The sequence below is a fragment of the Taurulus bubalis genome (genome assembly GCF_910589615.1).
Source record: "Taurulus bubalis genome assembly, chromosome: 14".
Classification (NCBI taxonomy): domain Eukaryota; kingdom Metazoa; phylum Chordata; class Actinopteri; order Perciformes; family Cottidae; genus Taurulus; species Taurulus bubalis.
In genome coordinates this window covers 2,251,348-2,306,347 of record NC_136602.1, presented here as the reverse complement: position 1 = coordinate 2,306,347, position 55,000 = coordinate 2,251,348, and the positions used below count along the sequence as shown (strand labels likewise).

Genomic DNA, 55,000 nt, shown 5'->3' with positions numbered 1-55,000 from the left:
CCAAAGAGCGCTGATTGGGTCTGATTAGCTGCTCCAACAGACGGGGATTAACGCGTTTTAGTCCGTAATTATTATACCAGCACACGTCAGCAGATATCCACCCATTTCCAGAGAGAGAGAGAGAGAGAGAGAGAGAGAGAGAGAGAGAGAGAGAGAGAGGACTCTCCTCCTGAGTCAGTGCCACGACGCGGACCCGCCACGGCTGCTGCCTCTCTGCGCCGATAACAGCATCCTGCGCTCTTCTGCTCAAGATGGCGGTGCAGGCAGCGGGAAAGGAAGGAATAGTGAGTATTATTCCGGGGCTCTTACGCGTGTTTGTGTTTATTACCCCCGCGCGTGGCGGATTGGATGTGTTAGCGCACCACGGGGTGTCTTTTGATCCGTGCGCAGCGCCGCGCGCATGCAGCCGAGAGGCGACTCTCTTCTTTCATGTTGAGGGAAATCCAATATGTTGGAGGTGAAATGTATCGGGGTGCGTGTGTGTGTGTGTGTGTGTGTGTGTGTGTGTGTGTGTGTGTGTGTGTGTGTGTGTGTGTGTGTGTGTGTGTGTGTGTGTGTGTGTGTGTGTACGCGCTCTCCTAGGCCGCTCAACCGGGTCATCGCAGTGCAAACAAAAAGACCAAAAAATGCGTAAAATGTGCAGTTTATTGGGAATAATTTACACCCACAAGGCTCGCGACAGGCTGCTTGAAAACATGACAGGTCTGCTGCGGCGCGAGGCCACGCACTGAGCGCGTATTGGTCAACAAACAGGCCTGCAGCCTCGTGATGTTTAACCTCACATCGGGTCATTTCATAGCCACATTTACCTGTTTGCATCTTGTGTTGTTGCTTTAGTCCCCGGTGAAGAAGAACGTGGAGGATGACCACCTGAACGACTCGCTGGGGAACCCCGGCCTCATCTCACCCGACAAGGAGGACATGTCTCATCAGCTGGTATGGAAAGAACTGTCTGCATACAAACACAAACAATAAGTAGTATATGTTTTGATGCATGTTCCCGTCGCTTGGCGCAGACGGTGCCGTTCAGCGGGCGCATCCGGGGCGGCATGCGGCCCGGAAAGAAGATCCTCGTGATGGGCATCGTGGATCTGGAGCCAGACAGGTGAGATAACACACTACTAAACAATGCATGCACGCGCTGCGTATCAGCGCCTATTCATCTCACCGCATGTTAAACATGCTTTTAAAGAGATACGCAGTGTGCGTATAGCCATCAGACTTGCACACGCACTGCGTGGGCAGCCATGGCTCCTTAAGGACGCAGAGACAGGGCGTTCCCCGACAACCAGCAGGGAGGGAAAGAAAACAGGGTTAAAATGGGAGCTTGAGTGAAGCAGACTTGTTTTGGGTGTGTCCTCCTCCAGCCTGCATGGAAACTTGCTGTCAGACTTGAATGAATCGTCCCCATGACCTCATCATGTTCAGAAGCTGCTGCTGCTGCTGCTGCTGGCACCATGTTTTCATGCCAAAGTTCACGTGGCTGACAGCCCTGAATACAGCATGTTCATTTAGTAAAGTGTTATTATTGTTATTGTAGTTTGGTCCACACACTCGCACAAAGAAGGCACAGCTCCAGGGGGTGAAGCTGCAGCAGCAGGGATTATGCATATTTAACACACAATGTGTTCGCTCTTACGCAGCAGCAGCAGAATTATGCATTTGACTTATCCCAGATTAGTCACTGGACTCATATGCTGCCTGTCTGACCTCCTCTTGTGTCACCCTCCCTCCTCCCTCAGCTTGGACGTGAGCCTGACCTGCGGCCGAGACTCGGAGAAGGAGGGGACGCCCCACGACGTGGCCCTGAAGCTCACCGCCCGCTTCGCCGACCGCCAGTTCCTGCGCAGCGCCCGCGTCTCCGGGAAGTGGACGGTGGAGGAGGCGTCCACGGCCTACTTCCCCTTCATCCCCGATCAGCCTTTCAGGGTAACGGTCCACCTGTTACATTTATTTTGGATTCACGTGCAGGTTCAGGTGGCCGGTTTCCTGTTGGAACACGTGTCATTTAGCTCCAGTATCCCTTTGGTCTGATTCACCTCTGCTCTTCCTTGTCATGGTTTCTTTTCTTTAACTCCATGAGCTCGCTGGTTGTATAGAAGTCTATGCTTCATGTGTTAGAGCTGCATTCTCTCTCCTGACCACCAGGGGGGGGGGGGCGACTCCTCTGGTTGTATAGAAGTATATGCTTCATGTGTTAAAGCTGCATTCTCTCTACTGACCACCAGGGGGCGACTCCTCTGGTTGTATAGAAGTATATGCTTCATGTGTTAAAGCTGCATTCTCTCTACTGACCACCAGGGGGCGACTCCTCTGGTTGTATAGAAGTCTATACTTCATGTGTTAAAGCTGCATTCTCTCTACTGACCACCAGGGGGCGACTCCTCTGGTTGTATAGAAGTATATGCTTCATGTGTTAAAGCTGCATTCTCTCTCCTGACCACCAGGGGGCGACTCCTCTGGTTGTATAGAAGTCTATATAAATGACTCTACTTCTCTTGATGTATTCCCTCAGTAAACATTGTAAACATGAGTTTATGTCTCAATCTCTAGTTTCACGTCTTCTTCAATACAGAATGATGTTCATTTAGTAGATTATGGTCATTTAGAGGGAAACGGACCATAATGCACTGGGAGTACCGGCTGCCTCCCCTCTGCGCTGCATCAGGGTCATCAGCTGGTTGCGTGGCAGCAGCAGCATGATGAGTAATTCTCATAAGACCTGAGGACATGTCCGCTCCAGTAATTCTGAAAAAGCTCATGAATAACACATCTGGTGTTCGCCCTAAAAATATCTGACGCCGTGAACTCACCGGCCTTTAGCAAGAGGATCCTCCTTCAACTAAGAGGCAGACAGAAATGCATTTATTATTTATTGATATTTTGTTGCAGCGACCGTCTCTGGCCTATATTTTAGCGCTGATCCCTGCGTCTCGTTACGCAACGTGAGCGCTCTGATAAAGTGTCATTGTTTTGTGGTCGCGACCCGCCGGCAGCTGGAGGCTGCAGATTAAGGCGGTCGTGATAAGATGAGCTCTGACGAGTGGGTTCAGAGCCGGGCGGCTGGTTTCTGAGATCAGAAGTTTCTCTCCTGTTTTTGACTCCATGTTTTTGTTGACAGCGTTTTGGTGGTTTGGTACAAGTTAAAACATGTGAAAACCACAGCGGATATTAAGCATCAAATCAGATTGAGATCCACACTTTTTATTTTGTTGAATGTTTTTTAAACTCTACAACTCTTCTCATTAAACCTCCCAAAAACCTTGTGTTCAGTTATAGTTTTCTGTATTTAGTTAAAACTGCAATATTTATTTACTTATTTTTATATATATATATATATATATATATATATATATATATATATATATATATATATATATATATATATAGAGTATGTATATAAACTCAACTCAGGCAGCAGTTTATTTTTAGTGAAAAAGCCAGAAAAGTAGTTCAAGTCTAAATGTGTTCAAACTGCATTTATCCTTTATTCTCCAAACGATAAAAACTAAATACGAAAGCTTTCATTTCTGTTGTTGAGCACATTTTAAAGGGGCAGTTCACCCTAAAATCAAAAATACATATTTGTCCTCTTACCTGTTGAGCCATCAACTTTGTTTTGGTGTTCGGAGATATCGGCCTGGCCAAGAGGAGCGACATGAGAAACACATGAAGCGGCTGTACGTCACCAATGTGTCTTTCCAGAATCACGACTCGGTTCCTGAAGATAATCAACAGATTTTGTGCCGTTTCATGTCGGAAAAATCAGAGACTTTCTTGCATTAATCATCTTTTACTGCAGTTTGCTGCACATTAATGTCATTGCTTCTTTGTGCGCCGATATATTATAAATGAGTCTTTTCTTTCTTTCTTGGCAGATTGAGATCCACTGCGAGCATCAGAGGTTCCGGATATTCGTGGACGGACATCCGCTCTTTGACTTTTACCACAAAGTGAAATCGTTCTCCTCCATCGACACGGTCCAGATACGAGGAGATCTGCTGATCACCAAGCTCGGCTAACACGCCTCTCCTCCTGCTCTGCCAGCCGCGTGTGTGTGTGTGTGTGTGTGTGTGTGTGTGTGTGTGTGTGTGTGTGTGTGTGTGTGTGTGTGTGTGTGTGTGAAGCGAGGACTTGACAACAGATCACATCCTCCATGACCCATCATGCAACACTGCCATGACAACTGGAAAAGGGCTCCGGCGGTGATGAGTTAAAGTTGTTCTTCTACGTTTTCATTCACTTCTTTCCGTTCCTTTTTTATTGAAGATGCTTTTTGAGAGATTTAGTGTGTGTGTTTCTCTTCGACCGCCCCAGTTTTTGTCAGATCAGGGATCTCGCAGCTCATTAATAGCACATTTATTTTTCATGCCGACTCCTCGAGGGATGCCAGAGACAGACGCAGGTGTGGAAAAATGATGCTCTGATGTTATAGAACCCAGTTACTCAGGAACAAACATCTGACTGAGCGGATCATATGTTTATGCTTATGGGTGGAAATCTGATTGAGATGTTTTTAATTCTGCAACTCTTCCAAAACCTTTTGGATAAACGGGAAAATACATGTTGATCAAGCTAAAAAAAAAAAAAAGGGCTGCAAGATTCTGCAGAATTGGATTGGACCTTTTTTTTAAATATCCAAATCAGGGCCCACTAACAAGATTTTCATATCAGATAAAACAGTTTTTTAAAGGAAAATGTTGCAGATTGTTTGACTCTTTCAGATTAGCTGTATTTATTGTTGCAGTTATCCTCTAAAAAGTCACACTGGTGGTGTATTGACTGTATAGTGTTCATGTTTCTGTAGTAGCATAGTGATGCACAGGAGTTTTACTCACAGGTGGTACGGCCGGTGCTGTTAGTCCATTTTTACAGTCGTGTGTTTTTACGGCTTTTAAAAAAAAAGAAAGTGTGTTTCCTGAATCATTCCACTTTTGTCCACTCTGAGACGCATTAAAACCGTTGCAACATTCTTTATGCAGCCAGCCGGTTCAACGTTTGAACTAATACACAGTAAAAGCAAAAATACTCACAGTATTACAAGTATTATGTCTCTGTTTACACCTCTCACACACCCTGGTAGAACTAGCATGGGGTTTATTTAAGTTGTGGACAACACATCATTTCCTCTTCTACAGATCGGTTATAAGCCATTAATGAGAACAGCTTTTGTATTTGGTGATAACTCAGTTATAAATGTTGGTAAAACATCAGTTCTGCAGTTGTTAATGTTTTATTTCTCCCACTTTTTAAGTCTTAACTTGTCCATGTGGTTCTGCGTGAAAAAAAAGCTCTAAAGACGAAAAGCGAAAGGGGATTTATTTTATTTTCAACCTGTAAACCCAGAAGTTGTTCCTCTTAACGCCTCGTGATCCATGAAACACGAATAACGTCTTTATTTTCAACTTATTGGAAAGCTCGCAGCAGCTGGAGAGGCTGGGCTGGTCGGTAAAGTTCATATCAAACAGAAACTTGAACGCTCTTCACGCTGCGGTCGTGTCGCAAAAAGACGTTTATTTATGTTGTTTTTTTCTACGCCTCAGTTCAGATCTAAACAACCTTTCTGCTGCTGTGAACTTGGAGCAAGCCATGACCTCTGCAGGGCACTCGGTGACCTTCGCTCTGACCTTTAGTGACGCTTCCCTCTGCTAGCGCTGGAGGGGGAAACCTCCTCAGACGGCTGCAGCGGTGTGCGGCGTGCACTGAGACTTTTATGAGCAATATGGCCGCCGCTTCTGCAGCCGAGTCGCTTCTGCAGCCGAGTCGCTTCGAGCGCCGCTTTGTGTTCGGACGCAAACAGGAAGTGAGTTTGGTCCGAGAGGCGCAGATAAGAAGCTGCGTGTTCAGATGAGATGTGTGACGGTGTCGGCCGGCTGTGTGGTTTTTGTTTGTTTTTTATACTGTTGTTTTTGTGTTCTTTCTATTTACTGGTGACCATCCATTTGTAAAGTTACCTGTGATGTTGTTATTGTTCACCATGTAAAAGAGTGTGATCAGTGCGTTTCACGGATGTGTTGAAGATCAGAGCGGCAGCGGTTAATCGGTTAGTTGTCGTCTGTCACATTAATCGATTTGGTTTGAGTCATTTTTAAAGAAAACAAATCATCTTAAATGGTAATATTTTCTGGTTTCTTTACTTTACGGAAATAAACTGAATGTCTTTGAGTCATTTGGGGATTTTGGAAACTTTTCTTCTGATTTTTTTGCAGTTTAAACTAATCGAATAATCGAGAAAAGAATGAAATATAATCGTTAGCTGCAGCCCTGATTAGAGTTTTTGGCTCCTCGGCTTGGAACTATGGGGGATGGAGAACAATCCAAGACTCTAACCACGGAGTGTGTTTGGTGTGTGTGTGTGTGTGTGTGTGTGTGTGTGTGTGTATGTGTGTGAGTTGGGAGTGTGTTTTTCCTCAACAAAGCCCGCGTAGACTCCATTAGCAGACTGTTTTCCAGCGTTGGTTCCGACTTCTCTTTCCTGCACAGTTTGATGCGGTGCAGCTCCCCGATGAGCTGGATGTGGTACTGTTGCACATTTCTCCAACATATATTGCGTTTCTTAAAATATAACGATAAATACCGAAACTCCTAATGATCCGCAGGTCTGTTGAAGATACTTGGAAATGATTCTCGCCTCTTTTAATTGTGCTTCAACCCTTTAAAAAAAAAGTGCAACTGAATGTTATTCTCATCCTGATTGTAATCTGATTATAAATAATAAAATACCCACGGTGGAAACACTGTGTTCGAACCTGCTTTTGGACTTTGGATGTACATATTTATAAGCCAGGAATCCCAAGCAGAGTTACAAGCATTGTGTTGTGCAGGTCAGCTTTATACCCGCCAACCATTAAAGGTTAAGCATGCTCTTTTATTTTTGGGTTTCAAGGGCAGATTTTCCTTTGACCCGTTTACTTTTTTTATATAACCAAGATTCCAGTTAACCAAATTAAAAATATAAAGATTTTTGTGTAGTTTTTTTCTCCCCAGGACACAATGACTTCCTAAAAAAAGTGCTAAAACCTACAGGACGTCCGTTTATGAAGCGTCGTCTTGAGGAGAAGTTTCAGTTTTTTTACGGTGTCATAACCTGTGTGTGTGTGTGTGTGTGTGTGTGTGTGTGGTATTGGATTGTATGCTCTTTATATGAAGTCATCTTGAAAAAGGTTGTTTTTTATGATGATGAAAGTAATTTGACTCGATCGCCCCGACTTTGTGTCCCAATGACGACGTGCACTGGTTTAGTTAAAGTAATCTGTTCTTCAAATGTTCTTTTTCTTCCTCATGCTTTTGTAAAAAAAACTATAAAACCAATAAACTTCTCATCTTGGTAATGTTCTTGTGCTCAGTGTCTTTGTCTGAAAACCCACCAGATACCAAATACAACAAGCAGCAAAGCTCAGACAAATAAAAAAACCTTCTTTTAGAATCTGAAGAGGTCAAAACTCCGGTAACTTTATTGTCAATGTGTTTTCGGCTTTTAACCGGTTCAACCCGAGGGTCCCACTAGAGTTCTACAGCTCATATGACCTTGATTATATAAATACCAGACCCTATTGTCCGAATCCGCAACTCCTTGCCTTTAAAAAAAAAAAAATATGATCAAAAGTCAAGGGTCTGAGCAAGATTCCCCAAAAATGTATTTTTTAATTGTATTGTTCAGTGTCTTAACATCAACAAACAGACTAATACTGCAAATCTTTAAACCTAAAGACCTAAAGCATCTACATCTGCAATAATAATCACAATAAAGCACAAGTATTGACATGTTAGGAAGCATATTCTGTCCAAAAAACGTGTTTTTTGGTTAAAAACTAGAAAAATGACCTACTTTGACCTGATCCCTACTCACACTATCACAAGCTGCATATCAAAATGAGCGTCTACTTCCGCATGGGTATGGAGCTGAATCCAGGTCATATGTTTTGTTCATTTGAAAAAAAGATTTGAACCTGAAAAAGTTTTGTTGTTGAACTTTGGAATAATCTAAAATATATATATATAGATATATATATATTTTCAGTAACAGATTTAATATTTTCAACTTCCACTCTTTTTTTTTTACAGCTTTGAATCTCTTTTTTTCAAGTTCAAAACATGTTTTCAGATTCAGATCGTTTTTTTCAGGTTCAGACTTTTGGCCTGGATCTGGCGTGGGGGCGTGGCTTCAACTGCAGGGGCGTGGTCTCATGAGTGACAGCTTAACAATGAAGGCTGAGAACCAGCCTCAACCACGTTGCCTTCAGGTACCGTGGGTACCGTGAGCATTATGACTCACAAACCTTCACACAGCGTATTCACGGGATTGGGAGTAAACTAAATTGACGTCAGTGACACAGTTATGTTTAGCAAGCGGTTTTAGACCAAACATGGCATGAATGACAGTATAAGAGCAATAAATTATGCCGGGTTGTGCCGTTCATAAATGACACTATAATATCTGACGTTTCGCACCACTGTGAACACAGCGTGTCCCTGCGATGCTGAATTAACTGGTTTATTATTTTTGCGTGAGGCAGATGTTCCTCTGAGACTATCCGGGCCAAAAGTCTGAATCTGAAAAAAAGTTTTGAACTTGAAAAAAGATTTGAACCCGGAAAAAAGAGATTCGAAACAGTAAAAAAAAAAAAAAGAGTGAAAGTTGAAAATATAAAATCTGTTACTGAAAAAAAATATTAGTTTTTAAAGTTCAACAACAAATCTTTTTTTTCAAATGAGCAAAACATAAGACCTGGATTTAGCTCCATCCACATTTAGCCGTTTATTTTATTACTTTGTTTGCGTCTTATTTCTCCTAAACTCCCCAAAAATGTGCGTTACATAATGCCTCATTTGCATGTTTAAACATAACATTTCATGTTTAATGTCAGTGATGAAGTGGTGAAGTTTCATGCTGATATCTATGAGTTGCATTATCGGTAGAAGCACGATATTCCTCTGTAATCTTTGAGGGGGAAAATGGTAGCATCTCACTACTACACACACACACACACACACGTTGGAGAATTAAAAAACAAGTCAAATCCAGAATATAAATTGTATTTTAATGTTAGATGCATTTAAACAAATACATCCAATATGTTCTCTGAATCCCACGGGGCCTGAACGCACCACATCACTTGGCTCTGCAGTTCAGTTGGAGACTGTAATGGATGAATATGGAACATTTCCTGTTTTGTCACAATTAACCATCTTCATGGTTCTTATCCCACCAGAAGAACAACCCCAAACACATTGTAGTGAACCTGAACTGAGCATTGATGCATTTAACATGCTGCAAATAACAAAAGGAGAAACATAGTTATGGTCAGCAGAATCAGACTAAGTCAAAGTGTTGATTAAGTATTTAGTACGTTTATATGTTTGGCTTCAGAACTCCAGCTCCGTTAATTTAGCTGTGAACACAACACAGACCTTTTTCTTTGTTTTACTAAAGCAGTCAGTGAAAAGTAACCGAGTGTTAACTCAAGTAATGTACTAAAATACAATTTGAAGTACTACCGTAAAAGTCGGGTTACAAGCCGCTACTACCTTCGGTGTGTGTCCCCGCTAGTTCCCCGCTGTAGCCAGCTAGCGCTGCTGCTAGTTCAATGCTAACTTCTGCTAGCTAGTTCCTGACAACCACCGAAGGTAGCGTGACCAGCCCCTGCTCGACGCCCGAATAGGGCAGCAGGGAGCTAGCAGCAGAAGTGGGGAGCTAGCAGCAGAAGCGGGGAGCTAGCAGCAGAATTGGGGAGCTAGCAGCAGAAGTGGGGAGCTAGCAGCAGAAGTGAGGAGCTAGCAGCAGAAGCGGGGAGCTAGCAGCAGAATTGGGGAGCTAGCAGCAGAAGTGGGGAGCTAGCAGCAGAAGTGGGGAGCTAGCAGCAGAAGTGGGGAGCTAGCAGCAGAAGCGGGGAGCTAGCAGCAGAAGCGGGGAGCTAGCAGCAGAATTGGGGAGCTAGCAGCAGAAGTGGGGAGCTAGCAGCAGAAGCGGGGAGCTAGCAGCAGAAGTGGGGAGCTAGCAGCAGCGCTAGCTTACTACAGCGGGAACACCCACCAAATGTAGTAGCAGGTTGTAACCCGGCTTTTACGGTAGTTCTTTACTCGAGTATCTTATACAGCTTTAGTTATTTTGCAGATTAATAATACAAAATATTACTAATAGATGATCAATTATGCATAAAGCAACTCATCAGACTCCACATGTATTAACTTTACATTCAACTTTACCGACTGCAACATAAGCCTGAATTATCTCCTCATTGATGATGTTTTTTGATAATTAAAGTTTAATAATAGTTACTAATGCAGTGGAAGAGAAACAACAATATTAAAAAGCATCAATGCAAATATTCATCAGACATTTAGAGCTCAGAGAAGTTTAAATTTTCCTGCAGAGAAACGGCAGCTGATCTCTGCAGTGAAGAAACGCCTCAACAATCAGCTCTCAGCCACAAACATGGAGACTACATGAATTGAACCCTTCAAGGACTTCTGTCTATTTCAGTTTACACAACTCAGCAGTGGCATCATAAAAACACAAACAAACTCCAGCATAGAGAGGCTGAGTGAATGTGGTCTGGACTCTGTGGAGGAGAGTCATGGTTTCAGAGACGCTGTAGAAGGACAGAACACCTGCTCTGTGATCCAGGTACACTCCTACTCTGGAGGACCGAGGAGCAGAGAGGTGAGTTTCGACAGAGTTGTACAAAAAGCAATACATATCATCTCTGTAACAATATAACACCCAAGATTTGTCGTTTCGTCCAAAATCACATTCACCCCCCCTGCCTGATCTGCTGATATCCTTGTATGCAACTGCTATATCAACTTCTCCTCCATCCCACTCCACCTCCCAGTAACAACGTCCAGTCAGACTCTCTACTCAGAACCTGTAAGCATCCAGTGAATCTGTCTGGGTGGTGAGAATAAGACTGATGTTGATCAATGTAGGTTGCTCTTCTGTTCCCATCAGATAACAATATACGTGTGTGTGCTGTGTTTGGATCCAGTGTGATGTCACATGAATACTCTAAGAATCCAGCTCTGGTCGTGGGCTCTGGTTGTAATGGTAAAACATCCACTTCAGTCCCCGTCAGTGAGACGTTTGTCCATTTCTCTCTCAGGACGTCCTGTAGTTCATCTCTGACTTCTGACACAGACGCTGTCAAGTCCTCAAAGTATCTCAGAGGACGGATGTTGATGCTGGATGAGCCTGTAGACTCACTGAGTGGTGACAGTGAGGGGTAGTTGTGGAGAAACTGGTTGAGATCCTCTGTGTGTGAGAGCTTCTGCAGCTCAGCGTCGTTCCTCTTCAGCTCAGTGATCTCCTGCTTCTCCTGAAGCTCTTTGACTCGACTCACTTCAGTTCTCTGCTGGGATCTGACCTGCTGCTTCACGTCAGAGCTTCTTTCCTCCAGGAGACGGATCAGCTGGGTGAAGATCTTCTCGCTGTCCTCCACTGTTTTATCAGCAGAGAGATTGACGGCCTCCACCTCCTGATGAAGCAGCTTCACGTCTTCCTCTCTGTCCTGGATTCTCTGCTGGATGTTTAGTCGACTCCCCTCCAGCTCTCTCTGCCTCTCGGTCCTTTCTGCTGCAGCTGAGACTGTGTCGTGGCCTTTATGTTCCTCCATTAAGCAGAGGTAACAGATACACTGCTGGTCAGTACGGCAGAAGATCTTCATCACCTCATCGTGACGAGAGCAGATGTTCTCCTGGAGCTTGTTGGAGGGCTCCACCAGCTTGTGTTTCTTTAATTGAGGAACATCAAGATGAGGCTGAAGGTGTTTCTCACAGTAAGAGATCAGACACACCAGACAGGACTTGAAGGCTTTCCGTCTCCTCCCAGTGCAGAAATCACAGGCCACATCTTCAGGTCCAGCATAGCAGTGATCAGCAGCAGCAGCTTGTAGTCCAGTCTTCTTCAGTTGCTCCACTAAATCTGCTAACATGGTGTTTTTCAGCAGGACAGGCCTCGGTCTGAAGGTCTTCCTACACTGAGGGCAGCTGCGGAGTTTCTTCCCATCCTCTTCATCCCAGTGGGCTTTAATACAGTTCATGCAGTAGTTGTGTCCACAGGGAAGAGTCACCGGATCCTTCAGTAGATCCAGACAGATGGAACAAGAGAAGCTTTCCCGGCCCAGCTGAACTCCTTTCTGCTCCATTTCACCTCTCAAAGACAACGACTGTCTGCGGAGCTCACTGTGTTGGAGAGCAGGAAGAAGAGGGAGCGGCTTTAAAGCTGTGGTTCATTCCAGGAGGAGAAGAGTCAGAGAGAGATAGATAGAGAAAGAGAGAGAGAGAGAGAGAGAGAGAGAGAGAGAGAGAGAGAGAGAGAGAGAATAGAGTTAATTTATCTGTTAGAAACACAGATTAGTTTAACTTTCAGAAGGTAAAAAAAACAGCAGCACTTGTATTTGACTCGATCGCCCCGACTTTGTGTCTCAATGACGACGTGCACTGGTTTATTTAAAGACTTCTCCAAATGTTCTTTTTCGTTCTCCTCATGCTTTTGTAAAAAACAGAGACTTTGCAGATCAATAAACTTGTCATGTTGGAAATGTTCTGCTGCTCGTTGTCTTTGTCTGAAAATCCACCAGATACCAAATACAACAAGCAGCCACCTGTTAAACTGAGGTGTGTGTGCACGTTGTTAATCGGAGGAATTGACTAAATCAATTATCAGAAGATTGTGTGGCTGCTCCATTCATATTTTAACGACGTAAATATTTAGAGTTAGTATAGATGAAATATTCACTCGCCATGAAATGTTAAATCTTCAGTAGATTTTTACAGTTTTGTCTTGTCCAAACCTTGTTTTTAGTTTGTAACCAGGGTTGGGTCTGTACCTTTAAGAATATTACCACAGGGACTTTAACTATTACATACATGTATGTAAAGTTCAGACTACACTCAAAACTTCAGAATTGAATTCATCATGTTTTTAATTGAGAGCAACATTTGTTTGTATTTATATGAAAGGTAAACTAATAATTAACTTTAAATTGTGTGTAATTTTAAGCAGAAGTACTTAGTGTACGTGTCTATGAAGCCTTGTGGTGATGAGTCCAGGTTGAACTCCGTTAGCTGCGCATCGTTTCAACTCGGCTACATACTGGGCCACCGGCTGGTTAGCTTTTTGGCTACACCGGTTAAAACGAAACCTTTCTGCTCCCAATAAAGGCTTTCTGCTCATAATGTTCCTTTAGGATGGCCACTATGTCGTCCCATGTCTTATCTTTTGGCTTTCCGGGCTGCACGAGACTTCTCAAACGCCCGGAAGTAGCGTGAGAAGCGCGGCTACGTCATTAGCTTCAAAGAACTGTTCATCTGTTCTAAGACCGCTGTCCGTTGTTCATTTTCTGGCTTTAACTCGTCAATTCTTCCCAACAGGTTCATCGTACTCACTCGTACTGACACCGAGTGTCTCCCTCCTGCTAGAAACGTTCAGTTCTGTAGTGAACGGACGAGCTGGCGTTTGTTTACTTTATCCGGACATGAATAACTTCAGTCGTTACCGCGCATGCGCGATACAAACCTAGAAAAGGACGGTGGTTCATGAGGTCCAAAAAGCATTAGTACTCATAACAACCATATAACATGAATGTGGTCAATACACCACAGAATCATGCAATAATATGAGTTTCATATTTTATACATCAGCTTTGTATGAAACCCTGAAATGAAGACAAGAAGAAAAAACCTTTCTCATGTTTATTAATCCTGTAAACATTCAGTTTGTTCTCACATCCCATCAGTGAAGTCTGTGAAATGACTCTTGATCAATGATTTCATGTTCAGATTCATCCACACAATCAATCAGTTTGACCAGAATCTCATATACTCAAGAGAATAATGATTTATCTCCTCATTGATTATGATTATGATAATTAAAGTTAAATAATAGCTCAAAGGTCTGCCAAACAAATGCATGTAATTAAAGATTCCATTGCAAATACACACAAAGAGAACAAAGATCTCAGATAAATGAAGGTCTGCTGCTTTCTCTTCAGAAACATGCAGTGGAAGAGAAACAACAATATTAAAAAGCATCAATGCAAATATTCATGAGACCTTTAGAGATCAGAGAAGTTTAAAGTTCATGCAGAGAAACGACAGCTGATCTCTGTGCAGCGAAGAAACGCCTCAACAATCAGCTGTCAGACACAAACATGGAGACTACATGAGTTGAACCCTTCAAGGACTTCTGTCTATTTCAGTTTACACAACTCAGCAGTGGTTCCATAAGAATAAAAACCAACTCCAGCATAGAGAGGCTGAGTGAATGTGGTCTGGACTCTGTGGAGGAGAGTCATGGTTTCAGAGACACTGTAGAAGGACAGAACACCTGCTCTGTGATCCAGGTACACTCCTACTCTGGAGGACGGAGGACCTGAGACGGGAGTTACATCATTGTTGTACCAAAAGCAAGAACTATCATCTCGGTCACAACATAACGCCCAAGATTTGTTGTTTCGTCCAAACACAGATTCAACCGTGCTGCCTTCTCTCATGATAGCCTTGTATGCAACTGCTATATCAACTTCTCCTCCACACTCCACCTCCCAGTAACAACGTCCAGTCAGACTCTGTCTACTCAGGACCTGACGACATTCAGTGAATCTGTCTGGGTGACTTGAATACGATTGATGTTTTCTCACTGATTTAGCTTTTCTGTTCCCATTAGATAATAACAGCCATGTGTGTGCTGTGTTTGAATCCAGTGTGATTTTACGTGAATACTTTAAGAATCCAGCTCTGGTCGTGGGCTCTGGATGTGACAGTAAAACATCCACTTCAGTCTCCGTCAGTGAGACGTTTGTCCATTTCTCTCTCAGGACGTCCTGTAGTTTATCTCTGACTTCTGAAACAGACGCTGTCACGTCCTCAAAGTATCTCAGAGGACGGGTGTTGATGCTGGATGAGTCTGTAGACTCACTGAGTGGTGACAGTGAGGGGTAGTTGTGGAGAAACTGGTTGAGATCCTCTGTGTGTGAGAGCTTCTGCAGCTCAGCGTCGTTCCTCTTCAGCTCAGTGATCTCCTGCTCCAGCTTCTCCTGAAGCTCTTTGACTCGACTCACTTCAGTTCTCTGCTGGGATCTGACCTGCTGCTTCACATCAGAGCTTCTTTTCTCCAGGCGACGGATCAGCTGGGTGAAGATCTTCTCGCTGTGCCCCACTGTTTTATCAGCAGATAGATTGACGGCCTCCACCTCCTGATGAAGCATCTTCACGTCTTCCTCTCTGTCCTGGATTCTCTGCTGGATGTTTAGTCGACTCCCCTCCAGCTCTCTCTGCCTCTCGGTCCTTTCTGCTGCAGCTGAGACTGTGTCGTGGCCTTTATGGTCATCCATTAAGCAGAGGTAACAGATACACTGCTGATCAGTACGGCAGAAGATCTTCATCACCTCATCGTGACGAGAGCAGATGTTCTCCTGGAGCTTGTTGGAGGGCTCCACCAGCTTGTGTCTCTTTAATGGAGGAACGTCATAATGACGCTGGAGGTGTTTCTCACAGTAAGACGCCGGACACATCAGACATGACTTGAAGGCTTTCCGTCTCCTCCCAGTGCAGAAATCACAGGCCACATCTTCAGGTCCAGCAAAGCAGTGATCAGCAGGAGCAGCTTGTAGTCCAGTCTTCTTCAGTTGCTCCACCAAAAATGCTAACATGGTGTTTTTCACCAGGACAGGCCTCGGTCTGAAGGTCTTCCTACACTGAGGGCAGCTGTGGAGTTTCTTCCTATCCTCTTCATCCCAGTGGGCTTTAATACAGTTCATGCAGTAGCTGTGTCCACAGGGAATAGTCACCGGATCCTTCAGTGGATCCAGACAGATGGAACAAGAGAAGCTTTCCCGATCCAGCTGAACTCCTTTCTGCTCCATTTCACCTCAAAGACAACGACTGTCTGAGTTTAACTTCTTCAGAAGCGACTCTACTTTGAGCTCAGTCAGAGCAGAGCTCGCTGTGTTGGAGAGCAAGAAGAACAGGGAGCGGCTTTAAAGCTGTGGTTCAATCCAGGAAGAGAAGCAGTCTGAGAAAGAGAGAGAGACAATAGAGTTAATTTATCTGTAAGAAACATGGATTACTTTAACTTTCAGAAGGTAAAAAAAACAGCAGCACTTGTATTTGACTCAACTTTGTGTCTCAATGACGACGTGCACTGGTTTAGTAAAGACTTCTCCAAATGTTCTTTTTCGTTCTCCTCATGCTTTTGTAAAAAACAGAGACTTTGCAGATCAATAAACTTGTCATGTTGGAAATGTTCTGCTGCTCGTTGTCTTTGTCTGAAAATCCACCAAATACCAAATACAACAAGCAGCCACCTGTTAAACTGAGGTGTGTGTGCACGTTATTAATCTGAGGAATTGACTAAATCAATTATCAGAAGATTGTGCGGCTGCTCCCATCATATTTTAACGACGTATATATTTAGAGTTAGTATAGATGAAATATTCACTCACTATGAAATGTTAAATCTTCAGTAGATTTTTACAGTTGTGTCCAAACCTTGTTTTTAGTTTGTAACCAGGGTTGGGTCTGTACCTTTAAGAATATTACCACAGGGACTTTAACTCATTGAAGATATTAGATTACAGTAATGAGTACTTTAATCAGGTATTTATTTGGGTGTATATTCTGAAAACCTTTAGCCGCTTTCTGAAAACTTGAGGTACACAACACTACTTACTACTATACATATTTATATATTATATATATGTATGTAAAGTTCAGACCACACTCATAACTTCAGAATGTAATTCATTAATTTGTTTAAATGACACCAACACATTTGTTTGTATTCATATGAAAAGTCGACTAAACAATTATTAACTTTAAATAGTTTGTAATTTTAAGCAGAAGTACTTATAGTGTACGTGTCTATGAAGTCTTGTGGTGATGAGTTAGCTGCGCATCGTTAGCTGCGCATCGTTTCAACTCGGCTACATACTGGGCCACCGGCTGGTTAGCTTTTTGGCTACACCGGTTAAAACGAAACCTCTCTGCTCCCAATAAAGGCTTTCTGCTCATAATGTTCCTTTAGGATGGCCACTATGTCATCACATGTCTTATCTTTTGGCTTTCCGGGCTGCACGAGACTTCTCAAACGCGCGTAAGTAGCGTGAGAAGCGCGGCTACGTCATTAGCTTCAAAGAACTGTTCATCTGTTCTAAGCCCGCTGACCGTTGTTCATTTTCTGGCTTTAACTCGTCAATTCTTCCCAACAGGTTCATCGTACTCACTCGTACTGACACCGAGTGTCTCCCTCCTGCTAGAAACGTTCAGTTCTGTAGTGAACGGACGAGCTGGCGTTTGTTTACTTTATCCGGACATGAATAACTTCAGTCGTTACCGCGCATGCGCGATACAAACCTAGAAAAGGACGGTGGTTCCTGAGGTCCAAAAAGCATTAGTAATCATAACAACCATATAACGTGAATGTGATCAATACACCACAGAATCCTGCAATAATAGCATAAAAAATATAATCAAGAACGAAATGAATGAACCAGATCAGCTGATTATGCAGTTGTTGTTGATTGATGTCATAAAATAAACCTATAGCATTGATCAACTTTACTTTGTTCTAATTTAATCAGAAGCATCCTTTTATCTTTGTTCACAACTAATCAACAGAGATCACACTCAAACTTTTATATTTTCATCAAACGATTAACAGGATTCAAGTTTCACTGACGATTGGAAAGAATCATGTTGATACTAAAACATCACACTGAAATATAATATTTAAATATTTAGTTGGTGGAAGCATGCCTGTACAGGAGAACTGACTCAGTTATGCTCTCATATGATTTTCATATTTTATACATCAGCTTTGCATGAAACCCTGGAATGAAGACAAGAATAATAAACTATGCTCATATTTGTTTATTCATCCTGTAAACATTCAGTTTGTTCTCACATCCCATCAGTAAAGTCTATGAAATGACTCTTGATCAATGATTTCATGTTCAGATTCATCCACACAATCAATCAGTTTGACCAGAATCTCATTTATACTAAAGAGAATAATTATTTATCTCCTCGTTGATTGTGATAATGATCATTAAAGTTTAATAATAGCTCATATGTCTGCCAAACAAATACATGTAATTAAAGACTCCATTGCAAATACACACAAAGAGAACAAAGATCTCAGATAAATGAAGGTCTGCTGCTTTCTCTCTTCAGAAACATGCAGTGGAAGAGAAATAATATTAAAAAGCATCAATGCAAATATTCATCAGACATTTAGAGCTCAGAGAAGTTTAAATGTTCCTGCAGAGAAACAACAGCTGATCTCTGCAGTGAAGAAACGCCTCAACAATCAGCTGTCAGCCACAAACATGGAGACTACATGAGTTGAACCCTTCAAGGACTTCTGTCTATTTCAGTTTACACAACTCAGCAAAGGAATCATAAACACCAAGTCCAGCATAGAGAGGCTGAGTGAATGTGGTCTGGACTCTGTGGAGGAGAGTCATGGTTTCAGAGACGCTGTAGAAGGACAGAACACCTGCTCTGTGATCCAGGTACACTCCTACTCTGGAGGGCTGAGAACTTGAAACGGGAGTTGGGGCTTTGTTGTACAAAAGGTTAGAACTAGAATCTTGGTTACAACATAACGCCCAAGATTTGTTGTTTCGTCCAAATACACATTCATCCCAGCTGCCTGATCTGCTGATATCCTTGTATGCAACTGCTATATGAACTACTTCTCTCCACTCCACCTCCCAGTAACAACGTCCAGTCAGACTCTCTCTACTCAGGACCTGTAAGCATCCAGTGAATCTGTCTGGGTGGTGAGAATAAGACTGATGACTCATTGAAGTTGTTTTTCTGTTTCCATCAGATAACAACAGCAGTGTGTTTGCTGTGTTTGGATCCAGTGTGATTTTACGTGAATACTCTAAGAATCCAGCTCTGGTCGTGGGCTCTGGTTGTGACAGTAAAACGTCCACTTCAGTCTCCGTCAGTGAGACGTTTGTCCATTTCTCTCTCAGGACGTCCTGTAGTTCATCTCTGACTTCTGAAACAGACGCTGTCACGTCCTCAAAGTATCTCAGAGGACGGATGTTGATGCTGGATGAGCCTGTAGACTCACTGAGTGGTGACAGTGAGGGGTAGTTGTGGAGAAACTGGTTGAGATCCTCTGTGTGTGAGAGCTTCTGCAGCTCAGCGTCGTTCCTCTTCAGCTCAGTGATCTCCTGCTCCAGCTTCTCCTGAAGCTCTTTGACTCGACTCACTTCAGTTCTCTGCTGGGATCTGACCTGCTGCTTCACGTCAGAGCTTCTTTCCTCCAGGAGACGGATCAGCTGGGTGAAGATCTTCTCGCTGTCCTCCACTGTTTTATCAGCAGAGAGATTGACGGCCTCCACCTCCTGATGAAGCAGCTTCACGTCTTCCTCTCTGTCCTGGATTCTCTGCTGGATGTTTAGTCGACTCCCCTCCAGCTCTCTCTGCCTCTCGGTCCTTTCTGCTGCAGCTGAGACTGTGTCGTGGCCTTTATGTTCCTCCATTAAGCAGAGGTAACAGATACACTGCTGGTCAGTACGGCAGAAGATCTTCATCACCTCATTGTGACGAGAGCAGATGTTCTCCTGGAGCTTGTTGGAGGGCTCCACCAGCTTGTGTCTCTTTAATTGAGGAACATCATGATGAGGTTGAAGGTGTTTCTCACAGTAAGAGATCAGACACACCAGACAGGACTTGAAGGCTTTCCGTCTCCTCCCAGTGCAGACATCACAGGCCACATCTTCAGGTCCAGCATAGCAGTGATCAGCAGCAGCAGCATGGAGTCCAGTCTTCTTCAGTTGCTCCACTAAATCTGCTAACATGGTGTTTTTCAGCAGGACAGGCCTCCATCTGAAGGTCTTCCTACACTGAGGGCAGCTGTAGAGTTTCTTCCCATCCTCTTCATCCCAGTGGGCTTTAATACAGTTCATGCAGTAGTTGTGTCCACAGGGAAGAGTCACCGGATCCTTCTTTCTGCTGCTCCTGCTTTCCCGGTCCAGCTGAACTCCTTTCTGCTCCATTTCACCTCAAAGACAACGACTGTCTGAGTTTAACTTCCTCAGAAGCGTCTCTACTTTGAGCTCTGATCTGTCTCTGCAGTGAACGGGGCACGTCAGCTGCTGCACTTCAGCACCATGTTGGTTACACCCATCTGTACAACTGTAGATCTGAAGAGGAGGGAACCAGGAAATACAGTCAGAGCGGAGCTCGCTGTGTTGCAGAGCAAGAAGAACAGGGAGCGGCTTTAAAGCTGTGGTTCATTCCAGGAAGAGAAGCAGTCTGAGAAAGAGAGAGAGGGAGAGAGAGAGAGAATAGAGTTAATTTCTCTGTTCGAAACACGGATTACTTTAACTTTCAGAAGGTAATCTCTCCTTAAAATAATGGGGTTTGGAGACGGCTCCACAGTTTTCAATTCAATTCAATTCAGTTTATTTTATATAGCCCAACATCACAAATACAAGTTTGCCTCGGAGGGCTTTACAATCTGTACACATAACATCCCTGTCCCGGGACCTCACATCGGATCAGAAAAAACTCCCCAAATAAAGATAGTAAAAACCCTTTCACAGGAAAAAAAGGAAGAAACTTTCAGGAGAGCAACAGAGGAGGATCCCTCTCCCCGGATGGACAGAAGCAACAAATGTCATGTGACCAGAATGAACAACTTAACAGAGTTACAGCACATTACATGAATATGACAGAAATTATTCATATTCATTCGAGTAGTAGGCATGGTCCACGATCCATGAAGCAGAAAGAGATAGAGAGGACGGGCATCAGCAGGGCCATGGCAGCAAGCAGGACCGGCTCCAGACAGCCACCATCCATGGGCATTTGAGACAAGGAAGCACAGAGGCTCCCCCAGCAGTCTGGGCCTATAGCAGCATATCTAGGGGCTGGACCAGGGCAAACCTGAGCCAGCCCTAACTATAAGCCTGAAACAGCCCTAACTATGAGCGCTATCAAAGAGGAAAGTCTTGAGTCTACTCTTAAATGAGGTGACTGTCTGCCCCCCGGACTGAAAGTGGAAGCTGATTCCACAGAAGAGGAGCCCGATAACTGAAAGCTCTAGTCCCCAACCTACTTTTTAACACTCTGGGAACCACAAGTAACCCTGCATTCAGTGAGCGTAATGCTCTCGTGGGGTAATATGGCACTATGAGGTCCTTAAGATATGATGGTGCATCACCAGTTAAGGCTTTGTAGGTAAGGAGAAGGATTTTAAATATGATTCTCGATATTACAGGAAGCCAGTGGAGAGCAGCTAGTAAAGGAGTAATGTGATCTCTCTTCCGCGTCCTCGTTAGTACACGAGCTGCAGCATTCTGGATCAACTGGAGAGATCCAATACGGAGTTACAGTAATCCAGTCTTGAGGGAACAAATGCGTGAATCAATGTTTCTGCATCGCATTGAGACAGGATGTGCCGGATCTTTGAGATGTTCCGTAGGTGAAAAAAGGCGGTCCTTGAGATCTGTTTCACGTGGGAGCCAAAGGACAGGTCCTGGTCAAAAATAACTCTGAGATTCCTTACGGTGGTGGTAGATGCCAGAGCGATGCCATCCAGAGAAACCATATCATCAGATACTTGATTTCTGAGGTGTTCTGGTCAGAGTAACATAACTTCAGTCTGGTCCGAGTTCAGCAGCAGGAAGTTGCAGGTCATCCAGGTTTTGATGTCTTTAAGACACGCTTGAAGTTTAGCGACCTGCTGGATTTCTGGTGGATTTTCACTCTTCTTCTTCCCTAAAATACAGTTTGTTTAAGTCAAAGTCAAAGTCAGCTTTACTGTCAATTTTTCCACATGCACCAAACATACAGAGGAATTGAAAAAACGTTTTTCTTCTGTGCAACATATAAAGTGAATACAGATTGTGTTGCCTTTACGGCATTTTAAATGTCATCTTTGTTGTTTATGGTTGTTTATTTCAAGACATAGTTATTAGCAATATGATTTTCCTGTTCCTTTCGTGACTTCCGGTATGGGTACTTCCGGTTAAATGGTGTCCGGTTTCAGTACTTCCGGTTGAGTAACATGCGTGCTCCAGAATCCGCTGGCATCCACGGGGAAGCATCGTAGAGGCAATGCCATGAGTGCTGCAATGTATAAATATCAGTGGCGGGTTGTGGATTTGTACGTACGCCTACTGTCTAACCGGCGCACAATTATAAAATAGCTATAACTTTTAATTATTAAAAAAAAAAAAATTATAAAAAAATGAAATTTAAATTTAAACTTTGTGATTCTGTTTAGGCCAGCAGAGAAGGCTTAGCAAGCCCTGACGGCCCGCCACTGATAAATATGCAATGTATATTTATATTTACTACTGTGAAATGTTATGTTTAACTGAATGTTTGTACTGTCTTTGTTTGCAGTTTTCAGCAGCATGATTGAGGGAAAAGAGTGACAGTAAATGGGTGAAACTTACTACGATTCTGTCTTCATTGACTGCGGTTTAACTCGCTGTTTAGTCCAGAGTTTCAACACACTGCACGAGAACACTACACAGATAATAACAATAAAGTGCAAATAGATTTTTAAAAAACATTGAGACAACATATATATTAAGAAAAACTATCATTCTGTACTCAGCAGCAGTCAGACATAGGAGTCTAAAAGAGAGAGAGTGAGGAGAGAGTTCTGCTTCCTGACAGACTGGTGGACGAAGCTGAGAGTCAGGAGGTGAATCCCACGGGGCCTGAACGCACCACATCACTTGGCTCTGCAGTTCAGTTGGAGACTGTAATGGATGAATATGGAATATTTCCTGTTTTGTCACAATTAAGCATCTTCATGGTTCTTATCCCACCAGAAGAGCAACCCCAAACACATTGTAGTGAACCTGAACCGAGTTCAGCATTGATGCATTTAACATGCTGCAAATAACAAAATGAGAAACATAGTTATGGTCAACAGATCAGAATAAGTTAAAGTGTTGATCAAGTATTTAGTACGTTTATATGTTCGGTTTCAGAACTCCAGCTCCGTTAATTTTGTTGTGAACGCAACAGAAGGAGGAGAAGAAGAACAAGGTCTGTGCTGCAAGTGTTAAACAGTCTCTCTCTCTCGCTCTACAACACAGTGAGCTCCTTTTACTCAAGTATCAACGCTGGCAGAAGCAGAGGACGGAGGACAGAAAGGAACAATGGTTTCACCGAGTTTAGAGGAAAGTGGGAGAATGGAGGTGAGCAGGAAGGAACAGGAGAAATAAAACTAATATTAAGACACTGGGCTGAACAGTGCACTAGCAAAAGTAGGAAAACATGATACAAACAAAAGGTGAATATTGTTATTGTAAAGAAATATGAGCAAGGAAGAAGCCTCAGCAAGATAAAAGTACATTTTGATGTAATAGATATCTCTAGAAGTAAATGTTATCAAATACTATTTCAGTATCGTAGAATTACTAATATTATTGAGAAAATATGAGCCTGTTTGTATTAATTAATTACTACTCATGTAATATAAATATAGAAATACTCTAGAAGTAAATGTAACCTAATACTATTTATGTATCTTAGAATAAATTATATTGAGGAAATATGAGTATTAACTCATTCATAAAATGTATGTAATATTATATATAATGAAATAGTGTAAGTACTGGACATCCTCCACACCAGTTGGTGGCGGTAATGCACCAATTCGTTGTTTGTCAACCGCCACAATACACATCAAAGAAGAAGAGAAAGATGATGACGTTCAACCGGAAGCGTTCATTTAACGGTCGTTTGGTTCGTGTCGGTGAATTCTGCGGCTTCTTATCCAAGAACTTTCAGTTCCCGTGGAGTTTATAAGTGTGGGCGCGCCTCGTCCTCCACCTTTTTGTTTTGTTTTACCGGTAACGAGTTTCCCGGTTCATCTCTCCGTCATGTCGGGCTCGCAGCTGCTCAGACTGCGGGTCAACGAGCGACTGGAAGCGGCCGTTGAGGAAATCTTTGGCCTCGTCGAGAAGACGATCACGGAGTACGAAGAAGAAGCTGTCCGCTCCAAGAGAGAAATCGGCCATCTGAAGCAGCAGCTCGAGCAGCTGGTCGTTTTAAGACCAGAAGTGATTTTAACCAGAAAAGGTTTGTGACGTCATCCATGTTCGGCCGGTAGCGTTGAACAGCAGCCATTATTATTCACTTTGTGAAAAAGATTTGAGCAAAGTCGCCATAATTAAACGTTATATGGATGAGATGGACTTTATTTTTGTATTTGTTTCACCTTAAGGTGGCAACATCCGGTTCTGCCTAGTAAAGCCAATGCGGAAGTGTCTTAAAACTGTAATTCTTTCTTCTGACCAGCAGGGGGCAACGGTCAGATTGTGTGGAAGTCTATGAGAAAACGACTCTACTTCTCTCTTGATTTATTCCCTTAGTAAACATTGCAAACCTGAGTTTATGTCTCAATCTCTAGTCTTGAGTCTTCTTCAATACAGCCTGATGTTCATTTATTAAATGATGCTCCATTTAGAGTCAAATAGACCTGTGGAGCTCTGGCTCTATGATTTTTAATAACACGTTTGTGTTCGATATCAGGAATATTTAACAGGCTATAACAGGGTTCATACACATTCTGACTAATGTATTTCCATGACTTTAAACCACATTTCCATGACCAAACATTTAGTGAAATTTGGGTGTAAACAGTAAAAAGTGAGTAAATGTAGTAGTTAAACTAACAATGAGAATACAAAGCATACAGTAAACCTTAAATAACATAAATGAATGAGACAATAGTTTGATTAAAAGAATAAACATTTATATAGATGCCTGTATGTATGCCTGCTTATATTTTGAGCGTCTTTCTTTTAAAAGCATATTAATTATTTCAAACTCAGAGTAAATAAACGTCGCAAACATATTTTTTTCCAGGACTTTTCCAGGCCTGGAAATAACCATTTTAAATGTCCATGACCGTAAGAACCCTGCTATAACACGTCTTCCTTCTCATTTTTAGACATCAAACCGGATTCTGCAGAACTGCCTCCTTCATCGCAGCAGCTTAGCATAAAGTTAGAAGAGATCCTCGTTCGGGAGGAAACAGAGATCCCGGAGCACCCGCAGATCAAGGAGGAGCCGGCGGAGCGGTGCATTGGTCGGGACGGGAAGGCTGACGCCTCCGACGATGAGGAGGGGGAGGAGGATGAAGACGGAGATCCCGATTCAGAACCGGACGATAACTGCAAGCGGCTCCCGTCGTCCGCGGCTGGAACCGCAAAAGAAAACATCGCAGAAAGAGGCGCTGTTCCAGTCCCACGAAGCGTCGACGTCTTCGTGGGACTGGAACAGCCTCCGAGAGGAGACAAGTCCTGCCGCTTTTGTGGCAAGGCTTTCAGGAAGGACTCTTTCCTCATAAGACACGTGGCCAAGAGTCACAAAGGGCACAAGGCCTTTAAATGCCTGGAGTGCAAAAAGGAGTTTGAACAAAGGTACCACGTGATCCAGCACACGAGGATCCACACGGGCGAGAAGCCCTTCAGCTGCGACTACTGCGACAAAACATTCGCCCAGAACTCGAGTCGCATCGTCCACATGCGGGTTCACACCGGAGAGAAACCGTATTTTTGTAACAAGTGCGGCAAGAGCTTCGCCATCAGCAGCCACTTGAGGTTTTGCCGAGGGACGCAAAACAAAAGCGCGAGAAACTTCCGCTGCTCGACGTGCGGCCGGACCTTTCACACCCAAGCCAACCTGACCGTGCACATGCAGGTCCACGAGTCGTGGAAACGACACATGAGCGAGAAACTCCAAGGACCGGAGATGGAAGGGGAGAACCCTTAAAGCGGGAACGGGACACCAAGCGTTAGGGGTCGGACTCACCAGAGGTCCCACGATACGATATTATCCTTTACCTTTACTGCTTTATAACAAAGTTCAAAGTTCTTCAATATGGGGAAAACAAATCATTATTTCCCCAGTTTGTCCTTTTCTCGATGGAGTTTGGGCTGAAAGTGTTTTGGGGGTTATTCAAAATAACCTCATCGTCACACAGTGCAAGTAATAAACTTGGAAAGAAAACAATCTCTATTTACATTCTTAACATTTGATACTGTTACCGTTTCATCTGGAGTACGCAAATAAACTCTTTGGCTTTAACTTCACTGTAGTCGCAGATGACTGAGTTTGTGTGTTCAGGAGTTTGATTTATATATAAGTATGTTTTCCTCACAAAAAGCAAAGCGATTATCAAAATCCTCCAGGTTTATTTCTCCTGTTTTGACCTGGTAGTTCAGACCCTTTTCAAAGTTGTTCAACATGAGAAACAATGTTTTTACTTTGTTTGTTTTCAGTTTGTCCTTGTCCATCAGGAGCCGTTAGAATCACGTGCTATTTGGTTATAAAAATAATCACATCTTCACATAAGTAGAGTAAGAGTTTTAAGATGAAGTGTTTTTAAATTCAATTAGTTTAATAGTCCATTTAGCAAATGTCCTTCGCTCACATATGTGATCTATGTAAGGAACAAAGTGCTGGAATTCAATATGTCTGATCACTTGGGTTTTTCTGAAGACTTTCCCACTTTGAAAAGAGCTAACAAATACTAGTTAATTCAGCAACAACTGTGTACTCATTTCTAGTTGCTACATTACATGTTTTACTGTGTCACTTAAACCATAAGTAACAGCCTTTATAAAGAAACCAAGCAGTATTCCCATTTGAGTAAGACTAGTCATCCAGGCGGCAGGGGGCGCTGCAGGACGAGTCCTGTGCGTAATGACGTTGAACCCGGAAGTAATAACCAACGTAAGGGAAAGAAGAAGAACGAATGCCGTAATTCAACGGTTGGCGCCAAATAGTTTAGGATAGTTTTTAAGGACTTTATTTTAAATGTTCGTTTAAACTATGCAGGCGCTTCGTCCTCCACCATTACCGTGAACGTTTTCCCGGTTTCTCTCCGTCATGTCGGGCTCGCAGCTGCTCAGACTGCGGGTCAACGAGCGACTGGAAGCGGCCGTTGAGGAAATCTTTGGCCTCGTCAAGAAGACGATCACGGAGTACGAAGAAGAAGCTGTCCGCTCCAAGAGAGAAATCGGCCATCTGAAGCAGCAGCTCGAGCAGCTGGTCGTTTTAAGACCCAAAGTGATTTTAACCAGAACAGGTTTGTGACGTCATTAATGGAGCTAGAGTTGTCCCCTCCCCGCTACACGCAGAGAAAATATGTGGAAAACTTAAAGTAGTAAAAGACAGAACAGAATAAATACACTAGTGTAAAAAAGGAAACTAAATACATTTCTAAGTCGTGTTACGTTATGGGAATAGACCGATGTTGGGTTTTTGCAACCAATGAACAGAAAGTGACCATATTTGAGTGAAGTAGAGAAGCTGTATGTCTCTGAGAGAGAGACCTGTCAATCACCCTGTAGCCCCGCCCTAAAGCGTCCCCTGCTTTATGGTCTGTTTGACTCTAAATGACCATCACTTACTAAATGAACATCATGCTGTATTGAAGAAGACTTGAAACTAGAGATTGAGACATAAACTCATGTTTACAATGTTTACTGAGGGAATAAATAATCTGACTTCTTGCCCCCTGCTTGTCAGTAAACATGAGTTCATGGTCTCAGGGGTTGTAACGTGTGTCCTCTCTGTCCTTTAGACACCCAGCTGCTCTCAGGGAAACGGCCTCCTTCATTGCAGCAATATGAGATTAAAGCGAAAGAGATTCCCGTTCTGGAGGAAGCAAAGATCCAAGAGCACCCGCGGGTCAAAGAGGAGAGGCGTCTCAGTCCAGACATGGAGGTTGATCCTTGGAACAGAGCTGAAGTCAAGAGAGAGATCGACCGTCTGAAACAGCACATCGAGCTGCCGGTCGTTTTAAAAGCTGAAGTGACATCATTCAGAGCAGGTTTGTGTCACCAATGATGAAGGAAAAGACCACAGATACAGGAGCTAGAAACGTTTGTTAGTCGGAGATATTTAGCATTCTAAGACACCTAAAAGTATAAATTTACTTGAAGTACCAAAAGTAAAAGTAGACTGTTTTATTCTGCTGAATTATGATTACTTCATATACTGATGGTTTAACCTGCAACGCAAGTAAAGCTGTGGAGCAAAACGTACATTAATTGCCTCCAAGTGTAAAGAAGCATAAAATAAGAATAATCAAGTACCTAAAAAAATCTTTGTTTATTTTTGGACATGCAGGAGATTCGTCCTTCCCAGCAGCCGGACTGTCTTGTCGCTGTGGAGGAAGTGAAGATTCATGACGCTAAGCAGATCAGAGAGGAGCAGGAGGAGATGTCCATCAGTCCAGACGTGGAGGCTGATGCTTTCAACGTGGACGAAGTCAGAGATCCTGATTCAGAACCAGACGAGTGCTGTGAGCCGCTCTCGTCTTCCGAGGCTGAAACCGTGAACGAAAGCGGCGACGATGAAAGGACCGAAATGGATCGTTCATCGTCGCCTCTTCAGAGTCGAAGTGCTGAGCTGGAACAGCCGCTGAGAGGAGACAAGTCCTGCCGTTTTTGTGGTGAACATTTTATCAAGGACTCTTTTCTCATAAAACACGTGGCCACGAGTCACAAAGGCCACAAGGCCTTCAGATGCCTGGACTGCAACAAGGAGTTTGACCAAAGGCACCGGATGGTTACGCACACGAGAGTTCACACGGGCGAAAAACCCTTTAGTTGTGATTTCTGTGACAAAACCTTCACTCAGAGCTCGAGTCGTCTTCGTCACATGAAAAAGCACATCGGAAAGAAACTCCGCACAAATCTGAAAGAGGCCTTGACGTGCTTCAAATGCAACAAGGAATTCAAACGCAAGCAGCAGCTCGTTACGCACACGAGAGTTCACACGGGAGAAAAACCCTTCATCTGCGACTTCTGCGGCAAAACGTTCGCTTGGAAAAGTAACCTTCTTGTTCACATGAAACGGCACACTAGAGTTCACAACGGCGGAAAACCCTTCGGTTTGGGTTTCTTTGACGAAAGATTCATTCGTAAATCGGCGCGTTTTATTCACACGCGGGAGCACGATGGAGAGAAACATATTCCCTGTGAGAAATGTGGCAAGAGGTTTAGCAGCAGAGGATTCTGGAACAGACACACTGAACGCTGCACTGGGACACAAAACACAACCGACCTGCAACACATAGCCGAACCTTTCACACAGCAGCTGCAGGTACAGGAGTGAGAAGAGGAAAGGAACTCAACGCTGTGGGAGAAAACGTGGGAATGAGACACCAAGTATTTTTATACAATCTTCTCTCTTGTTTTCTTTATTTATTATTTAAATTTAGCTAAGCAGCTAAAGCAGAGTAAGAAACAATATTTGTTTCTGAGGATGTTGGATTGTGTGAGTTTTGATTTGACTGCCTCAAATAGAGTAATTTATTTCTTTATGGTGGAGAAGCAAATAATCAGTTTGGCTTCAACATCACCGCAGTCACACATGACAGATTGTGTCTTCACTAGTTTAGTTCATTCATTTTTGTAATGAATTATCAACATCCTTCATGTTGATTTGTTGTTTTGACCTGGAAGTTATTTAAGTATCCTTTACTGCTTTATAACAAAGTTCAAAGTTTTTAAATTTTGGGGAAACAAATCATTTTTCCCCCGTTTGTCCTTTGGGCTGAAAGTGTTTTGGGGGTTGTTCAAAATAACCTCATCGTCACACAGTGCAAGTAATAAACTTGGAAAGAAAACAATCTCTATTTACATTCTTAACATTCAAGCATTACTTGTGTTTTGTTGTAAAGAAAAATAAAACCTACAAGTTGTTTTTTCAAACGTTGTCTTTTTTATTTAAGAACAGCAGCCTGAAAACAGTCCTCCAGGACGGCAGGGGGCGCTGGTGGGATTCTCCCCTGTGCGTCATGACGTCGAACCGGAAGTATTAACTTACGTCGCCCGAAGTTTATTCATATCGGGGAGTTATGTGGTTTTCATCTCATATGGATTGTATTTCTTATTTTTAAAAGTGTGCCCGCGCGCTTCGTCCTCCACCTTTACCGGTAACGAGTTTCCCGGTTCATCTCTCCGTCATGTCGGGCTCGCAGCTGCTCAGACTGCGGGTCAACGAGCGACTGGAAGCGGCCGTTGAGGAAATCTTCGGCCTCGTCGAGAAGACGATCACGGAGTACGAAGAAGAAGCTGTCCGCTCCAAGAGAGAAATCGGCCAACTAAAGCAGCAGCTCGAGCAGCTGGTCGTTTTAAGACCCGCAGTGATTTTAAACGGAGCAGGTTTGTGACGTCATTAATGGAACGTTAGTTTCTAGCCGGTTGCTAAGTAACCGTTGTACAGACGTTGATATAAACTCAGGATTCAGAATTGGTCCCGTCACGCTAGGCACACTGAACATATTTAAACCAAATATTCAAAGTAGACGAAATATAATAGACACAGTACAATAGTTAAAAATAATAATAGTATATGCAGCACTAAAGGACGAAATTAAAGGAAACTAAATACATTTGCAACTTCCGGTTCCGTCGTGTTATGATAGACTGGACGTAGTTATCGTGATGTCACCCATTGGTTTGTTTACTGCTGTTTTAAAGTGACAGGAGCCTTGATTGCTGCGATTTTGCCGTCACCATGTTGTTTTGCAACCAGTAAACTGGAAGTTACCATATCTGAATGCGTCGAGACGCAGCATACGGGTCTGGTAGAAGGCAGTGACCTGTCAATCACAGTAAGACCCGCCCTAAAGCGTCCCCTGCTTTATGGTCTGTTTGACTCTAAATGGCCATAATTTACTAAATGAGCATCATGCTGTATTAAAGACTTGAAACTAGAGATTGAGACACAAACTCATGTTTACTGAGGGAATAAATAATCTGACTTCTTGCCCCCTGCTCGTCAGTAAACATGAGTTCATGGTCTCAGGGGTTGTAACGTGTGTCCTCTCTGTCCTTCAGACACCCAGCTGCTCTCAGGGAAACGGCCTCCTTCGTTGCAGCAATATGAGATTAAAGCGAAAGAGATTCCCGTTCTGGAGGAAGCAAAGATCCAAGAGCACCGGCGGGTCAAAGAGGAGAGACGTCTCAGTCCAGACATGGAGGTTGATCCTTGGAACAAAGCTGAAGTCAAGAGAGAGATCGGCCGTCTGAAACAGCACATCGAGCTGCCGGTCGTTTTAAAAGCTGAAGTGACATCATTCAGAGCAGGTTTGTGTCACCAATGATGAAGGAAAAGACCACAGATACAGGAGCTAGAAACGTTTGTTAGTAGGAGATATTTAGCATTCTAAGACGCCTAAAAGTATAAATTTACTTGAAGTACCAAAAGTAAAAGTAGACTATTTTATTCTTCTGGACTATAATTACTTTATATACTGATGGTTTAACCTGCAACGCAAGTAAAGCTGTCATATAAATGCAATGGAGCAAAAAGTATATTAATTGCCTCCAAGATGTATAAAGAAGCATAAAATAAGAATAATGAAGTACCTTTTTTTTATTTTTAGACATGCAGGAGATTCGTCCTTCCCAGCAGCCGGACTGTCTTGTCGCTGTGGAGGAAGTGAAGATTCATGACGCTAAGCAGATCAGAGAGGAGCAGGAGGAGATGTCCATCAGTCCAGACGTGGAGGCTGATGCTTTCAACGTGGACGAAGTCAGAGATCCTGATTCAGAACCAGACGAGTGCTGTGAGCCGCTCTCGTCTTCCGAGGCTGAAACCGTGACCGACAGCGACTACGACGATATGGATTGTTCATCGACGCCGCTTCAGATTCTAAGTGCTGAGCTGGAACAGCCGCTGAGAGGAGACAAGTCCTGCCGTTTTTGTGGTGAACATTTTAGCAAGGACACTCTTCTCGTAAAACACGTGGCCACGAGTCACAAAGGGCACAAGGCCTTCAGATGCCTGGACTGCAAAAAGGAGTTTGAACAAAGGCACCGGATGATTACGCACACGAGGATTCACACGGGCGAAAAGCCCTTCAGCTGCGACTTCTGTGACAAAACATTCACTCAGAGCTCGGGTCGTCTTGCCCACATGAAACGGCACCGCGGAGAGAAACTCCACACAAATCAGAACGAGGCCTTGACGTGCTCCGTATGCAAGACAGAGTTCAAACACAAGCTGCACCTCGTTATGCACGCGAGAGTTCACACGGGAGAAAAACCCTTCATCTGCGACTTCTGCGGCAAAGCGTTCACTTGGAAAAGTAACCTTCTTGTTCACATGAAACGGCACACTAGAGTTCACCACGGCGGAAAACCCTTCGGTTTGAGTTTCTTTGACGAAAGATTCATTCGTAAATCGGCGCGTTTTATTCACACGCGGGAGCACGATGGAGAGAAACATATTCCCTGTGAGAAATGTGGCAAGAGGTTTAGCAGCAGAGGATTCTGGAACAGACACACTGAACGCTGCACTGGGACACAAAACACAACCGACCTGCAACACGTAGCCGAACCTTTCACACAGCAGCTGCAGGTACAGGAGTGAGAAGAGGAAAGGAACTCAACGCTGTGGGAGAAAACGTGGGAATGAGACACTAAGTATTTTTATGCAATCTTCTCTCTAGTCTTCATTTATTGTTTAAATTTAGCTAAGCAGCTAAAGCAAAGTTTCTGAGGATACGATTTGAATGTTGGATTGTGTCCGTTTTTGATTTGACGGCCTCATCTGGATTAATTCATTAATTTCATGGTGGAGAAGCAAATCATGTGTTTGGTTTTAACATCACCATTTAGTTCATTCATTTTTGTAGTGACATCCTTCAGGTTTATTTGTTATGTTTTGACCTGGTAGCTATTTTTAAGTATCCTTTACTGCTTTTGATAATATAAATCGTTATATTCTGTAGACATTCTGCATTTCATTATTCTTATGTCTATTAGAGTTCAGGTTCATCTTTAGATGAAGAGTTAGAGTTCATCTCGAACGAGCCTAGTGTTTTGGGGGTTGTTCAAAATAACCTTGTCGTCACACAGTGCAAGTAATAAACTTGGAATGAAAACAATCTCTATTTACATTCTTAACATTCAAGCATTACTTGTGTTTTGTTGTAAAGAAAAATTAAACATACAAGTTTTTTTTTTAAACTTTGTCTTTTTTATTTGTTGTTTTGAACAGCAGCCTGAAAACAGTCCTCCGGTACGGCAGGGGGCGCTGGTGGAAATCTCCCCTGTGCGTCATGACGTTGCACCGGAAGTATTAACTTACGTCGTCGTCCCAAGTTTATTTATATTGGGGGAAATATGTGGCTTTCAATTTCAGTGGAGTTTATTTCTTATTTTTTCTAAAGTGTGCGCGCGCCTCGTCCTCCACCTTTACCGGCGTCACGACCCGGCTCAGGGGCCGCGACTAAATGAACGGGAGACGCAGCGGTCCAAACAAAAGAGGATTTGTTAGCTAAACAAGGTGGTTGGCGAAGCCCCAAAACAGCCAGAAACATAGACCGCTGTCGCCTGGCTGGCCCCTCCCGGACCAGGCCCAGCGGGAGAGAGAGAGATGCCCGAGGCGGAGCTTTGAACCCCGCAGAGCACCGGCAGACTAGGGGACTGTTACAACCGGTAACGAGTTTCCCGGTTCATCTCTCCGTCATGTCGGGCTCGCAGCTGCTCAGACTGCGGGTCAACGAGCGACTGGAAGCGGCCGTTGAGGAAATCTTCGGCCTCGTCGAGAAGACGATCACGGAGTACGAAGAAGAAGCTGTCCGCTCCAAGAGAGAAATCGGCCAACTGAAGCAGCAGCTCGAGCAGCTGGTCGTTTTAAGACCCGCAGTGATTTTAAACAGAACAGGTTTGTGACGTCATTAATGGAACGTTAGTTTCTAGCCGGTTGCTAAGTAACCGTTGTACAGACGTTGATATAAACTCAGGATTCAGAATTGGTCCCGTCACGCTAGGCACACTGAACATATTTAAACAAAATATTAAAAGTAGACGAAATATAATAGACACAGTACAATAGTTAAAAATAATTATACAATTTCATATTATTTTGTCCTATAATAATATAGGACAAAATTAAAGGAAACTAAATACATTTACAACTTCCGGTTCCGTCGTGTTATGATAGACAGGACGTAGTTATCGTGATGTCACCCATTGGTTTGTTTACTGCTGTTTTAAAGTGACAGGAGCCTTGAGTGCTGCGATTTTGCCGTCACCATGTTTTTTTGCAACCAGTAAACTGGAAGTTACCATATCTGAATGCGTCGAGACGCTGTATACGGATCTGGTAGAAGGCAGTGACCTGTCAATCACAGTAAGACCCGCCCTAAATAAAGCGTCCCCTGCTTTATGGTCTGTTTGACTCTAAATGGCCATAATTTACTAAATGAGCATCATGCTCTATTAAAGACTTGAAACTAGAGATTGAGACACAAACTCATGTTTACTGAGGGAATAAATAATCTGACTTCTTGCCCCCTGCTCGTCAGTAAACATGAGTTCATGGTCTCAGGGGTTGTAACGTGTGTCCTCTCTGTCCTTTAGACACCCAGCTGCTCTCAGGGGAACGGCCTCCTTCGTTGCAGCAATATGAGATTAAAGCGAAAGAGATTCCCGTTCTGGAGGAAGCAAAGATCCAAGAGCACCCGCGGGTCAAAGAGGAGAGGCGTCTCAGTCCAGACATGGAGGTTGATCCTTGGAACAGAGCTGAAGTCAAGAGAGAGATCGACCGTCTGAAACAGCACATCGAGCTGCCGGTCGTTTTAAAAGCTGATGAAACGCTGTTCACAGCAGGTTTGTGATATATATGTATATGTGTGTATGGTGAATAAATCAATAGGCTACAGGTTCAGGTTCTGTCAGCTGTTTATTAGCAAACACAAGAGCAAGAATTGTTGGATCGTAATCATCCTACAATTCCACAAAAGTATTTTATTGATTAACGCTGCACGCCGTCGCCGCGTTGAGAGGCAATGTATGTCCTGAATCTCGCATTTAGCTCCTTCAAGTAAAAGTAGCGACACAATATTAAAATGCTCTGTTACAAGTAGAAGTCATGCAAAGGGACCAGCTGAGGTGGTTCAACATCTGATCAGCCGATATTGTACTTCCAAACTTTGTGACTCTTAATTTGAGCTGAGTCGCTCGAGGAATTAATGCAACCTCAAGAACAGAAATTAAACTGCGATGACTTTAAAAACAAAGTTGATCCTTAACCTTTTGGCACATTAAAGACATCTGACTGAAACCACCGTACTTACTTGCACATGTACACATGCATTAGTGTCAGGTTTCGTGTTATTTAACATGCGTGTGTTTTTAGACATGCAGGAGATTCGTCCTTCCCAGCAGCCGGACTGTCTTGTCGCTGTGGAGGAAGTGAAGATTCATGACGCTAAGCAGATCAGAGAGGAGCAGGAGGAGATGTCCATCAGTCCAGACGTGGAGGCTGATGCTTTCAACGTGGAAGAAGTCAGAGATCCTGATTCAGAACCAGACGAGTGCTGTGAGCCGCTCTCGTCTTCCCTGGCTGAAAGCGTGACCGATGAAAGGACCGAAATGGATCGTTCATCGTCGCCTCTTCAGAGTCGAAGTGCTGAGCTGGAACAGCCGCTGAGAGGAGACCAGTCCTGCCGTTTTTGTGGTGAACATTTTATCAAGGACTCTTTTCTCATAAAACACGTGGCCACGAGTCACAAAGGGCACAAGGCCTTCAGATGCCTGGACTGCAACAAGGAGTTTGACCAAAGGCACCGGATGGTTACGCACACGAGAGTTCACACGGGCGAAAAACCCTTTAGTTGTGATTTCTGTGACAAAACCTTCACTCAGCGCTCGGCTCGTCTTGCCCACGTGAGAAGCCACACCAGAAAGAAACTCAGCACAAATCCGAAAGAGGCCTTGACGTGTTTCGTATGCAACAAGGAATTCAAACGCAAGCAGCAGCTCGTTATGCACGCGAGAGTTCACACGGGAGAAAAACCCTTCAGCTGCGACTACTGCGGCAAAGCGTTCGCTCAGAACAGTAACCGTCTTGTTCACATGAAATGGCACTGTAGAGCGAAACTGTACTTCTGTTAGAAATGTGGGGAATTATTGTCAGAAAAAACACAGCAAATTTTACAGAGGCAACCCGGAGGTTTGTGACAAGAGTTTTAAATCCATCAAAGCATTTTTAAAGCATTTTTATAGTGACATCCTTCAGGTGTATTTGTTATGTTTTGACCTGGTAGCTATTTAAGTATACTTTACTGCTTTATAACAAAGTTCAGAGTTCTTCAATTGTTTTTTTTTTTTTCTTCCCCCAGTTTGTCCTTGTCTCGATGGAGTTTGGGCTGAAAGTGTTTTGGGGGTTGTTCAAAATAACCTCATCGTCACACCGTGCAAGTAATAAACTTGGAAAGAAAACAATCTATTTACATTCAAGCATTACTTGTGTTTTATTGTAAAGAAAAATAAAACATACAAGTTGGTTTTTTTTTCAAATTTTGTCTTCTTTATTTGTCGTTTTGAACAGCAGCCTGAAAACAGTCCTCCAGGACAGCAGGGGGCGCTGGTGGAAATCTCCCCTGTGCGTCATGACGTTGTACCAGAAGTATTAACTTACGTTGTTAAAGTTGAACCATAATGTACAAAATGAACATCATGCTGTATTGAAGAAGACTTGAATCTAGAGATTGAGACAAACTCATGTTTACAATGTTTACTGAGGGAATAAATCAAGAGAAGTAGAGTCATTTATATAGACTTCTATACAACCAGAGGAGTCAAAGATCCAAGAGCACCCGCGGGTCAAAGAGGAGAGGCGTCTCAGTCCAGACATGGAGGTTGATCCTTGGAACAAAGCTGAAGTCAAGAGAGAGATCGACCGTCTGAAACAGCACATCGAGCTGCCGGTCGTTTTAAAAGCTGAAGTGACATCATTCAGAGCAGGTTTGTGTCACCAATGATGAAGGAAAAGACCACAGATACAGGAGCTAGAAACGTTTGTTAGTCGGAGATATTTAGCATTCTAAGACGCCTAAAAGTATAAATATACTTGAAGTACCAAAAGTAGACTATTTTATTCTACTGTACTATAATTATTCATTAACTAACATAACTGTGGAGCTCCTTTTTAATTACTATATATGCTGATGGTTTAACCTGCAACAAAAGTAAAGCTGTGGAGCAAAACATACATTAATTGCCTCCAAGATGTAAGTGTAAAGAAGTATAAAATAAGAATACTTAAGTACCAAAAAGATGCACGGGAGATTTTTCCTTCACAGCAGCTGAGCGAGCCTAATGGGTGACGTCACGATAGCTACGTCCAGTATATTGTCTACTTTGAATATTTTGTTTAAATATTTTCAGTGTGCTTAGCGCAACGGGACAAATTCTGGATCTTTCTAAAAATAAGGAAAACTCCACGGGAACTGAAAGCCACATAGCTCCCCGATATAAATCGTAAGTTAATACTTCCGGTGCAACAGGGAAGTATCGCACAGGGGAGATTTCCACCAGCGCCCCCTGCTGTCCTGGAGGACTGTTTTCAGGCTGCTGTTCAAAACAACAAATAAAGAAGACAAAGTTTGAAAAAACAACTTGTATGTTTTATTTTTTTTTACAACAAAACACAAGTAATGCTTGAATGTTAAGAATGTAAATAGATTGTTTTCTTTCCAAGTTTATTACTTGCACTGTGTGACGATGAGGTTATTTTGAACAACCCCCAACACACTTTCAGCCCAAAGGACAAACTGGGGAAAAATGATTTGTTTCCCCAAAATTGAAAAACTTTGAACTTTGTTATAAAGCAGTAAAGGATACTTAAATAACTACCAGGTCAAAACAACAAATCAACATGAAGGATGTTGATAATTCATTACAAAAATGAATGAACTAAACTAGTGAAGACACAATCTGTCATGTGTGACTGCGGTGATGTTGAAGCCAAACTGATTATTTGCTTCTCCACCATAAAGAAATAAATTACTCCATTTGAGGCAGTCAAATCAAAACTCACACAATCCAACATCCTCAGAAACAAATATTGTTTCTTACTCTGCTTTAGCTGCTTAGCTAAATTTAAATAATAAATGAAGACTTGAGAGAAGATTGAAAAAAATACTTAGTGTCTCATTCCCACGTTTTCTCCCACAGCGTTGAGTTCCTTTCCTCTTCTCACTCCTGTACCTGCAGCTGCTGTGTGAAAGGTTCGGCTACGTGTTGCAGGTCGGTTGTGTTTTGTGTCCCAGTGCAGCGTTCAGTGTGTTCAGCGTTTTCTGCCGTTGTGAACTCTAGTGTGCCGTTTCACGTGAACACAAAGGTTACTTTTCCAAGCGAACGCTTTGCCGCAGAAGTCGCAGCTGAAGGGTTTTTCTCCCGTGTGAACTCTCGCGTGGTTAAAGAGGTACCGCTTGTGTTTGAACTTTTTGTTGCATAAGAAGCACGTCAAGGCCTCGTTCTGATTTGTGCTGAGTTTCATTCCAGTGTGCTTTTTCATGTGACGAAGAAGGTTACTTTTCCAAGTGAACGCTTTGCCGCAGAAATCACAACTAAAGGGCCTTTCGCCCGTGTGAACTCTCGTGTGCGTAACCATCCGGTGCCTTTGGTCAAACTCCTTGTTGCAGTCCAGGCATCTGAAGGCCTTGTGCCCTTTGTGACTCGTGGCCACGTGTTTTATGAGAAAAGAGTCCTTGATAAAATGTTCACCACAAAAACGGCAGGACTGGTCTCCTCTCAGCGGCTGTTCCAGCTCAGCACTTCGACTCTGAAGAGGCGACGATGAACGATCCATTTCGGTCCTTTCATCGTCGCCGCTTTCGTTCACGGTTTCAGCCTCGGAAGACGAGAGCGGCTCACAACACTCGTCTGGTTCTGAATCAGGATCTCTGACTTCTTCCACGTTGAAAGCATCAGCCTCCACGTCTGGACTGATGGACATCTCCTCCTGCTCCTCTCTGATCTGCTTAGCGTCATGAATCTTCACTTCCTCCACAGCGACAAGACAGTCCGGCTGCTGGGAAGGACGAATCTCCTGCATGTCTAAAAATAAACACAGAGATTTTTTTAGGTACTTGATTATTCTTATTTTATGCTTCTTTATACTTAATACATCTTGTAGGCAATGAATGTACTTTTTGCTCCATTGCATTTATATGACAGCTTTACTTACGTTGCAGGTTAAACCATCAGTATATAAATTATAGTCCAGTATAATAAAATACAAGTCTATTTTTACTTTTGGTATTTCAAGTATATTTATACTTTTAGGCGTCATAGAATGCTAAATATCTCCTACTAACAAACGTTTCTAGCTCCTGTATCTGTGGCTTTTTCCTTCATCATTGATTCACTTTGTCAGACAGTAGAGAAACAAAATTTCAGGTATTCTGTATGTTTGCACAAATGGAAGAAGTGACAATAAAACTGACTTTGACATTGATGACACAAACCTGATGTCACTTCATCTTTTAAAACGACCGGCAGCTCGATGTGCTGTTTCAGACGGTCGATCTCTCTCTTGACTTCAGCTTTGTTCCAAGTATCAACCTCCATGTCTGGACTGAGACGCCTCTCCGCCGTCTCCTCTTTGACCGCTCGTTGACCCGCAGTCTGAGCAGCTGCAAGCCTGACATGACGGAGAGGAAATGGGTGCTCTTGGATCTTTGCTTCCTCCAGAACGGGAATCTCTTTCGCTTCAATCTCATATTGCTGCAATGAACGAGGCCATTCCCCTGAGAGGAGCTGGGTGTCTAAAGGACAGAGAGGACACACGTTACAACCCCTGAGACCATGAACTCTCCTCTGTTTTATAGAAGTCTATGCTTCACGTGTTAAAGCTGCATTCTCTCTCCTGACCACCAGGGGGTGACTGCTGTGGTTGAATAGAAGTCTATATAAATGACTACTAAATTACTCAGTAAACATTGTAAACATGAGTTTATGTCTCAATCTCTAGTTTCAAGTCTTCTTCAATACAGCATGATGTTCATTTAGTAAGTGATGGTCTTTTAGAGTCAAACAGACCATAAAGCAGGGGACGCTTTAGGGCGGGGCTACAAGGTGATTGACAGGTCTCTCTCCCAGAGACATACAGCTTCTCTACTTCACTCAAATATGGTCACTTTCTGTTCATTGGTTGCAAAAACCCAACATGGTGACAGCGCTTTAAAACGGCATTACACAAACCACTTCAGGGTCTATTCCCAAAACGTAACACGACTTAGAAATGTATTTAGTTTCCTTTTTTACACTAGTGTATTTATTCTGTTCTGTCTTTTACTACTTTAAGTATTCCACATATTTTCTCTGCGTGTAGCGGGGAGGGGACAACTCTAGCTCCATTAATGACGTTACAAACCTGTTCTGGTTAAAATCACAGCGGGTTTTAAAACGACCAGCTGCTCGAGCTGCTGCTTCAGATGGCCGATTTCTCTCTTGGAGCGGACAGCTTCTTCTTCGTACTCCGTGATCGTCTTCTCGACGAGGCCAAAGATTTCCTCAACGGCCGCTTCCAGTCGCTCGTTGACCCGCAGTCTGAGCAGCTGCGAGCCCGACATGACGGAGAGAAACCGGGAAAACGTTCACGGTAATGGTGGAGGACGAAGCGCCCCCACAGTTTAAAGGAACATTTAAAATAAAGTCCTTAAAAACTATCCTAAACTATTTGGCGGCAACTGTTGAATTACGGCGTTCGTTCTTCTTATTTTCCTTTACGTTGGTTATTACTTCCGGGTTCAACGTCATTACGCACAGGACTCGTCCTGCAGCGCCCCCTGCCGTCTGGATGACTAGTCTTACTCAAATGGGAATACTGCTTGGTTTCTTTATAAAGGCTGTTGCTTATGTCATGTATGGTTTAAGTGACACAGTAAAAAATGTAATGTATCAACTAGAAATGAGTACACAGTTGTTGCTGAATTAACTAGTATTTGTTAGCTCTTTTCAAAGTGGGAAAGTCTTCAGAAAAACCCAAGTGATCAGACATATGAGTTCCAGCACTTTGTTCCTTACATAGATCAAAAATATGAGCGAAGGACATTTGCTAAATGGAACATTAAACTAATTGAATTTAGAAACACTTCATCATCTTAAAACACTTCCTTTATTACGTGTTCCAACCAGACACAGAAACAGCTTCTTTCTGTCACTCTGATGAACAATTAATCAGACTCCTCCATCTGCACTACTTTGCATTTTTGACTACTATTGTCTTTAATGTCTTTTTTATATTTATCTTGTTTATTGTGTATGTATGAGCAACGTGTAACCGGAGTCAAAAGCCAATAAAGCTGATTCTGATTATTTTTATAACCAAATAGCACGTGATTCAAACGGCTCCTGATCGACAAGGACCAACTGAAAACAAACAACAAAAGAAGATTGTTCTCTTGTTGAACAACTTTGAAGAGGGTTTGAACGACCAGGTCAAAACACGAGAAATAAACCTGGAGGATTTTGATAATCGCTTTGCTTTTACATATAAAAACATCAAACTTCTGAACACACAAACTCAGTCATCTGCAACTACAGTGAAGTTAAAGCCAAAGAGCTTATTTGCGTACTCCAGATGAAACGGTAACAGTATCAAAAGAAAGTACAGCTTCTTATTCAGCAAAACAAAATAAAGTCTCACAGCTGTGGGAGAAAATGTGGGAATGAGACACCAAGTATATTTATAGTACGAATGAGCTGTTTGAACTACAATCTTCTCTCTTGTCTTCATTTTTATTTAAATTTAGCTGAGTAAGAACAAATATTCAACAGTTGCTGAAGATTTCTTAATACATTTATATATATTTTTTAAGTTTAGTAAATGTATTTTTTCCTTACAAAAAGCAAAGTGGTTATTAACAGAAAGACAAATAAAACATACAAGTTGTTTTTTCAAACTTTGTCTTTTTTATTTGTTGTTTTGAACAGCAGCCTGAAAACAGTCCTCCAGGACGGCAGGGGGCGCTGGTGGAAATCTCCCCTGTGCGTCATGACGTTGCACCGGAAGTATTAACTTACGTTGCGGTCCAAGTTTATTTATATTGGGGAAAATATGTGGCTTTCAGCGCCAGTGGAGTTTATTACTTTTTGTTAAACGTGTGCCCGCGCGCCTCATCCTCCACCTTTACCGGTAACGAGTTTCCCGGTTCATCTTTCCGTCATGTCGGGCTCGCAGCTGCTCAGACTGCGGGTCAACGAGCGACTGGAAGCGGCCGTTGAGGAAATCTTTGGCCTCGTCGAGAAGACGATCACGGAGTACGAAGAAGAAGCTGTCCGCTCCAAGAGAGAAATCGGCCAACTGAAGCAGCAGCTCGAGCAGCTGGTCGTTTTAAAACCCGAAGTGATTTTAACCAGAGCAGGTTTGTGACGTCATTTATGTAAAGTTACCTGATTGATGAGGAACCAGGTACCCCCCCTCCCTTCCCCCCCACAATGCATTGCATTACAACCTGGAATGTAAAGGCTTTTTTTATTTTCGTTTTTATGTGATATCAGAAAAAAAGTCAAAATTGGCTAATTTAGAAACAAAAAACAAGTTGAGTGATTCTTGAAATAAAATAAAAAACTGAATACTGGTGCGTGCATATAAATAAGATCTGGTGTTATAAATCACCTTCAGAAATCACATAATGGCAAATTTTGTATAAATACAAAATGTTAATACCTGCGTTTTCTGTCTTTTAGACACCCAGTCGTTCTTTGAGGAGATCTTGCCGGACCAGCAGCAGCCGGACCGGCCTCCCGATGTGGAGGAGAACGGGCCCTGGGACTCTGGTGGGGTCAAAGAGGAGCCGGTGGACCGGCTCATCGGAACCGACGCGGAGGCAGAACCCTCAACCGAGGCTGAAGCCGGACGTCCGAAACCAGAACGAGGAGCAGGAGCAGCGGGTTCAGGTTCAGCGCCGCCTCGCGAGCAGGTGGATCAGTGCGACCTTTCGGACTTCAAGGAGGATTTACTTCAAGTCAGACTCCCTGAACCAGCTGCTCAGACTGACATCCAGCTGTTCCCAACGTCCCGCACCATAACTGTGACATTAAATGAAGAAGATGATGGTGATGACGTCGCAGCTTCATCCTCTCGTGACTCCGGACAGGTGTGCCACTTCTGCGGCGAGCGGTTCGGCAGGGACTCTGATCTGATCGCGCACACAGACCAGGTCCACACAGACCAGATCCACACAGACCAGGTCCACACAGACCAGGTCCACACAGACCAGATCCACACAGACCAGGTCCACACAGACCAGGTCCACACAGACCAGATCCACACAGGCGCCAGGGCCTTCAAATGCCCCGAGTGCGACAAGCGCTTCGCGTGCCGGGCGCACCTGGTGGCGCACCTGCGCATCCACACGGGCGAGAAGCCGTACAGGTGCTCCTTCTGCGCGCGCTCCTTCGCCCAGAGCTCCAACCTCAACGTGCACCTGCGCATGCACACGGGGGAGAAGCCGTACTTCTGCAGAACGTGCGGCAAGATGGTGGCGCGCAGCAACCACCTCAAAACGTGCGGCAAGGCGCGGCTGGAGACGAGGAGGGCGTTCCGCTGCTCGCCGTGCGGGAAAACGTTCCGCGCCGCCGCGAAGCTGCGCGCGCACGAGAGGACGCACGAAGCCAGGACTTGATGCCAGACTCCATCTGTTTAAACGGCACTTAAATAAAATAAAATCAATTCTGAAGAAAGATGTAATATAATATATTATGACTGAAACTGTTCCTGAAATAAACTTTTCTAAGTACACAAAGACTTAACTTGTGTGAAAGTCTTTCTCTGCATCCAGACAGGATAAATAGCAGGTTGAAATATATTGGATGGCCCGTGCCAACCGAAAGGACTTTCAGTCGGCCTCAAGGAACTCCTAAACCCGGCCAACATGTCCCCTGGAGAGGGGGCAGCGCCTGAAGACTTTGGGAACAGTGCCCATGGACTGGCAGACCGGGGTGGTGGTTCCCATCTTCAAGAAGGGGGACCGGAGAGTGTGCTCGAACTATCGTGGCATCACACTGCTCAGCCTCCCGGGAAAAGCTTATGCCAGGGTGCTGGAAAGGAGGCTCCGACCGCTTGTCGAACCTCAGATTCAAGACGAGCAGTGCGGATTCCGTCCCGGCCGTGGAACAGTGGACCAGCTCTTTACCCTTGCAAGACTACTGGAGGGTTCCTGGGAGTTCGCCCAACCAGTCTACATGTGCTTTGTGGACTTGGAGAAGGCTTTTGACCGGGTCCCTCGGGGTTTTTGTGGGGGGTGCTGCGGGAGTATGGGGTGCCGGACCCGTTGGCACGGGCCATCCGGTCTCTGTACTGCAGTAGGAGCTGTGTCCGTATCCTCGGTAATAAGTCAGACACGTTCCCGTGTCAAGGTAAAGCAAAGAAAATATTCCAAATAATAGCGTAAAATCAAACGCTAAGTTAACTGTAAATTAACTAACTCCAGTTTTCAAATAAATGTATAAAGTATAATATTTCCCTATGAAATGTAGCAGTGTAAAGTAATACAATTTAAAGTTAATGTATTTACTTACTAAGAAGCATAATAAATATATATATATATATATATATATATATATATATATATATATATATATATATATATATATATATATATATATATAACTTAAGTATAAATAAATGCATTAATTAAATGTATAAATACAGGAAGAAAATAATAAATATAGGTCAACAAAAATGTCAAAGTAAATATATGATATGTATTTATGTCCTGTTTGATTAAAAACATCTATAAAAACATCTATAAAATAATTTATTATATCAGCATTGTTTTCAGCATTTATTTATTTAACTATATTTCCGCATTTAATTATTATTTTATGTATTCATTTCTGTATTCAAACAATATATAATATATTTATTTATTGATATTTAAGACATTTTTATATCTTTAATATTGTCGGCTAAAAGAAAAAAGGTGCAGTACAAAGTCTCTCCACCAAGGGGCGATGTTATCTTTCGAAATATAGATCGTCTATTTTAAAGAAGAGTCCCTTGCTGGTCAGTTAAAAAAAAAGAGAGTAATCACACCACCTGGAAAAGTGACGGAGTGAGAGCTCGTTCTGCTTTCGAACACATCTTTGTTCTCCGGAGGATGAAGGCAGGAGATGGGGAGCCGAGCTGCGGCGCGAGAGAGCCGCGGAGGAACGAGCGCGTCGGTAAATAATAACACAATGAAATACAACAAAAGATGTTCCTTTTGCATTCACGTGGAGCTCCGTGTGAAATAGCTCGTCAACGTGTGTTCCTCAGCGGCGGCACCGGGAGCTAATCGGCCGGTAACGAGACACCGGAATGCGGCTCTGACGTCACGTCACGTGTCGCACCTTTAATTCGCTTCTGCACGAACCCGCAACCTGCAGAGGGGTTTTTACATTTAATGATTTAATTATGAGCTTAACGGGTCAGATGACACCTGTCTGTCAAAGAAGAAGAAACATGGCGGGTGTTTTGTTTCTGCTTTAATGGTCTGATTCATGCATGTTATGTTTGTGTTATAAGCGGATTTATGAAGGTTGTGGGTCAGTCCTGTGTTCAGTCCTGTGTCCTGCAGGTGCATGAGGCTCAGAGCTGCGGGTGATGTTCCCTGATGATGCACTCTTTATGTTCCCACTCCAGGACTCAGTAGATGGACACATGAAACACATTTTATCTGTTAAATTCAGTTTTTTTGTGCTTTTTACGTCTGAGTTGAACCACCTGTACACCAGGAAAATATCAATTTGTGTTCAATTTATTGTTCCATGCACGCTTTTTAATTTTTTATCATGCGTGAAACGGATACCTGCACATTCTAGTCCTGTCCTTAATGCATTATACATTACACGTTACAAAGTGCTTCACGTACAAAATAACCATTACAATAAACAAACATGTGTAGTACAGAAAGCTACATACATTATTAAAACAATAAAAGTAATTTGGCGAGCCTATCAGGTCATTGCATATAGCACTTTGTAGTTTAACTTTCTTAAAGAAATTGTACTTTCTTGATGAGTTTGTCCTCATTTGCATCGTGAGGTGATGAAACTCTCCGTGATGTCGGTCCAGGAGGTCTTGCTGTGGTTCACGGCGCTCCTCTCCCTGCTCTTTCCTCCCAGGTGCATGAGGCCCTCAGGTGCTGCTAGGAGAACCCATGGAGCCCGACATCGCGCCGCTGCACGCCTCCTCCCCGCCTCCGCTGGGCGGCGACGGGGACGAGGACGCGGCGGGATCGGAGGAGGACGAGTTCGGGGACTTCGGGGGATTCTCCGTCGTGGTGTCCTGCTCTCACCCCGTCTACGCCGATTGGACGGGCGCAGACGGGTTCAACCCGCCGGTTGAACAAACCCAGCCCTCGTCCACCGGGGACGCCGGGTCCGGCCTCACTAACGGGTTCCCCGAAGGCGCGTGCTCCTCTCCCAGGGAGGACACCGGGTTCGCGGACTTCAGCGTGTTCGCGGAGCAGGCGCATCCCTGGTGCTGCGGCTTCAGCCCCGCGGGGGGCAAAGAGCGCTGGGACGTCCCGGGACGGGAGGTCGTCGTCGTTCTGGACTCCGAGCCCGGACCCCGGAGAGTAGGCGCGGCCCGCCTGCAACCGCCTCAGGACCGCCGTCCGGCTCAGGAGGCCGCAGCAGCTTTGGATCGTCCGCCCGAAGAGCTCGGCCCGAAGGAAGGGAGGTTTGGTTTCAAAGGTTTCAAAGAGATGCAGAAGGACCTGGGCAGTCGAGAGCAGAGCGTCCCGGCTCTCCCGCAGACGGTCGGCGCGTACGAGTCCGCTGCAGAGGACCCGGCGTCCTTCTCCGACGACCTGTCCCTCGAGTGTCCTTCTGCGGACCTGGAGCCGAACGTCTCGTCCCTCGTTTCGCAAGAGGACCAGACGGACTGGGACCAGACCGACGACGACAACGACGAGGAAGAGCTGGACCGCTGCAGGCATTGCGACGGCGGCGGATTCCACGGCCGCGACCGGTCCCCGACTCAGGAAACGTGCGCCACCTCCGACCGGTCGCTGCCCGCAGAAGACACGACGCGCTCGGCCTTCAGCGAGCATCCCGGGGTCAGAGGTCGAGGAAACCTCCCGCCGAGCGACAGCTTCGCGGATTTCTGCTCGGCGCCCACGAGGGAGGACGGAGACGGGGACGGGGACGGGGACGGGTCGTGGCCGGAGTTCAAGGACCAGAAGGTTGTGGAGGAGGAGGAGGAGGAGAAGGAGGAGGAGGAGGAGGAGGAGGAGGAGCCGGACCTTGCGGGGCCACACGGGGGTTCCAGGAGGAAGAGCAGCTTACAGGTGGTCTTCATCATGATGCTTCATTCTTATTTCTAAATGCCTCAGAGGCAATAAAATAGCAGCTTAAAGTCAATCAAAAGATGGATATGTATATTTAATAAAACATATTGTTTTGTGTGACTAGGGGTCTCTGTCCTGCCGTGTCCAGCAGCTTCTCCTCGTCTGTTTTCCAGAGGTAGAGGTCCCGGCTGTGGGAGGCGAGGAGGAGGAAGAGGAAGAGGAGGAGGAGGAGGAGGAGGTGCAGAGCCTCGGTGCTCTGCTTCACGCCCGACGCCTCCCTGACAGCGAGGAGGAGGAGGAGGAAGAAGAAGAAGAAGAAGAAGAAGAAGAAGAGGAGGAGGAGGAGGAGGAGGAGGAGGAGATACCTGAACTCGGCCTCAGATCTAAGTGGTGAGGTTGCCTCTGTGGTAATGCTGCTTGATGATGATGATGATGATGATGTTTCTTCATCATTACTGTCTCTCAGGATTCATCAGGACCTCCACGATGCCGTCGGCCTCCAGTTCCAGTGGGGTGGTTCCCACGCCAACCGGACGCTGCTCCGATGTCTCGGCGTGGAGACGCGGAACATCGTGAGTCCGGCAAAGCATTGAAAAAATACAAATAAAGTTTATATATAAATATGTATGTTTTATTTTGTGTGTCTGTACCTTCTGAAAGGTGTTCATCGGCATAAAGAAGCAGCCGGTAGCTGTGCCTGCTTTTGCCTCCAGTTTGGTGAGTCATCTGCAGGACATTCATTTACTTAATTAATGAATTAATGAATAAAAACTAATTCCAAACCGTATTTATATTTTGTGTGTCCCTTTCTTCTCCTCAGGGAATGCTGGATCCCACCAAAGACTCTCCGTCCGTTTGCCCGGCCTCAACAGACTCCATGCCGGTGAGTCAGCCTCTGGAGGCAAACGTTAAAGGTTATAGACAAGAAAGATATGAAGAAGTCAAACGATAGTGAACGTAGTTTTCAACCCGTGAAACGTCTAAACATCACCTGCTCTGAGATTACTGATTTACCTGTTTATATGTTCCTCGTATACAACCTACTGTGCAACAAGGGAAATTAACTACATCATATTATTACTTCATGTACACATGAAAATGGCTTTAATGAGTTTATTGTGTTAAATTCCATTTAAATCAATCTAGTACGGTGTAAATCTGAAAATAAATCAAGTTAAAAAAGGTATAAATTGCCAAATAGTGGTTTCTATTCATGGCCGACTTTAAAAGATCACATTGCAAAGATAAATGTAAGATATAAATCTGTCTAATATTAAGATGCAGCAAACGGAAGAGGCAGAAATATTGAATTCTGTTCCAAAAGATCATTTCTCTATGTCATCGACATCTAGTGTTCATATCAAAATATGCTCAACCTATATTCTATTTTATTTTTTAAAACCCCCAAAGGTCATTTAACAAAGTAGATCAGCCACTAGACTAGAGGATGCCACCTGCAGCTGCTATGCGTGAAGCCGCCACCAGAGGGCACTAAAGACGTGCGTCCCATTAGCTCCTCCTCTGCTTTGTGGTTCATATTTACAGGGTTCTTACGGTCATGGAAAACCTGGAACAGTCATGTAAATGTGTTTTATTCATGTGTTCATGACATTCATTTACGCTGAGTTTGAAATAATTATAATAATAATAATAATGCATTGCATTTGTAATGCACTTTATATTTGAGCAATCTCAAAGTGCTACAGAACAGAATAAAACAAGAACATTTTTAAATGATATTTAAAAGCAAAGCCCATAAAAGATATTTTAGCAGTACGCTCTCTTAAAAAGGTGAGTTTTTAGGTCACGTTTAAGAGCCTCTGCAGTCTGTGGGGCCCTCAGATGGTCGGGGAGGGTATTCCACAGCCTCGGAGCTGCAGAGGAAAAGGCCCGGTCGCCCATAGTGCGGAGTGTAATATGCTTGTAAGAGAAAGACTCAAAATATAAGCAGGCATACATACAGGCATCTATATAAATGTTTATTCTTTTAATCAAACTATTGTCTCATTCATTTGTGTCATTTAAGGTTTACTGTATGCTTTGTGTTCTCATTGTTAGTTTAAATACTACATTTACTCACTTTTTACTGTTTACACCCAGACTTCACTAAATGTTTGTCATGGACATTTGGTTTAAAGTCATGAAGAAGTCATGGAACCCATTGGTCAGGATGTGCATGAACCCTGCTGTAATACCCTGTTCCTCCTGCAGGAGGCGCCTCCTCCTCCCAGCCCGCCCTGGAGCAGCCGTGGCCTCGTCGGCTCTCAGGACGGTACGTCGCCCCGCCGCGCGCCTCCCTTCTGGGGCTGGAAGTAAAACCCCAACCCGCGTGAGCGTTTCCTCCGGGCGCCGCCTCGCTTCCTCGCTTCCTCGTTTCCTCGCTCCCTTCTTTTTATTCTCACGCCATGTTTCCCCCCTTTTTTTATTATCTGTCCCAATGCTTTTCCAGATAATAAAACATCCGACAGAAAACACTTTATTTTCTGTGAAACACTTACCGGGGAAACACTGTGCCGGCTTCTCCTCCTCCGGTCTTTACCTGCTGACACCTGTTTTTACAAATAATCTATCTCAGTATGTTATGGATGATTCTATGTTCCTCTCGACTCGAGCGCACTGTCACTGTGCTTATGTGCTTTAACGGATGAGTTTATCCAAAGACGCATTTTTATTTGATTTTAACTTACTGGACTCTTCCAGTATTAATACTTGTTCCCAGTGCATGAATATATGACACGCATTTAAAGTTCTGACTTTATTTAAACGCACAAAAAAGTGTTATTTCGTAAAAAAAGGTTTCATGTCAGACAAACTTTCTGTTGGAGAAGAAACCAAAGTTTAAAAAACACACAGAACAACATCAGAGTCGCTCTTTGCTCAGGAAATATGTGATTTATTGATAATTAGATGAAGTAAAGTAGTGTTTAGATCGGCATTTACTCGTTAAGGATTTATAATTCTTCGTAAAACTTGAATTGCAAAAAAAAAGGTGATTTAATTGTAATTCACTGCAGCTTCATGTGTTTATTTGTCAGTTATTGGGAAGTGAAAAGGAGCCAATAACTCCATCTCATGAATGAGATTTAAAAAATAAAAATAAACAAAAGAGAGACAAGGAAGAAAAGAAACAGGCATGAATATAAAATAAATATTCAGCAAATGAGTTTGTTTTTAAATAGTTAAACTAGTTTATTGCTGCTCGTAATATTATTTAAATCTAAATATTAATTGGCCACAATCTGATTTATGTGTGCCGCTTATTTTTCTGCGTGTTTATTAGAAGAACATGAAGGAATAATCTCATAAAGATAATGTCTAACCTGAAAAGAAGTTAACAAACAGTGTTGTAATACTAAAGAATGGACAGCAGAGGGCAGTGTTTTCTCTTTGGAGCAGAAAACATCACATTTATTAGAGGAACAAATCAAAAGAATTAAAGTAATTTAGATTAAAATGATCAGCCACTAAAACAAAAGGATATGCACTTCATACATATTTATATTTTGTTGTAGTTTTATATATTATTTTTCATATTGGTGATATGAAATCTGTCTTCTGGGTTTTTTATTTATTCTGTGATTATGTTTAATGATAAAATAATAATTTTATGTGGGAGATTATTGTCACGATAGAAATAATTTGTACTGCTGTCACTTTATGCTGCTTTTTATTTATTTTGTATTTGTTTTACTCATAATTGCGTTTATGATGGCGCTCAACAGGATTACAAGTGTTTTATTTTTGTTTTTTTAAAGCTAATCATACCTGAAATTCACTCCGTACTTCATAACCAATGAAAAGTGTTTCTACAGCCGTATGACGTATCCATCATGAGTTGTGCCTTTATGCCAGCAATTGTTTTCTAAAAGATTTTTTTTTTTTTCTTCAGATTTAATGCTCAAATCCAGATTCAATGCAATGAGGAACTTCTTGTAAATACTGAAATAAATCAGTCGATCTTTTCCGCTTCTTGGTTTCTTCCCTTTTCTCCTTTCAAGTTTTCTCTCTGGTCGAATGCAAAGTTCAATTTCTTTATTTTAAACGAGTCAAAAGGTGGAAAACAGTTTAGAAGCAAACATGTGTTATGAGCGCTAAGCTAGGCTAAGCTAGGCAGTATATTATTAGTATCAACAAAATAAAAGTAGATTCCACTGGAGGTTTGTTTACATTTCCAATAACAATATAATATATAATAATAAATAAGTTAATAAAGTCCAAAAACTTTGTATATGTTGTCGGAACTGTAGAAAAAAGGCAGATTTTAAAAATTAAAAATTAAAAAAAACACGTAACTCTTTTAATCTGCTGAGTCTCTTTTATAAATGGAGGATTTTGTTTGTGGATTTATAATATTTTTAGGGTGATGACATCATAAAGAATGATAAAAGGTGCAGTTTGTCTCACAGGAGACTCAGAGATGAAATATATAAAAATATTAAAAAAAAATTATTTGACAACAAAATCAAACTTGAGTGATGTTTTTTTCTTCATATATTAAACTTTTCAGCGTAGATTTTCACCGTCTTCTTGTTTCCGTGTGCAGATTCTTTCAGTGAAGTGAAAACAACTTTGCTTTTGTTTGCCGTGTTTATCGCTCTTAAGAATAAGAAATCGAGCTTCCTCTTCCTCCTCCTCCTCCTCTTCCTCCTCCTGTAACGACCCTCACCCTCGTCCTCCTCCTTGTTGGCACAGACTGCTCCGCTGCTCTCAACTTTGATTATTTTGGTCCTGAGGAAGAGAGCGGATCCAGCAGCAGCAGCAGCCCTCCTCCTCTTCCTCCTCCTCTTCCTCCTCCTCCTCCTCCTCCAGGTCAGATTTTATTCTCATTCACGAGTAAATATGAAGCGTTCGGTGTTCTGCTCGCCGGCTTCATAGCTCGTGACTCCTCTTGACACGTTGCATGTGTGTCGCTCGCCCGTGCAAAAGGAGTCGAGCCGCTCGACGCGTTGAGCCGCCTGATGTCCGGCGCCGAGAGAAGCAGCGCGCCGGTCAGGTCAGCCACGCCGCCATCTTTAGATTCCATCATCGTTCATGAAGCGTTCCTGCAATAAAAGAGTGTTTTTGTGCTCTTCGTCAGGAAACCTCGGCGCGATGAGGAGGAGGAGGAGGAGGAGGAGGAGGAGGAGCCGAGTCGGGAGGCCGGCGGTGTGATCTCCGCTCTGCCCGACCTCTCCTTCATGCGGGCCAAGGTGCTCATGTTCCCCAGCGTGCTCCGACCCGGAGAACGCTGTTCCCCAAAGATCCCCGGCACGGCCTGACTCAAGACTCAAGATATTCAAGATTCAAGATGTTCAAGACTCAATATACTCAAGACTCAAGATATTCAAGATTCAAGATGTTCAAAATATTCAAGGATCAAGAGATTCAAGATATTCAAGATTCAATATATTCTAAAAATTCAAGATATTCAAGACATTCAAGATATTCAAGACTCAATATATTCTAAAAATTCAAGATATTCAAGACATTCAAGATATTCAAGACTCAAGATATTCAATATTCAAGATATTCAAGACATTCAAGATATTCAAGACTCAAGATATTCAATATTCAAGATATTCAAGGTTCAAGATATTCAAGATCAAGATATTCAAGACATTCAAGATTCAAGATATTCAAAATTCAAGATATTCAAGATTCAATAGATTCAAGATATTCAAGACATTCAAGAGATTCAAGATATTTGATATTCAAGATATTTGAAATTCAAGATTCAAGATATTCAAGATATGTTTATTGTCATATGCACAGATAACAGACAGTTACTGCGTACAATGAAAAGCTTGTTTTGCTCGGTCCTCCTTACACACAGAATTGCAACACAAAAAAATAATAAAATTGCTATAAATGCTAATAGTATAAGAAAATATATAAAATCAGGCACAGTATTGCACAATCAGTTTCATGATGATCAACCGGCTGCAGATGAATTCTGCAAAACACTAAAAACACCTGAGCTCCACGTCTGAATTCACTCAACACACATTCATTTCACGGAGCAGTAATCTGCTAAAGACTTTTAATCCGGTTTATTTGCTCTTCTTTATTTCTTCATTTATTTATTCTTTTTTATGTTAAATTATTTTAGACAAATGTTATAAAGACAGAAATAACGTGACTTCCGGTTTGTTTGATCATGAAGATGTGTGACATATTAATATTTTCCTTCTCTTTGTATCTTCTGGTTATCTAAAAGAGTTAATTGGCTTCTATTTCTAGTTAAAATTTTTTTTTTAGAGAATCAATATTGTTCCACAACTTGAGTGAGCAAACGACGATACATTAAATATTGTTTATGTCATTCATCCTTTAAACACCGGACATTTTTAACACCTACATACATTTACAGATCAATTTAGCTTCAAAAACCTAACAGTAACATAACAGTGACAACAGTGATCCCTTATGGCCAATTGTATTATTACAAATATTTCGTATTGTGTATATACAGACCTATCTCTTTATTCAAACTGGCTTAAAAAATGCTCTGTATTATTATTATGATTCATATTTTTCCTGCCATTATATTAGGCTTTATTAATCAGGTCAAGTTGGTTTTCACAAACAAGCAATACACATAGTGAGAAATAATAATAATAAAAAATAAAAAGCAGTCAAGAGATATGAATAAAAAAAATAATAAACGTGTACAATTGATCTGTTTTCAAAATAAAAGAGAATGTGGATATTATACATGAACTGCTTCATCATTTTATTATCTATGTGTATATATATATATATATATATATATATATATATATATATATATATATATATATATATATATATATATATATATATTAACATGTTGCACGTTAGGAACATAACACAGATCCAGGATCTGTGGTGACTTTGTTTCTTGGGTTGAACTCTTTTGTTGTGATTGTGAAGAAATCAAAGAGTGTTGAAGATGGAGCTCTTCTCTCGGACGGCGTGACGTTTCTGTGACACACCGGAAGAACACCCCTCCTCCGCTTCCTCCTCCTCTTCCTCTTCCTCCTCTTCCTCCTTCCGGCTTGCCCGAAGAAAGTTGAGGGAGGTTCAGCGGCACCCGGGCTCTGACACAATGGACAGCCAGGGAAGGAAAGTGGTGGTCTGCGACAACGGGACCGGGGTGAGATTCCGTTTCGTTTCGCCGCTGCGTTTTGTTTTGCCGCGCTCGGAAACCCCGTAGCTCTTTTTTTTTCTTCTTCTAATGAACGGCTCCTCTGCCCGAAACCGGAAGTGTGGCTGTCAGCGGCCACGCCAGCTGGCTGTGCGGCTCAATGGGACCCGTTTCAATGGGTTAAGTTTTGGGGGATACGAGGCGAGATTTAGCAGCTTTTCATTTTTATGAATGTTTGTTTTAGGGTTAAATATCGAGGGGAGCAGCTAAACTGTTGCTAGGTAGGTTAGCGAGGCCGTGTCAGGTGAATGAGGAACCACCTTTTTTTGTGTTTTTTTATTTCCTGTTCTGCAGCGACTTCCCTGATCGAAATGTCACCAAACGTGCTGTTTGCAATACTTTTTTTTAAGGCCCTGGAAAGACCACATACTTTGACCTCCTGTGCATTCTTTGTTTTCACATATTTCGCATGTATTTACAGCACAGATGAGGGTTTTTTGATTGGCTGACAGACTTAAAGGAAGTAGAATGGTAATAAACAGAATGGGAAGTAGCTCAATGTTCAGGTGCTCTACATTTCTGTGGGTCTTTTTTAATCACAATCCGGATGCTTTAATAGTTCACTGCTCCTGAAAGCTGCTGTGGTTTGTTGACTAAATGTGCAGTTTCTGCCCCAACCAGCAAATATCATAAGTGTTACTCTTTGCACATTACACATCACTGATCGCACTTCCTTTCTAAAACCTTGTCTGCAGTCAAAGAGGAAGTTGGCTCAGCATGTTACTGACTTTTCTTTCTTTTCT

The 55,000-nt window shown here is 43.1% G+C and overlaps 4 protein-coding genes across 4 annotated transcripts in view; 2 read left to right on the top strand and 2 right to left on the bottom strand.

The window, feature by feature from the left end:
- Positions 1-190: 190 nt before the first annotated feature.
- Positions 191-4,022, top strand: lgalslb (lectin, galactoside-binding-like b; the record flags this gene model as incomplete). Its single annotated transcript, XM_079229597.1, has 5 exons — positions 191-284; positions 838-936; positions 1,017-1,105; positions 1,743-1,929; positions 3,879-4,022. Exons 1-5 carry the CDS (start codon positions 252-254, stop codon positions 4,020-4,022), a joined length of 552 nt encoding a protein of 183 aa, XP_079085723.1. The 5' UTR covers positions 191-251.
- Positions 4,023-10,474: 6,452 nt separating this feature from the next.
- LOC306746505 (uncharacterized protein) lies at positions 10,475-15,863 on the bottom strand (the record flags this gene model as incomplete). The annotated part of the gene is given in 3 exon segments (XM_079229427.1): positions 10,475-10,853; positions 10,855-12,180; positions 14,191-15,863. Coding segments are annotated over 3 exon segments (3,378 nt in total).
- Positions 15,864-18,365: 2,502 nt separating this feature from the next.
- LOC306747190 (tripartite motif-containing protein 16-like) lies at positions 18,366-20,015 on the bottom strand (the record flags this gene model as incomplete). Its single annotated transcript, XM_079230212.1, has 1 exon — positions 18,366-20,015. One exon carries the CDS (start codon positions 20,013-20,015, stop codon positions 18,366-18,368), a length of 1,650 nt encoding a protein of 549 aa, XP_079086338.1.
- A 34,104-nt stretch (positions 20,016-54,119) lies between these two features.
- LOC306747193 (actin-related protein 2-A) overlaps positions 54,120-55,000 on the top strand; it is an 11,834-nt gene continuing 10,953 nt past the window's right edge. The window contains exon 1 of the mRNA XM_079230215.1: positions 54,120-54,206. Within this exon, the coding sequence (XP_079086341.1) occupies positions 54,159-54,206 (48 nt within the window). The 5' untranslated portion in view covers positions 54,120-54,158. The remainder of the gene's footprint in view (positions 54,207-55,000) is intronic.